Raw genomic sequence first — 72089 nt, 5'->3', positions numbered from 1 at the left:
GTGTTTACGTCTTTGTGCAGAATCGGTGTACCTGCTCTCATTTACTGTTTTAGCTGTTTGGTGGTGGTTGAAATGTAGTAATATTTATATTAAAAATCGATTCAGGATTTTAATAAATCGATATCACGTTATCCAAGCTAGAATCGATTTTAATCGATTATCAAAACCCGCTAGTACCTGTGTAATCATGCTTATGTACATCTGGATAATGACACAAACTAGTATTTGGCGCTTCACATTTTAATAAACTAAAAGACAGAAATCAGATTATAGGATCTGTAGTGTTGTTTATTTATATTATGGTGCTTATCATTTGTGATATTTATTACTGTGTGGATACTTTATTAGGAGAGATAAAATAAAATAAAAAAATCTCTTCCTTCCTGGTATGTAACCTATGTAACACGTACGTAATCCAATTCCACAACACAGTGTGATGGGAAATCAGCTGTGTTTTTCTGCCCATTTTATTTCGAATCTGGCGCAAACCGGTGAACCAGTCCCTGAATCAGTCACGTGGTACGGACTGCCCGCGAGGCCTCGAACGTCACTGCATACGTAATCAAAGCAGAAACACCCCCGAGATTACCCGACACACGATTCGACGCTTCGACACACAGGACACATCACTAATTTGCACCACTTTTATCCCTAGACTACACGCGCGCACACACACACACACACACCCACCCCCTTTCCTTACTGGTAAACCTTAATCACAATCTCAATCACCATTCTTTTCTCCTGACAGACAACCACCACATTCCTTGACGAGAAGCAGCTGTGCAGGATCTGAAATAAGGCTACCAACTGATTTTAAAATTCCCAATAAATAGTCAATAAATATTTAAACTTCTTGTGTGCAAATCCATGCTTAAAGTGCAATGCTAAATAAAGTGCTTGATAAGGTGCTTTTAATAAAGTGAAAGGTGTGCTCTAAAGTGCTATACAGATAATATAATATAAATAAATATAGTAGGGGAGTCCTCTTCCTTACAGTAACTATAAATTTAATTTACTGTCTTACTGTAAATTGTAATTACAGTAAAGTCACTGTAAATTTAATTTAAATACTTTACAGTAACTTCAACTATAGCAGTTTTACTAAAAAGGCACGTAACTCGAGAGATGAACCAGTTTTGTCTCTGCACAGAACATACAGCAAAGAATCTACTTTTAAATTGCATCTTTAGGCACTTTATTACAAGTATCCTGTTCCAAAAACCCATGATTTGTTCCCATTTTTTGTTGTTGTTGAATCTACGAAAAAAGACAACAATTTGACGAGCACAGAATAGTATTTTTGCACCAACAAGGTGATTCCTGAAGAGCTATTAGCTGAAAACTTGGCATATGTCAGCATGGTGTGCAGTATGTCCTTGACAACTGTGGAAACTGGACAGGAGGAGGGAAAAAAGAGGAAGTGGTAGGCCTCACTATTTCTTTGTGCTTAAGAAATAGGAATAAATCCAGCAAAGACCTGAGACGGGACAGTCTGTTCTTGACCATCTGTTGGTCCATCTACTGGTCACTGAAGCTTCATCAGAAAAGGGCGAGAGAAGGCTAAGGTATGCAAACTTACAAAAGAGTTGGGCTGCAACATGTCTTCATAGTGATTTCGTATTTGGATTTCGGCCAAATACTACTGGAGATCTTGAAAAAATGAATATAACGTTATTATAAAATTCTGAACAGAGACAAGTACCATCAGATTTTGATCCACCATCCGGTGTCATCTGGGGCATTAGTCCAACATCCAACAAAGAGCTTTGAAAGTCCTTCAAGAAAACAGAAGCTTGTCTACAAGAGATGGGATATTGTTGATATATTGTTCTTAGAATTGTACAAACTCTGGTTTTGCCTTGTATGTCTATGTGTGGTTGGATATGTTTTGTAAGACATTGCTGCACCTGTTTCCCATTTTCCTACCAAAATATATACAAATGAGGGGTGGCTAAAGGCTTTCACACAGTATTGTAATCTGGGAAGCTTATACTCAAATGACATTTCTAAACAACCAAATAGTTAGTAGTTCAGTCTTGAAAAACAACAGGAGGCAACTTACCATGTCTATCCTGCTTTGAATGTATTACATATCACCACATTAAGTCCAGTGGAGTTGGTCTCTGTTTGGTGATTTTACAGAGGACTATGTACGCCTCCGATCAATGCAGGCAATATATTTTTTTATTGTTTTGTTTTGCTTTCCTTTTAGCCAGAGAGCATTGCTGCAGCTTCCATGAGTTTGGGCAGAGACAGACTAGATGCAGATATCACAGGCTGATTTTTTTTCCACGTCATAAGTGTTCAGGGCTTTCTCTAAATTGGACATTTTTTAAGCTAATCTCAAACAGGCACTCCATTCAGTTAATCCAAAAATACCTCCATGTTTTTTTTAACCTTTTATAAAGTTGCCAATTTTTCTTCTTTTCAAAAGGAAAAAATAAGGAACTATTTATTAGACTTTTTTTATTAGACTTTCCATGAAGCATCATGTAACTTTGTTAAGAAAGAAAATCTGGCAGAACGTCAATAAAACAATAAACAACAGTTTTGTTTTGTTTTTTTTAATTGAAAAAAAAAAAAAAAACACCAAAAGGTAAAAAGCAAAGAGTTGAAAAATGTATAGTTTGTCACATATTATTTTTAACAATCAACTTCAGTCTTCTATCTGGCAAGATTGTTTTTGTGTTTCTGCATCCTGAACTGCACAACTCTCAAATCAAACCTATGACCAGATTAGCGAACGCCTAACATTAAAGCACCATTTAATTTCTTTGTAATTTACTTCAGATTACTGTTAATATGAAATTATGAGCAACTCTGATTAGTTAACGATATCAGAAGAGGAAGCTTAAAATGAGCTTGTGTTTATTTAGCTCATCTTACTTTTGGCTGATGAAAAACTTACCAGCTGAAGTGTCCAGGCTACAGCCTAACAGACACAACACGTTACCCCATTGTTACAAATGACAAAAGTGAAAGTACTGAAAGAAAGATGCATTTTAAACTATGAAAGGGCTGTGAAACTTGGGGTTCTTCTGTCTCACAAAGTTAAGTCACTGACTTACAAATTAGCCAACATGAGCTTGGTTGGTTGCGGTCAATAGACTTTAGTTTATGTTAACTAACTAACAAAAACAACTAATAACAACAAGTACCTCAGGGGAAATAAGGAGAAAAAGTAAAACTGGCTGTAACAATGGGTTTTAATGAGTCAGTCAATGCAGACCTCCAATTGAGGGATAGCCTCTTCCCATTCTAACATGACTGCGCACCAGTGCACAAAGCAAGGTAATTAAAGGCATAGATAAGCGAGCTTGGTGTGGAACTTGCCAGGCTTCCTCATCTAGCATCAACATCTCATCTCACAAATGTACTTCTAGAAGAATGGTCAAATAAACACATGAACACTCCTAAACCTGGGGGAAAGCTGCAAAGGGAGGGCCAACATCATATTAAACCCAAGGGATTAAGAATGGGACGTTGCTTGAGTTCCTACGCGTGTGAAGGAAGACGAGCGAATACTTTTGGCAATATAGCGTACCAGAGCAGCTGCTTCGTACAAATCAGATTTGGGCCTTCTGTGAAGATTTGTGTTAATTCCTAAACTGTGAACTGTCCCACAGTACCTTAACACTGCTGCAGTTTTGAATGTTGGCAGTAGATGTTAACAGTAAAGACAATAAAACCTGTTACTACTGTGCACATTTCCCATTTTTCAGCCTGTGCTGTATAAGACTTGTTGTGATCCCAAATCACCAACGCTCAAATGAAAGTTTAGGGTAAATCATTTTCAGTTAATATGAAATGCTCTTGGCTAGTGATTGATTGCTCAATCCAGACAAAAAACAATATCAAAAAAGAAAGGAATTACCTCCATTCTTCTCCTGCAGACGACAGTTATTGTTGATGGCCTTATAATGCATTAGTCACCAGATTAGATGGTGCTACTATCATCCAACTTTGTCTGCTCTCGGGGGCTTGATCTCTAAGACATTACATCCAACATACAAGGTTAGTTTCCAGCTCAATAACTACACGAACAACTCTCTCTGTCCCTGCACAGAGCCTCGGTTTGTTTTTATTTGCCTTCAGCCATTGACTGCCTTTACTCCTGCTGCCGTCTGGGGCTGACAGATATGATGTCTGTTTGTCCAAAGCTATTATCTGCTGCTTCTATTATTTTGATTTTAATTAGTTGTAGTTTTCTTCCATTAAGAAAAAAAAAATACAAACAATCCAAAACTAAATTAAGGGCAATCTGCTGTTATGCTCAATGAAGACTGTTTGGACTGAAACGTATTGTAACTCCTGTTCTCATCATGTGTTCTTGCAATCTGCATTTAGTCCTAGTAGAGGAGCTTTAGGTTGAATTTCTTCGATTATTAAGAGTCTCATGGATTATCTTTAGTTTCCAGCTTGAGGGTGGGTGGGGAGGTTTGATGGAGAGGGGGAGGAGCTGTAATAGAGAAAGTCCTTTCAAGCAGCATACTGAAATACTCAAATTCAATACATGCCTTTCCTATGCTACTGTCCCAACACGGTTAACTGCGTAAGGTTAAAAACATTTTATCTGATGGTTACCTTTCATATCACACAGGTGAAAGCATATCCAGGGTATCTTGCCGGCAAGAAAAAACAAAAACAAGGCAACATATCTATTGTATTACCCCCACCCAACTCAGGAGTTTCACACACATGAGACCAGAGTTAGAAAGGAGGCAGAAGAGGAACTTGTTTCGTGTCCAACTGAGGCAGAAAGAAAAAGGACCACAATTCCTGAGAATAAATTGATCTTCACCTTATTATCTTGAAAGTTCAATTGAAATAATGTCTTTATAAGAGATCAGTATCCCATTTCTAATAATTTGTTTAATTATACATAATATTTAAAATTTTGCCGTGACAGTAAATAGACAGTGTGCATAAGGTGTTAGCACCTCAGTTCTTCACTACATCTGTGAGAAAGAGACTGATGAGATTAAACCCCTTTCTTCTAGTACAGGGTATCAGTCACACAGCGTATCGGAGTAAAACCAGGAAAAATGAGTGGTTGGTAAGTCAATGCACCGAATTGGTCTGGGACCAGTTCCAAGTAATTGAGGCAACCAACTGGTGGCCGAAAAGGCTGAATGTGCAGCACCCTCCACTTCTGAGCTACTGCTTTCCATCGCAAGCTTGATAAAGATTAGTAAATAATTGCCATGCAATGCACAAACACAAATAGAGGAACTGGAGTTACTGGACATGATTAGAACTCTTATTAACCAGGGTATAAAGAGCTTCACAGAAAGACATTTTAAAAATATTATTAATCGAAAGTACAGTTGCACATTAAAAATAGCAGAAAGAGAGCCCAGCTCCCTGTAAAGGGCAAGAGCTACTCCAAACATTGACATTTTATGCTGATGTCAGTATTGTCAATATGGAAATCTACTGAAGTATATTCATCTTTTTGTGTAATTGTGAAGTCATATACTGTTGTAGAGCTCAAATAAAGAAAGTGCTGTCTCAAAAAAAAAGTCATGTTGTACGCTAGAAACTATTTTTCACATTTTCCCTCTCATGCCAGAAGCAGTTCCAGGAGATGACTTTCTCTCCTTTAGTGTTGTTCTACTGGAAGTCTCTTCCTGTTACTGCTACAGTCACACCAGGGAAAACTATGCATGGAGAGTGCAGCACAAACAAAGTTATTGCATCTGCGTGCAATGAACTTGCAATCTTGTTGACTGTTTTTGTTGGGGACCGGGCCTGCAACCACTTGCAACTTCAAAGTCACTTTGAAGTTGCTGTCTTCAAAGTGACTTTGGTGGATAAAGATGGTGATAAAATGGCAAAACAGAGTCAGTCAATAATGTTTACATTACATCTGTTTGTGATACTACATAGATTAATTGGGATAAAATGACAAAAACTATTGCCATCTGTTGTAAATCTGTTCCCATCTATTTAAAACAGAAATTTTCATTCAGTACTTATATGCAAAGTTCAGCTAAACAGAAATTGATCCACAAATGGTGACAAAGAACAAAGAACAGTCATAAACAGATTACAACCAGTTGGCAACCAGTGAAGTTGAGTCCACTGTTGCATCACAGATGACTTCACTAAGTGGTGCACTTTGATTTAGAGAAATTAGCTCATACTGACAATCTGCCTGCATGTATTGCCCAGTGTGTACGAGCGATTGCAGTCAGTCCAAATCAGATGTGTTTCAAGACAGGTTGCCTTCCACCAGGTGTCCCGTGCAACACATGGGCAACACAGGCCTCCAGGCAAAGGTGCTGCCCAGAGGCCTCAACCAATGTAGTTACAGTTGGTTGCAATAACTAAAAAATAAAACACAATCACTGGGCAACCACCATCTTTTCCTAGTCTCGAGGAAATCGCCCCCGTTTTTTTTACTCTAGTGTGACTAAACCATAAAAGTACCTTCGTCATCCTCACAGTCAACAACTGCTTCTCACAGGGGAATGTTGAGGCTTTCTCTCTGCCTTGAGATGATTCTTGATATGCACTAGGGCTGTATGAAATTAAAAATCACTGAAAACCATAGAAAACTAACCCCAGTCTTTATTTGAACTGAGTCTTTTCTAGTATAGAATGTTATAAATGTATATTCCTAAACCTCTCTTAATAAAGAGAACGAAAGAAAACAAGGCTTTTAAGATTCCATCTATTTTCTTCCACTTATCCAATTCAGGGTCCCAGGAGCCTGTCTCAGGTGTCGCGGGGTACACCCTGGACAGGGCACAAGCTATTGCAGGGCCAACACAAAGAAACAAAAACCATTCACACCAGCAGCCAAATTAGAATCTCCAGTTAACATAATTACCATGCAGAGATGGGGAGACCACGTAAATCACACAGAGAGACTCTGGATTCGAACCCCGTGCCTTCTTGCCGTGAGGCGACAGCGCTAACCCCACCATCCAGATCTCAGAAAATAAATCACGAGTGCAGTTTAAAAGAAAAAAGCCTAAACATTTAAAATCCATAAAAGTCGTTCAGCTCTGTGATCATATATAACATTTTCATTGCTCAGAACCCATCCTAGTAAAAGTCACTGTCAGACTAAACACATCCTTAAGATTAAAGAGACAGTGCTCTTCTAGTTTAAATAATACTTATATGCTAGATTGTAATTTAGTTTTGAGTACCGTGGTGTTATCACACCCCAAAGCTTAGAGGGAAAGAACATTTGAATGCATCTTAGTTACTTCAAATAACTGTAAAGCTGTGATTAATGTCAGGCAGCTAAAACACAAAGTCATTACACTGTTAAACACAAATTCTGGTCTTTCCCATTAGTCCTGCACACCCTTACTCACTTAGTCTACCAAGCGATATAAATGGCACACTAGATTCGTGACATTAAACTCTGGATGTAAATCATAAGGTGTGGCTTACACTAATGTAATCATCAATTTCAGAGGTATGGGGCTTGAGGGAAACTACTCCATATTCTCTTTTGTACTATAAGATAAATAAAGCACTTAAGGCTGCTCGGGCTGACTACTTTCAAGGGTTTTGTGATGCTAGAAGTTGGGCTTCAATGCTGAAGTTCCATCACTCTCCCGCAGCATGACTCCTCATCTCTGGGCATTGGCTTAAAAAATAGCTGAGATCGCCTGTCAAGTTCATTATACTTGAAATCTCCTGTCAGCTTCTTTTTCAGTCTTCTCTCTTTCTCTGCCTCTATTTTCTCTTTCTCTTTTCTCAGCTCTTGTTCATCAACATTAGCACTAGGCAACTCTGGGAAATGTTCTGTCTCTCCTTTCACTATTTTTTCCCTCTATCCTTCTTCCTGCTGTTTCTCCTCCTTTTCCTCGTGGCCCTGGCATCAATAATTCACAGTCCCCTGTGGAGGCAACCGCACGGTGGACTGATTAAACATGAGAGAGAGAGAGAGACTGTAGAGGTGTGAGGTAGGTGTAGTGGAGCAGGGAGGTGATGGCAAAGATGAATCAATCTGTGAAATGCACTAAATACAGATTTGAGATTTGCAGTATGACCAGAAAATAGTTCATTATTGACTTCAGATATATTTGTGTGTATTTGGATGTAGGCTGTATTTGTTGGTGAAAACAAATTTTAAATGTTCTAATTGAGTCTAACCAGTCTTGATCTCCTAGGGCAGTGTTTACCAACCTTTTGGAGCCACGGCACATATGTCACATTAGAAAAATCACACCAAACACCACCAAACAAACAAAAATATCACAAAAAGCATATTGATAAATTTTCCCCGCACACCAGGTATTGGCTTGGTTTGTCTCTTTTGCTTTCTTCTGACCACTTCTCATGCTAGGGCCTTCATCTGGGTCGGAATTTTCTCCAGGACCAGGTCAGACTGACTACCTTTTTCTTTTCAAATATGTATCTATAGCTATTATGCACTGCATCATCTCACAGCATAACTATAATGCAATTGCTTCTTCATCTTCTTCTGTTTTACTGGCAGTTGGCAACCCATTTAATTAGAGCAGGTAGTTGTACTGCCCTCTAGTGGAAGAGAATGTAATTGTTCTGTCCATTACTCACACTGGTCACACTGGAGTACTAATCAGGTGGAACCAGATAATCTTCCACAGCACACCTGATCATTTCTCACAGCACAGTGGTTGGGAAATACTGTCTTAGGGAACTAGTGTTAAGAAAGAGTGTTTAGGAAAAGGCAGACTAACAGCTGTAGACAGGCAGCTATAGCCCGAGGGACTGTTAAGGGTATACCCTTCATATTACCACTGGGACCACTTTTGACCGTCCACATCTTCAGCCCCTGATACTTCTGTTTTCTCATGTTCTTGATGTTGCTGTCCCACCCTGGGACAGGCTCCATGCTCCTGTAATGTTGCATTGGATAAGCAGTTAAGTAGATGAATGGATGGGTGGATGGATAATGTAATAGTTCAATTGAATTTTTCAACATAATTTTGCTATATCACAACAACAGTCACCTCAGCTCAATTTAAATTGTAAGGTAAAGAACTGGCAACAATACAGCATTTGAAGGAAAAACTCCCTTTTAGCAGAAAAAACAGGCTCATGAAGGAGCAGCCATTTGTGTCGAATGGTGGGGGGGGGGGGGGGGGGGGGGGGCAGTGTATACACTGTGTATAATGTAAATGAGTGCATCTTACAGGCCAGTGTCACAGCTGTTTGTGGAACAGTCGTGAAAAATGATTAGTGATTAAACCACTCTCATGTAGAGGTCAAGCAGAAGTCTTGACTTTGAGTCATACACATCACATTTTTTTGATGTGTATGACTCAAGTTTTTATAATGAAAGCAATAATGAGGTCACTATAATATCCAGTGAAGTCACTGATATTGTGTGTGTGTGTGTGTGTGTGTGTGTGTGTGTGTGTGTGTGTGTGTGTCTCAGCATGTGCTTTTAAACCATCATCCCAATATTATCCCTGTTACCGAGTGAGCAGGCATTATAACTCAGCCAGCTTTGATTTACACTGCCTAGCTAATGCACTGCCGACAGGTAAAGGAAGCACATTAATATTGTCTCCTCTCTTTAAATCTGTCATATCCTCTTCTACCCATTTTCTAAGCAGTCACCCATGAAGGAGTTTGGAGTTTGGACTTTAGGGTGTTGTTCTTTTGTTCTACTTTTATTCTCTCCTGGCTTTGTGACTACCTTTTTTGGGGAAAAAGTTGGGACATGTTATTCAGTGTTATTCAATAACGCATGAACAGAAAAAGTCTACTTTAATTCAACAGTTAGCATTTTGCAAAAAGAAAAAAAATCCTCTCCTAAATGAGAGAGTATGAACAGTGAGGAGACTTACTTACTTTCCCCATTCAGGATAAAACATGTTCAGCAGTGTAGTGTCAAAGAATGCCTGTCACTTTGCAGCTTTCTTTTTGATATTATTCAATATTCACAGAACCGTTGTTCTGTCAGTAGCATAACAGGTACAAATATCAGTTACAGTAGCATAATTATGTAGAGTGTGTACTCAAAAACTTTTGAGTTTTTGAGTTTTCTGTTTTCTACAGAACACTTGTGATGCAGGTTTATACAAGCGGCTATTAGATTTCTATAGAAATACCTTTGCTGCTATTTGAACTTTGTGTGAACTGTCACTGCCATCATCACCAGGTCTTCATTATGTCATTCTTTCATAGAGCTTCAACTAAATTCCAAAAACGTTCCATGCAGACATTAAAGGGTGCATTAAGGTGCATTAAGAAAAAAGGTGCATTAAGAAAATGGGGCAGGATGGTGTGAACTACTAATGCATTTTACATAAAAATTTTATTTGCACCACATTTTGGCTGTGAGAAAGAACAGATGTTAATCCAAAAATTTGATTCTTTTATGAAGAATGACACATCCTGTTTCTACAAGTATAAGTAACACAACATGATCTTATTAAACAGATATAGATAGGCTACTACTGCCTAATTAAAACCAAAATACTAAAAATTTACACCCAAAAAAACGAATTACAAACATCTCGGACCCATACCATCACCTGTACCATATAGCAGTCTGTGTTATTTGACTGATAATGTATAAAGACAGCTGACAGGTGCAGAGGGCTGACTTTGAGGGGGTAAAGCTTATTTGTAGTGACCCTACAAACACGAACCTCAACCCTTAAAATAACATGCTGGCTAATACTGGGCACTTTTGTTGGCTTCATTTTTCAGGCGCGCAGGTTGTGTTGTAGTCACACTGTTAGTTTACTTAGATTATTACTTGTGGGGTAATTAAAAAACAGGACATATATGAAATATGCACACTGGGAAACGACATACTGCTTTTTGTGGAAGAAGAATCTGACAGTGTCCATTAAATGTTGGTTGCTAGAAGTCTGCAACATTTAATGAGTTTTAAAGCACACCACCTGCTTGGGAGGCATGGAGGCGAAGCCGGGAGATTAGTGTTTATCAATGGCACCTCGAAAGCTGTGGCAGATGATTGAAAGTTATGTTTTCATAAAGTCTTCCCCTTCACTTCCCAATAAGTTACAGTGACTGTTCATAATTCTGCTTTGGCAGTGATGCACATGACCACACAGCTACACCAAAATACTTATTAGATGCAGCTCGCATGAATCTAAAGTTACACACACATGCAAAAGTGTATTGGGGAGTGCATTTTTACTAGACTGAAGTATAATTTTCCCTTAACGTTTCCTGCCAGTACCTCAGGCTGCTGATATATTAGTGTCATATTAGGAAGAAATGTAAAGAATGTATCCAAAAGGTGTTGGGTATTTCCATTTATTTATGGGCCTGGAAGAAGGTAAAACACTATGTTTGACAAACAGGGAATTTAGTGATACTGAACAGATGACAGCGACAGTTGTGTGTATGTTGTCTTGCATGCACTTAATTCATTAGGTCTGTTTTGATTGAAAGCTGCTAAGAAATGCGACTGTGTGAAAGTTTACTTTCAAAATTGAAACCATAGTTGGATTCATTAAACAGCCAGGGCATCAGAAACTGTCATTTCACCACCATTTGCAGGTTAAAATTATACATGAGGTGTGAACTGAACATGTGGGCATATTGCGGCACTTCAGAGTTTCATACTCTGTAATCTCCTGTTTGGGAGAAAAACAGCTCGGTTTGATTAGGAGAAAAAGATTGCAATATCCGGTCTTTAAGTCGTACGGTGTACATTTTAGGACCCAAACTCTGGTTTGCTGCAGGTCCCAAAGTCAAACGATCATTATGGCATCACTGACAGTTAAACACTGTCTAAATTCTTTCATCTGTAATAAAATGATCAGCTTTGCTGCTCTAACAGGTGTAACAATTAAGTTTGACATCCAAGCATCCATGAAAACCAAATTTATGAAATTTAACGGAGATATAAGTTAGCAGGGAGCTAGCAAGCTAGTGTTCATCTAAATATACTATAGCATGTTCTGACTGAGAGATTTCTGAAGCAAACTAAGACATACAGCTCTGCTATCACTTCAGACATAAATGAAGACATGAAAGTAAACAGCAGTGACGTTTGTAGGGTTACTTTAGTTTGGCTAGCTGGTATATAATGATGTGCTATGCGATCGCTAGCGACATAGCTATGTTAGCATAATATAAACAGTGAAGCTGGAGGATGAATGCTAACTTTTTTCCACTCGATAAAAGTTAACGTAAGGGTTCCCGATGGTTAAGGGACAAATGCAATCGCATGGCAGGATGCTGTAAACGGACCAAACTTCAGTCAGCAGAACAACAATACGAGGTTAGTCATTAATATACTGCTGCATTGCCTGGGATGTAGTTACATCGTAAGGTTTTAAAAACTGAGCTTTAAAATGAATAGCGGTAATAAAAACCGAGAGAGAAATTGCCCATAGGTGTGAATGTGGGAGTGAATGTGAGTGCGAATGGTTGTCTGTCTCTGTGTGTTAGCCCTCCGACAGGCTGGCGGCCTGTCCAGGGTGTACCCCGCCTCTCGCCCTGTGACAGCTGGGATAGGCTCCAGCGCCCCCCGCGACCCTGGAAAGGATACCCAGAAGCAAATGGATGGATGGATAGAAGATGCAAAAGCATTAAAACATGTTAAAAACACAACAGCCTTATTAAACACAGAATAGTTTGGGACCGGAAGCAGGATTCATCCCGTCATCACTTAAAGACCGGATAGGATTAAATATGTAAATTCTGACATTAACCCTACAGATCAAAATTAATGCTCTACAGCAGTCATACAGAGTGCTTGTCACCTCATCACTGCCTTCCTTGTGTATCACTAATGCTGTATCTCCCTGTCATTTATCAAATAAATTTCCATGAGTTACATTCTGAACAAATTTATTTCACGTCACTGTAGGCGCTGGAAGAGGCTGTCAGAAAACTCCTTGATGAATGATGTAAGTGAAAATAAGACAAGGTTTTCTTCACAGAACGTTGAGAGAATTCATTAAAAAAATAATTCACTAATTATTTTAAACCAAATAAATAAATTTGTAATGGTTGTCAAGTAGAGGTGTCCTGTCTGAAGCCAGATAATGGTATGACAGCGGTCCCCGTGGTAATAGGAGCATTGGGAGCTCTAACCTTGAAACCGGAAGAGTGTCTCCAGCAGATTCCAAGCACTACATCATAGGTCTCTGCTCAGTAGTTCTCAAGGCTATCTGGAGGTCTTTCAGTGTTTTTCTTTTGATATTGGCTCACTTTATTTTCAGAGCTTTCCATTTACCTTTCAATATTTTTTGAAAACACCACTAAACTATAAATCATTCAAGCGTAGAAACTGCATCTAACTGAAGGGATGAACCAGTTTTCTATCCACACATAACAGATGAAGAAACCGTTTTAAATGATATCTTTGGGCACTTTGTTACTTGCAGCCTGTCACACAAACACAATTTGTTCCCAGCCACTCTTCCGCTGGGAATGCTGGCTGTCAAGATGCCATTCTTAAGGAAGAGAAACAAGAAAAAACGTAGAGGTATGCGAAATTACAAAAGAACTGAACAAAAATTCAGTGGCAGTAGGTCTTATGGAGGCATGACTCCCAATGTTTTGGTTTAAATTCTTGTTAATAAGTTCACAGCTTTTGCAGTTTTAAAAGGTTTATTAACAAAAATGCTCTGAAAGCAACAAAAGGAGCTTGTGGCCAGTGAAGCATTGGAGCTCAGGTTTGCATCGCGGGAATATCGGTCTGCCAGAGAGGAAAGGTAGACAGAGGAATTTCGGAAAGGGAGGACTTAGACGTGAGGTGGATTTAACAGTTGCCCAAATGAACTTGAGCAAGATACTAACCCCTCACCCCTAACATTCAATGGAGGTGAATGTTAGATGGAAAGCACTTAGCATAGAAGAAAGTGCTTGTGTGAATGGGTGGATAAATACAGCACAATGAGTGCTCAGGCAGAGTAGAAAATCACTATACAAGAACCAGTCATTTTACCATTTACTTGAGAGATTCAGGATAATGTCAGTGGGGGCAGTGACGGGTTGAGGTGGACAACAACGGTGCAGGGTGGATAGGCAGGTGACTTTTCCGGGTGACTATTGAGCAACTTCCTCCAGAGAATGGAAGAGGAGTTCTCCACTGGACATGAACACACCTGAACAGAACAGAGACAGAAATCTTCTGGAACATCTGGGAGCCTAATTATTGCATTTGTTGATGACTCACAAACAAAACACGTAAACTGTATTTAGGATTCTCTGATATCTGCGGATCAGATGCTGAAAAAAATCTGATATTAAGACTAAAAAGCTGACATATTTTTGATAAGTACTGGCTTTAAGGGGCTCCTTGTTATTTGGTATGACGTTTGTTTGGACAATAAAGTCATGAGAATAAAGGTTAAAGCATGTGTCACATGCCAGAAGTCTGAGAGTTGGCAGCTCTGGGATGGACAAGCTCCTCTCACTCCACCATCCTCATATACTGATGTATGTGTGTATGTTAGAATGAAGTAGGTGATCCTGCAGTATCATTTGTCAGTATGCCAGGTAGCCTAGAGCAGTGCCCTGTCATCAATGTGACAGGAACACTGTGAAAAGGTGTACTTTAACCCAAACCATGATTGACATGATTATTTTTCCTCAGTTGTGTTTCTGTGGTTTTGCAGTTGGGTTGATCCTTGTTATTCGTGTGAGCCTACCTCTAAAGGTGGACTTTCATCTTATCTTTCTTCTGTCAGCCAAAATGATATCAGGGAAAGCAAGGCAAGCAGTGCATGCATTCCACTGAAAAAAATAGACCCTCATTAAAACCAAACTGACAGCATTTTGAGAAGTGTAGTCGGATGATCGCTGAAATTGAGAAATCCTACCAAAGCTGGACTGAAAGATAGCAAAGAGGCACTAATCATGGTAGCACAGGAACAAGCTCAATAGACCCTGGGGTCTACCACACCAGGCAAGACCCCAGGTGCAGGCTGTGTAAAGATGCCCCTGAAACAATCCAGCAAATAAGAGCAGGGTGCAGGATGCTATTAGGCAGGGCATGCATCGAATGCTATAACCAAGAGGTCGGCACAGTATACCTATCTGTGCTGAGTATAGGATGGAGGTGAAAATGAGTATGCCCCTAGGGTGGATGAGAATGATGTAAGACTTCAGATACAGACAGACAAACTGGTGACGGCTAACCAACTGGACATAGCAGTAGTGGACAAGCAGAAGAAGACGTAGTGATAATCGAGCTGTACTGAGTGATATCAGCATCAGGAAGAAGGAACACAAGAAGCTTGAAAAATACCAAGGGGTGAAAAAGGAGCTCGAGAAGATGTGCAGGGTGAAGTGACCCCCAATTCCTCACTCGCTCCTGCAGGTAGAACAGCAGTATTTGGTATATAATGTGAGATTCTTGAATGAGTAAGGAATCAGGCTCAAAACAATATTCTGGGCCAGGGAAAGTGTTGATATCATGGTTTGATATTCATACAGCGCTGTTCCCAGAGTAATTACATTGTTATACTCTGAAGATGACTGAACATATATCATTTCTGGTTTTAAAGTTCAAGTCAATTTAAGTCCATACATAGGCCCCGAGGAGCTACTCCCAACAAGTATTTTGCTGACACTAAGAATTATATCAGTACCCATATTAGTCTTCTGTTACTGCAGGCAGCCACACAAAAAGGCTCTCATCTCACTTAATGTGGTGCACAGCTGAGTAGAGATTCAGTCTTTTTGCCATGGTTTATCTCTGATGTTGGAAACCTTGTGCACTGACAGTGATAAATTAAAATCCAAATAGCAAATATAAACAGAAACGATATTCTTTGTCTCACTTCCATTTTAGTTGATGTAAAGTTTAAGTTCTCTCACATAATATATAATGACAACGGTCCTTTATCTGCCACTTCTGCTTCCATAATTCCACATTTACTAAAGCTTTAAGAGCAGAGAAGATAAACCCTCCTGACAACCCAGCTCCATTATTCTTCTCCTCATTATCAGTTTCAGGTTCACTCAGGATACTGTTGTGATGCAAAGGCAACTAATGTGAGACGAGTCTTCATTTCAAAATTTCTGCTTTTTTAGGGCACAGAAAACACCCATAACTGTGCAAAAACTGGTCACAAATATATATTTTTAATTTAATTTGGTTTTCACAGCACTTTTTGAGTTCGAAAGCCTACAGAGAATCATGGTTTATATATATTTTTTTATTTAGAAAAAAATAATTTGTATGGATTTTAACCTCCCAACTACAGCATATCCCTGCAGGCATAGAATTTAATCCAGCCAGAACAACATGTGTCTGCCAACACATTGTTTCGCCTCACTGTCTAACAGCCTCATCAAAGAATCCATTTTTTACACCACAGGCCATTTTGCAGTGTATGAAATACATTCATATTTCAAATCTGCATTCCTGAATAATGTAGGCATACATAGACTGAAAATGGTGTCAGCACTAGAACATTTCTCTTTTGTGCCTAAGTTGCATGAATAGAATAGATGTATATGGAAAATTAGATATGCCATCTCATTAAGACAGGTTGTAGGTCATCTATTTCAGTTATCTGACCTAATAACTAGTTTTTAATCTCTGTGGCACCAAATTTACATGTACAAAGGTTTGCACATAACCTGTGCAAAGTGTGACAGCACACAGTTATCAGGGTTATTAGTAGAGTAGAATGTGTCTTGTAGCTCACACACTAGAGCAAAAATAGTACACCAACCTCCTTGTGGATAGAAAAAACCAACTCAGCATCATGGCAAAGTGTGTAATTGACACACCGATCCACTGTGTCCATTTCACTTTGCCTCTCCAAAGTGTGAAATGGACACAGAAGTTGCAGTACAAGAGGAAGTTGAGACAATATATTTAAAGCCAAGTCACTAAGGAGGAATGAAGTACAGTCCAGGGTCCCTTTATGCCACAAGCAATTAAGCTAGGTGGCTTTTTCTTTTTCTTTTTCTTATTTATTTTTTATATTTTTATTTGTGAACTCTATACACAACTTGGACCACACAGTGTTCTTGTTTTCTTTTATGGGGATCTCACTCTACCGTCACCAGCATCACTGAAAAAGGCATCGCCCATGCCCCTTGAGCCTGCAGCGCAGCCATAGACCACACCTCTGCCACATTAGTGTTTTCAAATATAAATGTAATTCACCTTTTCTTTCTGTCCCCTGTGCTGCTGTAACAAATGAATTTCCTCAGTGTGGGATTAAATAAAGTCTATTTGTTATATGTATTTATATGTTAATGTAAATACCTAATGTCTGTTTAAACACTTTCCCATGATTATTTTCATGTTGGCTTAAAATAAAATATATCTTTCTGCTGTTACAGCAGCTACTGCATGCGTGTTCATTTCACGCTTTGGGGAGATAATGCGTGAAATGGACACAGTGGACCGACGTGTCTGTTACACATTTTGCAGCAATGTTGCGTGCAACTCATATGCAATGTGTCTGTTTACATCAACTCCACTGGTTGCCAGCTAATTGTATTCTGGTTATATTTCTAAATAAAAACCAAGGTTACTAAGTGCATAGGCCATATTGCAGTTAAATCACCATCCTGCAGATCCTGCATTAATATTTGTGGAGATATTTCTGAATTTATTTCAAATTTCTGAATGTAAGGTCTTAATATGAATTTCTGTTTTATGTGAATTTTGTGAATGTATAGTGAAACAGATTTGCTTTTTTGGGCTTATTACAGATAATTGTTGTAGTTTCACAATTAATATGTAAAAATAACATGTAATAACCAACTTGACCACATTCCAATACAAACTGATAGCAAACTCACTCCATCTCATGGCCTTTTTATCATGATCTTAGTTATTGCACAGGTGTCATGTTATTTTACTGTAGAAACTGGATCAACTTAAAGGTCAGAAACACGTTTGTCTTATTTTGTTCCACAGTTAAGTGATAAACCAAGACTAAAGTCAAGCTTTAAAAATACCAGGTTTCACTTAAACCCTTAAGTAATGATTACTAGATCACTAGTACATGCTCATGTTACAGTATTTGGTCTGTTTGTGCAGTTGGCAACAGTGTTGGTCAAGTTACTTAAAAAAAGTAATCAGTAACTAATTACTGATTACTTCCCCAAAGAAGTAATCCAGTTACTTTACTGATTACTTATTTGCCAAAGTAATTAATTACTTAGTTACTTAGTTACTTTTTAAAAACACGATTTACAACCTGAATAGGTGATAAAGCGATCGATCTTTCAGCCCAATTCTACTTTTTCTACATAATCCATCATACAAAATGTAATCAAATGGAAAAGTCTCTTTTTAAAACTTGTTTTATTAGTTTTAATCTTTTAACTTTATGCATCAAGCAAAAATTAAATTATATGCACCATTCTCTGACTGGAAGAAATTTGTTTAACATTTAAACCTATTTTCTGCACATTCCAGCACAAAAAATATATATTTTTTGTGTGTTTACACTCACTCTTTCAAATAGATGCAAGTAAAACACAGCAGAAAATAAATAAAATCAAAGACTAGCGGTCCTTTTGCTCTATTTTCACCTGTAAAGCAGGAGTAGGGTAGGCGGAGGTTTACCCTGGTGCAGGTGTGCCGCAGCGGTCAGTGGAAGAATCCACGAGTTTCTCTGTGAGTTTCCCACTACGTGGTACTGCACTCGGTGCTTGTTTGGAAGTTTAGGGGTTTTTTTCGCTGTAAAAAGAAGTTTTCTTCCCACGCACAACGGACACTAATGTTTTTGTCACTTTTTATGGAATCAAACTCAAAATAAGGTCAGTACTTCCACGCTTTAAATGCTGCACGCTCACATTCTCTCCCGCACTCGATATATTGTCCGTTGTTGATCTGCACACAGCTGTCGTCAGGAACGTCGCACTTGCTTACGTCACTGTCATGAGACATTCTTGCAAAAAAATCACGGTTTTAGTAACGCAGTAACACAGCGTTCCTACGGGAAAGTAACAGTAATCTAATTACCGTTTTTGCAATAGTAATCTCTTACTTTACTCGTTACTTGAAAAAAGTAATCGGATTACAGGTCTGCCCATCTCTGGTTGGCAAACTGATTGTTGGGGCAAAGTAATATTCTTTGTCATTAATTTGTCTGATTATTGTTTTTTCTCTCTATTATTGTAGTGTCTTTACCATATATAAAACACCTTGAGGCAGCTATTGTTGTGATTTGATGCTATATAAATACAACTGAATTAAACTGCGAGCAGGGCAGCATGACAGTTAGCACTGTTGCTCCACTTTAAGAAGGTCCTGAGTTTAATTCCACCACAGTCTTTCTGTGTGGAGTTTCCATGTTCTCCCCGTGTTTGCGTGGGTTCTCTCCGGGGACTCCGGCTTCCTCCCACAGTCCAAAGACATGCAGTTAGTGGGGATTGGTTAATTGGAAATGCTAAATTGTCCATAGGTGTGAATGTGAGTGTGAATAGTTGTCTGTGTCTATGTGTTAGCCCTGCGACGGACAGACAACCTGTCCAGGGTGTAGCCTGCCTCTCACTGCTGGGATAGGCTCCAGCCCCCCTGCTACCATGAAAAAGGATAAGCAGAAGCGAATGGATGGATAATCTGCAAGTAAAATATAGTGGTGATAATTAATGCTTAAATGCTAAATATGGCATGCCATCATCTCATCCACGGTTCAGCTTTTGTGGATATATTTGTGGATTGTTACTGTTGTAAAATTAAAATGATAGGATGCTTTTACAAAGTGTTACAAGTAAATGGATCATTTTAACCTGTTGTAAGGTGGTTGCCAGGCTAAATGGTGACATGATATTTGATATAACTACAAATCTTCAGGTGTCTTGGATTTACCTGTGTGCCAAGTTCAGTTCCTCAACTTCTGATTTTACACTCGCAAAGACAGAGAGTTTGTTTGTACTGGTAAGATGATGCCGCTAATTTAAAAGTCAAAGGACTTCAAAAATATTGAGTATATCTGATGTGGGAAACATTCATTTCACAGCAATCCAACCAATGACTGTTGGGGGACTAGAATTAAATCTGGAGATCATGAAAATTTTCTGGAATTTATCTCCTGGGGACTCTAAATATCTGCACCAAACGCCATCCATTTATGACACACTGTCCCCACAGTCACGTATTATTGTAGAGTCTTTACTTTATAATATAAACTGCTTTGGGGCTATATAGATCCAATTAAAATGAACTGCATGCCTGTCAGCCTGATGTCCCTATACTGTAATACTGTAAATATGAATACAAACACACCAAAACTTGACAATTCCTTTGTAAGTATCTGAGAATATTCTTTCATTATTTCAAGCAATTCAGTCAGTTAAATACTTTGATGCCCACAGTCTGTAGAAATAAAAGTAATAACAGGGAGAAATGTTATTGATGGTCCAAATTTTCTTTTCTTGGTTTAGGAATTGAATCAAACAGAGACAAAAAAGAAAAGAAAAAAGAACCTCTGTAGAGAGCACTAGGAAGCAGGGGATAAAAGGCTGTTCTTCAATTAAATATAATGTGCTGTGTGGCTCTTTTGATGCATCCAGTCAATATGAAAGCACAGAAACGTTGTCAAAATGCAAAGAAAAGGTAACATTTACGCATGATTTCTGTTAATCTTGAGGCATATATTTTCCTGTCAGATATTGAGAATGCTTTCAAAACATAAATGCAAGCGCAGAAAGATTAAACTGAGGGAAGGGTAGATGGACATAAAGGGACAGACTATAATGATTAGGTCAACGCTTTGATCCTTTAAAAGACATAATGGATTTAAAAACAGCTACAAAGTCTGCTGCTAAAGTGTCCTTGAGAAGAAAAAAAACAGACACACACTAGAGAGTTTTTGAAAATGGGAGAAGCAGATGAAACATTGCTGTGCATCTTTTTACTGTAAGACAGTGAAATGTGCTGCTAGACCTGATCTAATCTGAGCCCTTTCACTCCAGTAAAGTTATTGAAGGACAGATTTGAAAACTAATTCTCAACATTTATGCAGACGCTGTCAGATCAATACATTTACTCTTCAGTATTGGTCAGGCTCCAGAAAGCATGGCCTTTTTCATTTTACATAATGCAGGTTGTTAGCATTTTTCATCATTTTGTCATGGTGTTTGGTCATGGACGCACAGCTTCAAAGTAGAAAGCCTCAGATCAAAACACATGGTGTCTTTAAACTGGGCTGCAGCCATGTGACCAGCTCTGTGATAACGGTGCTATATTTCATCAGAGGTGATAAGTTACAAAGCACAAATACTTTGTTACTGTTTTTGCTTTTTACACTTTTAAAACAGGCTTTCAGTTTAAAACATTTGAGCATTTAAATATTAAACTGAGATGAGCCAGAATGGAGAGAACAATAACAGAAAAGACCTTTTTGTGTACACAAAAAGAAATAAAAGAGTCAAACTATTCGCACACAGTTTGTAGAGCTGTGCTGAGGGGTTAAAGTGGATCCAAATGATCCACAATTTTCCATGCATTATTAGTGTTGATGTCCTTATGTTGTAGTCGGTGTACTTTGGCATCTAGCCTAGTGCTGCAGAAGAGGAGCGAGCATAAAGGGATTAACAGGGTTTTGTAAGCAGCAGGTCATTTCAACATTGCCACATTTCTAGCCTGCAAATATCAGCAAGCTCGTAAATTGTTTCAGCAGAGTGTGTCACAAAATGTGTCTCCCAGCTAAAGGTCCCGCTGCTGTAAGCTCCAGGTTAGAGAAAGGGATGTGAGATAACTTCAGTCAGAGATGGAGAAAGACGTAGGAAAGACAGGACGGGGGGAAAGAGATGTTTTTGGAAGTAAAGAGCGGCTCAGTGACGTTCGATAGTGTGGCAATTTAAAGCTTACATTTAATGTCCTCATTCATTTTAGACATTTTTGAGCAGATGCTAGATCTATAGATGGTTTTTTTAGATGCTACAGCATTGTGGGGATGTGTACTATGACCATAAGGTTAGCCCTGATGTAACCTCATGGTCCGTGTGAGGTTAATGACCAAACCCAGTTGAGGAATACAGTTTTTTCCTAGCCAGTGGTTGCTCACTGGTATCTAGGCCTGTGAAGCTGAGGCCTAAATGGTGAACCAAACAGCCTTTGTTTAAACATTTAAATTGAGGTGCATTCATTGTAAAATAATAAACCTATATCCAGTAACTAAAAATGGACTTTTTAGTTACTGGATTTAGTTGGCCTGTAAATGGTAAATGGCCTGTATTTATATAGCGCTTTACTAGTCCCTAAGGACCCCAAAGCGCTTTACATATCCAGTCATCCACCCATTCACACACTGGTGATGGTAAGTTACAATGTAGCCACAGCCACCCTGGGGCGCACTGACAGAGGCAAGGCTGCTGGACACTGGCACCACCGGGCCCTCTGACCACCACCAGTAGGCAACAGGTGAAGTGTCTTGCCCAAGGACACAACAACCAAGACTGTCCAAGCCGGGGCTCGAACCGGCAACCTTCCGATTACAAGGCGAACTCCCAACTCTCGAGCCACGACAGTTGTGCGGAGAATTTGAATTTGGAGACATTTTCAGTAGATGTCTGGGCTCTTGTTTGTTTTGTACCCGGCCTTACATGACAGTAAGAGAATAAATATGGTTTACACAACACTTTTTTTTAAAAGGAAAGAAAAAAAAAACAGACTTGTTGCAATAAGAGGCCATCTACAGACTGACTGTTCTGTTCTGAATCACAGTTGAAAGATTATGGGGTTTAAAAAAAAAAGGTAAAAAAGAAAAGGGACAAGATGAGAAATATTTTATAAACTACAGATGATTCAGATGCTTGAACTACAGTATGCCATCAGGGCCCCAGAGGCAGTATTGAAGCACACCTGGCAACATGCTTTGCCTAAGCCGGTCTTGGCGGAGAGAGATACGATCTGGGCAGCTACCACTCATCTCTCACAAGTGCCCACAGGGCAAGAGAGGTTCACCAGGCCTCCAGGCAGCACTTGCACTCCCAGTTGGAGGTGGTATCCCGATGCTTCTTCTCTATCCTTAGACAAGTATTATTGACTTGTAAACACAGAGCTACATAGAAACGTGATGGGGGAAAACATTCACTGGGCTTTTGGACGTCTCACTAGGTTGCTCAACAACCTTCAGAGACGGGGATGCAACAGTCACCCGATTTCATCACATCATTGTCACCTCTTGTTTGTGTATAGACTCTGGTTATTTTCTGAAAAAAGCAATTTTCATAAATGGGGATTTTAGAAAATATCAACTCTAAAAGGCACGTCGTTATAATTATGATCACAATTGAGTGTTCATAGTGTTCTTAACAGATCTGTCTAAAAACAACCTTTCACACTGATATTTGCCAATGGGAGCTAGTCCTTGTCTTTCCTAATGTTTTTTAATAACAAGGAGCTGTGCAAGCTATCTGGCCCGAAGGTCAAACAACATGAAAATGCTGACTTTCAGTAATAAATGTACTTTAAATTGAAAGATTGAGTCATGTGATACGTTCAGCATGTGTATTCAGGTTTTTGCAGTTATACCATGTAGCTGGATGTGAAACCTCTACCCAACATTCACACAGAACTCTGTGGTCAGTCCAACTTTATCAATCCCACAGAGAAACAACAATAATTTCACTCCAATAACATTTTCTTTATTAATTGTCCTGATTCTTGATTTGAGGTATGAGACAGACGACTGAAGGTCCATTGTGCATCAAAACAATGATTTTATTTAAGCACATATATGTGGGAAGCCGAGCACGATCACTCAAACAGCATTGATCTTCCTCGAACAATAAATGAGCAGTCATATACTGTATATAACATCAGGGTATCAGGAAATATAACGCCCCTTGTGCGTCTGAGCAGATAGATAAACTGCATCAGTTCCAGTAATTCTACCTTGGACATATTCTAAAAACGAACATTTCCTTCCTCTGTTCCTCCACCACCGCCAGATGCTTCCTGTTATTTCACTTCACTTATCTGTGGAAATTAAACTGTCACGTATGCAGGTAAAACAACTTGCGGTTTCGAGCAAAACAAGTCTAAATACTATGTGTGTGTGAACAGGCAGCCTGTGTGTGTGTCTTGACCTCAGTGCACGACCTTACTTGACAAACAAAGACATTTCAGAAGCATACTTCCTGACTCCGTTTGAGTCATGTGTTACCAGGCAGACTCCAATGCAACATGAGGGCACACGGGCCTTTATTCTATTTCTATATAATATGTGGTGAATTGTAAGCATGTATGCAATCCTTCGGTAGCTGTGGGTCACTTTACGTAATAGATCGGTCGAACATCGCGTCAGCCGAAGCTTCAGACCATTAATTAACTTGACCGAGCTTCAACTCTTTAATTAGCACAAAAATGCAATATGTGTATAACATGATTACAGTTGCACCTGCAATGAAAGATTATTATGTGATTATGCTCACACCTGAAATACAGACTTTAATGTAACATCAACAACTTCAATAAATGCTCTAATGAAATGATACTGATAAATCATAAGTGATGCAACAATAATAATAATGGTTATGAATAGTAACAGTAAAATAATATTCTCATCCCGACATAATCTACAATCAAGCAGAGAAACTGTTTTTGCCGCTGTCAGCAAAGATGACTGTATGTATCAGTGTGATTGTTAATGACTCCTGAAGAGCTCGTCCCAGTCAGCATTTCTGACACATTTGTGTGTGTAATTCACTCCGAGCTTTTATCCACCCGTTTATATTTACACCAACACAATGCCCGTGTAATGACTCTTGTGCTAATGATACATTGCTGTGAAGTCAGTCACAGGGGATGGATGAGGTGATTGGTCTGTTGATTGATTAAACATCAAATATCTACAAATATGAGAAGCACACTAATATTTTTATTTGACCATCTATTACTGCTACATCATTAAGCATTCATTTACAGTTCTTATTCTAACATCCATCAGGGATACAGTACATCAGTGTATTATGATGAAGGCTCCCTTTCACTGTATTTAATCCAGAAAACACTTGTTGGTGATTTGTTTTGATGACTATCAGGAAGACTAAATGTCATTTAAGTACTTCACCTTTCCAGAGTATTGCAGGAAGTGGTGTGAACTGCATGTCTTGGCTAATCTGCAGGAAACTGCAGTCAGCAACTGTTGTCCTTTGAATGACACTGAATATATCTACAGGCTGCCCCCACACCCACACACACAGACAGCTGTAATGAGGTTTCACCCTACATTGCAGAGGTCTAACCTTCGCTCCTGGACTGGAGCAGGAGAATGTTTAGTTCGAGTTCGAGATCAAAACAGATAAGTGATGACTATTTTCTATCAGTCCTGCTTTTATAGTCATAAAATGCCAGGAAAAAAACTCAACCACTTCTTTTTAGTGCCTTCAAAAGCACCAGCAGCCAGAGAGTTTAAGCATTTTTAAAGTAAAAACAGACCGAGGAAGAAACTATAGGGAACACCAACACACACATTGTACAATGACAGCATGTACCCATCACATGCAGCTTTTCCTGTTTCATTAACTTCAAGGGTGTACTTTCTGTATGCTTGTTTGCAGATTTGTCCTTAACCAGCATCACGGTGTATGAGAGCATGGCAGTAACTCCTGCAAGCAAGAGATTGCTCCTGCTGCTGCAGAGAAGATAGAGCTTTTATTTTATAAGCTGACTTTTCAGCATCAACCCACAACACTCAAAGCTTTCAAATAACATTATACAGAGTCTAATCATTCCCATTATCCCAACAGGACAAATAGTAACTAAAGATTTAAAGGAACAAATAAAATACATATGTATATACACATGTAAATATAATATACTAATACCATCCTTACATTTTCTTAAATGTCCATGTCAGGGTTGGCATAACCATCAAATAGTCTTTACATAAGGACGTCTTTTCAATCACAATCCCACTTTTGTGTGTGTTTGCTTACCTTTTGGCTACGCATGGAGAAGAATTATGCAAATTATTCAACCAACTGAGAGGCTACAGAGACGCAACAGCGTGAAAAGTAGTCTCGCAGTAATGCTTTTGCGATTGCGCATGCAGAATGCTGAGTGGCGGAAAAATTGCTTGAACAGGGAATAACAGTGGAGCTCCTCATAAAGAAGAAGTTGGGAAAAGTCATACACAGCTACAGCATGTACACATGGGTCTACAGAGCTTTGTAGCATGTGCCGACTACCAAAGCTGCACTATGCTGGGACTTTGAGTCAGTGTGGTTTGGCTGATATTTTTGACAGTCTGGATTTTACATGTTTTTAGCAGCTGGAATCTGCTGTAAGATCATTAAATAATAATGCAGGAGATACGTCCTATTATTATTACTCACAATGCAAGCTTTGAAGATATAACTTCACCGTCCAGATCCTAATTAAACTAACAAGACTTTGTGCAGAGTTCTGCTGTTAGCCCTGACTGGAAACATCCGGTTCTGAAGATAAATTTCAAAGAAAAAAAAACGAGCGAGGGAACTTAGAGCAGCATTGTTAGGAGTTCTGTAGGCTGAGGACACGCAGCAGGGGCTCAGGATGGCATCCTGCTGATTTTCCATCCACATTTTTATCAAAGAGAAATTCACTAAATTATTGACTGAGCCATGCTACTGTTAGATTACTTTAATATGTTTGAATCAACTAATTGCATCGAGGCAGACTGTTGTGCACCATCCCTGTGAAACTGAACAAACCGAACTGTGAAATGAAATAGGATATGCAGGAACAATCGCATTTGCTTAAAAATGCAAATATCACCACACTTTTAAAAGTTTTCTTTGCTCTGAGTGCGTGTGTGCGACAGAAAGAGAAAAGAAAAGAAATAATGCTGGAGTGAAAAAGAAAAGAGAGAAAGTTGTAAAGGACTAACATGGGGAGGATTAAGGCTGGTGGCATAAAACAGATTAAGACTGATGACAGGGAGGAGACTGTAATAATTATGATAAGAATAATTAAAGTAGCGGGTAACAGTAATTTTTACTGCTTGTTCTCTATGGAATAGAGATATTTTTTATAATTTTTTGTATACGGACGGACAAACTGGGTTTTAGCCAGAAGGCTTGTTGTCAGGTCCAATTCCCAAAAGATCAGAAGAGGGAATAGAGATTTAAACTTTTAAGCTTTTTTTAAAAGTTGGTTATTGCTGCATTATCCTGTCACTATAAAGCACACTGTGTGGCACAGACTGAGTAGTGTACCGACCAGGTTATATGGTAGGCAGAGATCAGAGAGGAGAGTTCGTTTGTCAAATAAATCATGACACTGTCATTTAGAGTAAAGTATGTGATACTGCATATACTAGTACGAGCGTATCAAATTCATGGTTAAGCTACACGTACATGGACGATTAAGCCTGTCTTATTTAATGAACATAAATTGACACATAATACGTAAAACATCATTTCATCAGGGACTGATAAAGTATTCTGATTCTGATAGTCTCTGATCATCATATTCTCACAAAGGAATGTAAAATACGCTAAAACATTCATTCTACTTTAGTGTCCCACCTCGGGTCTGCCTAATTCGAGAGACTGTCATCAGAGCCGCAGCCTGGCAGTGGGGGAAATGTTCTGAAACAGGTGAGCTGATTCATGGCTCATTTATCTGTCTGTTTGGAGGCTCTGATTGGTGTGTGCGAACGATTCTGACTGCTTATATTTCCATCTGGGAAATTGATTGTTAACTGGGCTCCAGCTGTGATGACGTGAGCTGATGATCTTGAATTCCAGTGCTTGCTAAATAAGCCCACGGTGCAGTCAGTGACGCATGAAGGGATTTGTGTGTTCCTGAACTTGAAAAAAGAATTCACATCACATGAGAAAACAGAGGAATAGTGTTTATAGTTCTGAGGAATGGGTGCGTCTTTCCTCTGAGCATGTGAGCTGTGGAGAAAAGCTGCAGTAAGATCATTATTCACATGCTTGCGACCTGCTGTATTTGTAAATCAACATTTTTCTCATTACTTTTGTAGAAAAAGCAACGGGGTCCTAATTTCTACTTTTTCTATAAAGAATAGTTTACTTTAAAGTTTATTTGTTTTTGCTGTTGTTCTGCTGTGAGCCTATAATTATGCACAGCAGTGCCTTGAGCTCAATGCTAATGTCAGCATGCTACTATGCACACAGTGGAAACATACTGATGTTCAGATAAATTAAAAATCTGAACATATGTACAGTAATTACAATTTTTCTGAACGTCTGTGCCAGAATTTACAGTAATCCATCCAAAAATTGGTTGAGAACATTTCATGTAGTGATGTGCTTCTCTCCTTTAGTTCAATTTGATCCAATTCAATTTCATTCATACAGCGCCGAATCACAACAACAGTCACCTCTAGGGATGGGTATTGTTTAGGTTTTATCCGATACCGGTGCCAAACCGGTACTTTTGAAATGGTGCCGGTGCTTAAACGGTGCTCAAACCGGTGCTTAAAGAATGGAGAACACAAAATTGGTCCAAAAAACTCTCATGTTCAGCTGTTTTTTTGTAAAAAGATAACAATGTTAGCCTTTTCTGCAGCTATGGGGCATATATGGCATCACTCTTGGCTGGAAGCAGTGCTTAAACAATGGAAAAAACACAAACTTTGTCCAAAAACCTCTCATGTTTAGCTGTTTTCCACTTTTTCTTTGGTCATTTTAGCCTTTTTGGCCAGGGTGAAGGGAGTATCTGCCATCAAACAATAAGGCAGCCGCATGTAACTACGACGGTGTTTGCTAGTTCACCTTACATGCATTAATGTAATAACGTGGTTAGCCTACTCAACGTAAATTATACACAAACAAGATTAAGCTACTCACGCAGAGAAGAACGGCTGCTGCTGCCATCATCATCCGTCATCATTTCTGCTATACTGGCAGGGCTAGGGGCCAGGACTCTACTCTTCTGGTTTTTGGGGGATGTTGCTAACTCCAGGTCCGATAACAGGCACCACACCCGCAGTAGATGTGCACGGTGTGAGGTCTCGCAGCAAGCTATCAAATACGGCGCATTTTTCGGCTTTAAAAAAAACGCTATGCGTCGCCAGATGTTTCATCGGATCTGAGGTGTTACTTTGACAGTATCACAGTATCACCTTAAAGCACTTGTTGCAGGCTGCTGAGTTTGCATCTTTTGCTGTGAAGTACAGCCAGACTTTTGACCGCTTAGCCTTGGGCATTTTTAATCTGTAGCTCTGCTCTAAAAGAACGTACGTACCTGGACCCGCCTACTATCCTCGGAAACGGAGAATGATTGGCAAGAATTCAAAGTGTATGACATCTCAGGAAAAAAACGCACCGAAATGTGCACTGCTTTTTGGTCTGGTTACTACCGTTTATGTCAGAACCCTCCCTAGTCACCTCAACATGATTTATATTGTAAGGTAGACCCTACAATAATAGATACAGAGAAAAACCCAACAATCATATAACCCCCCTATGAGCAAGCACTTTGGCAACAGTGGGAAGGAAAAACTTCCTTTTAACAGGAAGAAAGCTCCGGCAGAACCAGGCTCAGGGAGGGGCGGCCATCTGCTGCGACCGGTTGGGGAGAGAGGCAGGATAAAGACATGCTGTGGATGAGAGACAGAGATTAATTATAACAAATAATTAAACAGAGGTGTATAAACACATAGTGAGCAAAAACGGTGACTGAAGAAGTAACACTCAGTACATCATGGGAATCCCCAGCAGCCTACACCTATTGGAGCATAACTAAGACTAAGGATTCAGGGTCACCTGGTCCAGCCCTAACTATATGCTTTAGCAAAAAGGAAAGTTTTAAGCCTAATCTTAAAAGTAGAGATAGTGTCTGTCTCCCGAATCCAAACTGGAAGCTGGTTCCACAGAAGAGGGGCCTGAAAACTGAAGGCTCTCCCTCCCATTCTACTTTTAAATACTCTAGGAACAACAAGTAGGCCTGCAGAGCGAGAGCGAAGTGCTCTAATAGGGTGATATGGTACTACAAGGTCATTAAGATAAGATGGCGCCTGATTATTTAAGACCTTGTATGTGAGGAGCAGGATTTTGAATTCTGGATTTAACAGGAAGCCAATGAAGGGAAACCAATACAGGAGAAATATGCTCTCTCTTTCTAGTCCCTGTCAGGACTCTTGCTGCAGCATTTTGGATTAACTGAAGGCTTTTCAGGGAGTTTATAGGACATCCTGATAATAATCAATTCTTTCCTGGCGACAAACAATGCATGGATGTTGACCTTCAGTTGGACACTACTATTCAGGAGGTGAGTGTGACACTTTGAGTGACTATAGCTTACAGTAATACTCAGTATACATTTAGAAATCCCTTCAAAATAGCAAACCTTCTATTGTGAACTAGTATTGTGTAAAAATCTTAAACGAACATGTCTGTAATTTCTGTGGCCTTGACCAATAGTTCTCGAGTCTTTTCTGAAGATCTGAAGAGTTTCTTTGAACGCTGGCTGCCATCCAGTCCTTGTATCTGATTATTTTCAGGTGAATGCTTATTTGTTTCTTTGTTAAACCACTTAACACTGACCTATGAGTCATTCCAACATACAAAAGGCATCTAACTCAACCAGCAAGAACCCATTTTAAATTGCACTGGACTAGAGATGCAGTTTAAAATTGTGTTACAAACACCAATAGCTGTTCCAATGTCTTTAGTTCAATCTATGAAAAAAGGCATGTCAAACATAACGCAGTTTGACAGAAATAAAATATTTCATTTCCCAAAGAGCTGTTAGTCGTGACATATCTCAGCATGTGTGCAGTGTGTCCTTGCCATGGCTTGAGACTGCATTTTACTTCATCTTGTCAGAATGGATGTAATTAGGAGCACAGGAAGCACTGTAGAGTTTGATCCACCATTCATTACCACCTGGAAAACATCTGATTTTCCCCTTTTTTGCATCTGATTAGCATTCATTTTTCAGCATGAAAGTGAAAACACATTGCTAATACCCCAAAAGCATACCTGGACAGAAGAACATACAGTGGAACACTATCAGTCACGGTTTGGCCTCCCCACAAACTCTGCTCTCTGTTTTTGCAATACATCCAGTGTTTCCATTGGGGTTTGGACATATTTCAATAAATCACTGCACCCATTCACCATTTTCCAAGCAAAACATAAAGTTAAGAGTGGTGATCAAGACTTTGCTCAGTACTGTATTTACAGGATACCAGGCGAGTGATTTTGGATATAGCTATTGTGTAAAAGTAATTAATTTTGTCAGTAGTGGTGTCAGTATTCTGCACACATGGCACAACAGCTACATTTCATGGAAGATCCAGTGCTTTCAAGCATCCACAAAAGACCAGTGGATCACAGCAGTCAGCAGCATTCACCCTCTGGGGACCAAGAACCTCTGAAGAAATGATCATGGCAGTAAATAATATAGGTGAGATATTTCAGTTTTAGACAAGATATGTTACCAACAATATCACAGAGTAATAACAATTATTAAAGGTTCTCCTGTAACATACGAATTTGTAAACTGATTCCCATCCCAGGGCATCACATACCACTCCTTTGAAACTGCTGCAGTAATATTTGATGCAGAGTCCTCTTTTGATGAGCCACACATTTAGAAGTTAGAGGTTGGAAGGATAATTGTGCAGTAAATCAGTTTTCAAGCTGTTCTTTTCGTATTAAGGCACTAGAACTATGATTGCTGGATACAAGGGAAACTTCAGTTTTGCTTATTGCAAGGGAAATATTTTGAAGTGCAGCAATCCTGGAGGAGAGCTGAAGATGGAATCTTTGAAAAACAAAAATGAGCACTTGACATGTTAGAAAGAGACGAGACAAACAAGCTGACAGATGCAGGAAAAAGAAAAGACTGAAAGTGAAATATTTAGACTTTAGTTCGGACAGAGACAGTACTGGATGCAGAGTTGCATCTTGGCCGGAGCGTCTGGGTCCTCTTGGCCCTCCCTTTTCCCTGTGTTTGGATGCACCCATGCAGCTGGAGGAGGAGAGGGAGACAGCAGGCAGCTCTGCGTGTGTGTTTAAAAGAAAGAGCGAAAGGAAAGCGAGCCGGGAGAGGAGATAACAGCTGAATCAGGGAGAAACTGAGCCAAAGTCGGGGCCCAGCTCACCTAATGAAACTCCATAAATACAACAGACAACATTCATTACCCCTTTTCCTTTATTCTTTATGTAAGTGCATTCTTCTTTGAGAAAGCGCACACATACACAAACACACACTAAACAGTTATCTATATGCAAAAGAATCTTTACTGGTATTCCATGGAAACATGCCATGTTGCTTTACAGCCACACACAAATACCCTGTGACTGATTACGTTCGCTTGCGGCTGCATTTGAGTGAACCCCAACGCAACAATGACACCTGCTGGCCAGCCAAGACCTCATTCAACAATCTGGTCTGGATGAAATTAGAGATACGCTTTACCTTTTCTGACTCAAGTCAATGTTATGTTCCCATCATTTCATCCAAACCAGCAGCTATTGAAACTCCTCACTAATTAAGTTTGAATGTTTTCATCTATTTTAAGATGTTGCACTTGTCAAAGAAAATTTCTTCTGCATGGCACGTAATCCACCAGATAATAGGAGGAAATTAAATATGCACACCTGTGATAAGTGCTAATGTGAGGTGTATTAATATTGATTTAAAACTAACAAACAGTAGAATAAAAAAACAAAGGCAGCTTCATCACTTTGGTAGTGAGTGCATTAGTATTTCCATTTGGATGCACTGCCTTAATCTCTTACACAAATTGACCATTTAAGAACCATTTGGATTGAACTTTCTTGAACTTCTATGGTGAGATTCATTTGGAAAATGTTGATATTTCATTAAAGCTGGTCAAACAGGATTTCAGCAAATACGGGCCTCAAAGGAAGACCCAAACTTAATGAAATTCATCTCAGGTTAACGGCTCTGTAAGCCTGGATGATTTGATTTTGCAATAAATCTGCTTAAAGTTTACAGAGCTTAAGTGAATAAATGGTTGTTAAATCCTTCTCTGTTAAAGAACCAGCTCTCTGTCCTTGACTGTGCGAATGTGACTCCTGCTGGCTTTTGTGCTGAGTGGCTAATTTCCCCAGTCTTTATCCCCTTTCATCGGCAGTTCCTCTCAAATCAGCAGATTAGATTCATTGACTGACACAGCAAACCAGCATTAACATTAACATTAAAGGAAATATTCCTCACAGACTGAAAAAGATATTATATGACACACAAGACATTTGGGGGAAAAAAGTTTGCCGTTCTTGGAAAATAATTATTGGATGAACTTTATTTGATTTGCTTGATTTTAAAGCATAAACTTATTTTATATGTAAATACTACTGCTACTACTACCAATAAAAGTAATAATGTTGTTGCCATTGTCATTGTCAGCTTATCTATTAAATAAATGTAATGAACACTGGTTGGAGGACCCTATCAGACTCTACACTCTACACCACTGAAGACATCTTTTTCCACCAACACATGTACATCTTGGGCCCCTGAAGGTTCTTAACTACATCAGATATTAATATGAGATGATGTTGCCTGGCAACCACTTAGTAAATTAGCCTGTAGTTTGTTTGGGTTTTTTTTTACCTTTATGTACGTACAACATCTTGTGAAAGCATCCTGCCATTTAAACATCAAGAACATCTCATTAATAGCCACAAAATCTGATATATTATAAAGCTATCATGTTGCCTAGCAACCACTTAGCAATTGAAATGAGCGATTTCTTGCATTTATGCACCTTCAACGCCTTATAAAAGCTTTGTATCAACATCCAACATCCAACATCTAACATCACAAATAGGCTAAACTGTACTGTAACATGTGCATGTACTATACTGAATCTAATATAATGTAGCATGATGTTTTCCCTCCAAAATCTTACATTCCTTTTAAAGTTTCTTCTCATTGTACTCATTTTGCCTTCGATTTCATATCTGATGTCTGCAACTGATTTTTATAAAGCACGTTCTGTTATATTTTTTTTACAGTCAAGTGCTCTCCGTTGTTTTCTTTTTTCCTGACTCATTCACTTTCTCATTGTCTCCCTCTGGCCGCCCACCCATGTTTTCACTCAATACACTACTCCTTTTGCCTGTTATTCTGCCAGCCTATTCCTCTCCATCTGTCTATCAGTCTGTTTGTTCTTCCTGTCTGTACAACATATACCAGAGTTGGCTCACTCACCTTCCATCTATGTTGCTCATCTCTGGCAGATTGTCGTGTTTGTCATACAAACATTCACGAAGAGCAGTTTTCAAAGGAGCCAGAAATCGTGTAATTGCCTGAATTAAACCTTGATGGAGTCAAATGACTGTAAATATCAATGGACTAAAATAACAATGGCTAACATGGGAGCTGACTTACTGTCTTTGTACTTTTTTTTACCCAAGTTTAGAAGTAGTATATCGCCATGCTTTCTTCGGTTGCATCATTTCCATTACATTCCCTTTAACGATCAGGGTCAGTTTCACTGCTTCTAAGGATCATTTGATGTAAATATTCATTGAGACAGGATGTTCTACTCCTGCCTTCTTAATTTACTGTTCAGAAGTACCCTTCACAAGGAAAGCAAAAACTTCCATGTGCAAGAATTGAACTCCTTCATCAGAATGAAGCATGGTAGGCCCACTAACAGCGTTAAGTGTCAGTTCCCTGGAGCTAGAGCCCAAGTCCTGAGGCTCTGTGCTAAAGCTATCCACAAATAACTTACATTATGATGGCCCAGAGCACACAATGCCGATCAATACTGAGCTGAGTGACTGTCAGCGTGAGCGATTGTTTGCGCCTCTGGATCTCCACAGGGAACAGAAAACAAATGCTCTCTCTAAAATATAGACAAAAGAGTAGCAAAATTTAATGAAAAAGGCTAATCTTGAGTTGTGGATAACTTTTAAACAGAGGAAAGAGGTTGCTGGGAAACAAAAAACAATACAACAAGGGATGTGTAAAGGAGCAAGGATGGGAATAAAGGAAAAAAAGCACGCTGATGTATGCAGAGTGCTGCAGTCTGCTTGGAATAACCTGGGAAGCACGACGGAAGAGGAATATTAGACGGACAAAGATGCTCTGGAATGAAATAGCCCTGTCAAATAACGGAGGGACAAGGATGCTGCCAAACACAGTGACAGTGACATCATCTCGGACCGAGAGAAGGGCATGTAGCTACCTTGAGACTCAGGGTTTGTTTCCAGGTGTTGCCTTTGCTTTGTCTCCTTTCTACAGTAATATTTGCAGTGGTTTGGTTCTAGGATGAACTAAAACCAGACCAGTCAACCGGCTTTTAGAGGGACATTTGGTATAAGTAAACCACCTCCTAGAATTCCAACAAATCTTTTAGAAAGGGGATCCAAGACAGGGGCTAACAGCAGGGTGACCAACCGTCCTCTTTTTTACACTTGTTGACTTGTAAAAGCCTGTATGACATTTTTTATTTCACCATTCATTAACTGCACAGCAAACAGTATTGTTAAAGTTCTTCATGACTGGGACAAGTGTCCTCTTTTTTGGAAATCAAAATATGGTCACCCTAGCTAACAGGGCAGATGAATGAGGCTCTATAGGCAACACTAACAACTAAGTCTGACATACCACAATTAATCAATCAATCAATTTCTACCAAAGAGCCTATTCTCCCTTTAGCAGAAGAAAACTGCTGCAGGAGACGTGATTAGTTAACGAGGCAGTTTTAGGAACCAATTTTCCTGCATCCACAAAGAATTTTGGGTTTCCGAAGCCATTACTCATTTAAGCCTCTGCGTTCTGACGGGATTTCAGATGAGCTTCATTTAGCGGCAGATATACTAAGTGGGGCAAATTAGTTTGGGAATGGGTTTACTGAGTGGAAAATTTTGTGCGTGATCTACAAACAGTGTGTGCATTTATAAATTCATTTTAATAGTGACCACCGCAAATGCTGCAGAAATTACAGAATGCAATAAGCAAAACTGAAGTTTGGTGCGACAAACATAACACAGTCTAATCATAGATTTTTACTCATGTTTCTCTGAGAAAACAGCATGACACAGTGCAGGCCAAAATGAGGCAACCGGACACTTTTGATTCAAGTACAGTGTTTAGCATAAATTTAAGCCTGGCTAAAAATTGTTGGACATGTAAAAGGATGAAAAAGAGTACAGTCTATCCACAATCTAATGTAACCCACAAAGCTGAAATCACATCTGCATGCTCGTAAGATCCTTTTTGATTTGTTTAATTCATTTTTTTTTACAAAATGAGCACTTTAGGGAAAGCACGATGACAAGAGGAACATCGTTTCTTTTTTGTTTTTGTTAGTAGGACATGACATGAAGTCCCATGGCAATTTATGGAAGTCCTGCTTCACTTGTTGAAAACAACCAGATGCCAAAAAATGAAGGTTTGCACAAAGTTTTGTTTGAGTGGGTCCCACATGACTTTTTCTCGTTGGGGGGTTCAAATCATCTCTGATTTTCTTCCAGCAAATTAAGGCTGCCATGGCAATTGATATTTTGCTCTGACATCCACAATAAATTAACGTATGTGGAGAAAATCCTCTCCAGTCACGCAGTTTTATTAGTGTCGTCTCTGTACTGCTCCGCCACAAGATTTTGGTTAATTGACTGGTTTCATGCATAAATGCTTTGTGTCTAGTATTTTGCCCAAGGATATGTGGCATGCAGACAGGAGCAGCCAGGGATCGAACCACCACCTGATTAGTAGATGACCTGCTCTACCTCCTGAGCTGCGACCATCCCCTGTTAATTTAAATCAAACAATCAAAATGTGATTGAAGTGCAGACTTTCAGCTTTAAGTAAAACAGTTTTAACTAAAGTATTAACTCTTTAGGAGCTACAGCCCTTACACACAGTTCTCCATTCTGAGAGGCTCAAAGGTAACTGCACAACATAACATTATTTTAAATATAATAATTGTTTTTAATAGATGAAAATAACAGCCCAGACCCATGGACATCACCAAATGCTGTGTTTCCCTATACACACTGCATTGCCTGTGCATTTAATGCAACACTTATGTTAAACTCCTTGAATTAGGGATCTAACTGCGGTGCTGTTGTGTGTGTCATTGTATTTATGGACGCAGCTGTATAAGGAGGCATTCACAAAATCATCAGGTGAAATCTATGGAAGGATTCTGCAAGAGCAAAGATGGTGTTAGAAGTACAGAGTGTTTCAGAAATAATCGTCTGATTTCACAGGTTTAATCATATTCATTCTTATTCTTGTTATACATTATATATTTATTATTATGTATTATTATTATTACTGAATATAATTATTGTGGGATCTTTACCATACAATATAAAGTGCATTGAGTTAGCTGTTGTTGGAATTTTGGGCTATATAAATAAAGCTGAATTGAATTAATTCTGCAGCTGTTCACCAGTAGTTCACTGTTAGAACAGATTCGTGAATTTCACGTGGTTGCTGTCGTCCATTTCTTTAAAAAAATATAGCGTTTTTTTTATTCACCTGGTATACCTACTGTGGGGAAACAGCTTTGAAAACCTTAATTTAGAGCAAAGTCACCAAATGTTTTTAGTGGATTTCATCAGACTCTGTGCATGATGTATTAATGCAATATGATGTGAACTACTGCTGCTAACCTTAAATCACATTCTGTTCACTTCATTTTTATGTTTATGGCACCGTTCCACGACGACAGCCACGCACATTATATGACTCATTTAAACACCTTACTTAAATTTTGTGGTCTCAAAGGAAACTCATAGAAAAATATGAGATAAGGCAAAAATAACTGTGCAAGAAAAGTGCAAATCTGTCCCTTGTGGCAGGAATATTCAGGCAACCACATCATCTTTAATCTAAATTAAAAGTGTATGCCATTCAGCAATAATGTGATGGAGGCATTAAACTACGCCATGCAGTCTCTGTACGTTTCCCTGTAAATGTGAACAGTAAATACTGGCTGAAAATCATTTTATAAAACTTTTTTTTTTCAAATGCAAACTATTGCTATTGGTGAGGAATGTGGACGCTTCTAGTTATATACTCAAAAGCCTCATTCAAAAGGATGAGTGCTCGGGCTGGCTCTGAGCAGTGCCAGTTGGTTCATAACTGATTGGATCCCATTCTTGAAGAGAATTTAGCACTTGAGCACAAACGCACACTCCCTGGACTAATTAAAGGAAGTGGGCCTCTCTTTTCCAGAACGTGCTCTTGTCAAAACAAATATGAAAAGCTCCTTTAGTCGTGTGCTCAGACAAATTTAATGGGCTTTATATTTCATTAACTTGCCACAATTACATTTAATGGTGAGTAAATTAGACACAAAGTGTCACTTGTGCTTTCTGTCCTTACTCAGCGGTGTAGTATGATGGAGCTGTTGTTATTAACTCTGGAATCTTTAGTATGGATCTTTCACTTACACTTTGCTATCCTTCAGTCTCTTGGTTAGTCTGTGTACAAGCTGTCACTGCAGAGTCTTTATGTGGAAAAAGCTTTGTTTAAATATGTGACTGGGTTGATTTAACCTTTAAGAAAGTGTGATTTGTATTTTATGAGACTAGTAGTTACTGCTCCCCCAACACATAACTAACTACATATGATTGTGTGTTAAATATTCTAATCATGTCATTACAGTATATTTGTTTTTGTTTTTTTAAAACTTACCTCATATACCTTTTACACAACGCTCCCAAAACACTGAACTCAAGCAAACCTTCCTCTGCAGTAACACTGGCATCGTGGCATTTGAACACCTTTCAAACATTCATCCACTCTCCCAACTCCAGGTAGAATCAACAGGAACCTGAGTCTGTTCATGTTAATATTGATGAGTTTTTGTCAATGATCTTTTCACCCCAGCTCGAAGTTTCTGCTGCAGAGAGTAGGAGAACGTGTCTTGTGCAGTTTAAGGAGGAAGACAATGTCATTATCGAGTACTGTCATGTACTGTTTCATGCACACAGAGATACACTGATCATCTGCGTTATGACTACTGCAGGTGAAGTGAATAACACTGATTATCCCTTCATCACACCACCTGTTAGTGGGTGGGATATATTAGCATGCAAGTAAAGATTTTGTCATCCAAGTTGATGTTTGAAGCAGGAAAAATGGGCAAGCGTAAGGATTGCTAGATGACTGTTTCAGAGCATCCCCAGAACTGCAGCTTGCATTCTGTCGAGATGTGGACTGAAGAAAGGACCAAAGAAAAAAAAGACTTTAATGGATGACCAAGAAACATGAAAACCAAAAAATCTAGAATAGTAGCATCAACGGCATAATTTACACATTGACACAAACACACACACATTCCCACATAGTGGGATAGCAACATATTTACCACTGTGTAGCATCCCTTTTTCTTTAAAGAACAGTGTGTAAATGTCCAAGAAACTGAGGAGAGCAGTTGGCGGTCTTTTGAGAGAGGAAAGTTGTCCCATCCTGATGTTGTCCCATCCTGATGTTGTCCCATCCTAATACTAGATTCCAGCTGCTGAACCATCCTGGATCTGCTTGTCTTATTTTTCATTTCATGATGCTCCAGTGTTTTCAGATGGTGGAAGGTCTGGACCTTTAAAGAGATGTCTTGAAAGAAGCATATGTTGCTCTTAAAACCTGTTTATTACATTCAGTATTAATGGTGCCCTTCCAGATGTGCAGGCCACCATTTCCACAGGGAGCCTTTAGCCTGAATTTGTGGATGACAGCAAACTGTGTTCACAGACAGTGATTTCTGGATGTGTTCCCAAGCCCATGACAGCAGAATCATGCCTGTTTTGAACGCAGTGCCAGTTCAGGACCCAACGATCCATCCAACACTGGTTTTCAGCCTTGTCCCTTTCACACAGTTTGAATCTCTTTGATGATGTAGCGGTCCCCAACCTTTTTTGTGCCACGGACTGGTTTATGTCCGACAATATATTCACGGACCGGCCTTTAAGGTGTCGCGGATAAATACAACAAAATAAAATAAAAATAAAATAAAATACTAGAAGATTTATTCATAATGCATGAGAAAAGACTCGGGGAAAGCAAGTTAACGATAAAAACAATTTAAAAAATAACCATAAAAACCCTGAAAACCATAAATTTCACACCCGGCCCTCATCTCTCGTGGCCCGGTACCAAACGACTCGCGGACCGCTACCGGTCCATGGCCCGGGGGTTCGGGACCACTGATCTAGATGATGAGATATGCAAGGATTTCCCAATTTTACACTGAGGAACAATAATTCTGAAATTTCATTCTGTGCACATTCAGCTTTTTTCAGCTATATCCAATTAGCTGGATTGTTATACCTAATTTTTAATACCCGATTTTATACCCATTTTTCATGAAAGCGTAAACTGTCTTATAGTTTAAACATAATATGGTTTCTTTGTTCTATTGTGAGTAAAACATGGGCGTATAGTACTTGCAAATCATTGCATTCTTGACATTTCATGTATAAAAAGACATTTCAATTCAATTTTATTTATATAGCGCCAAATCACAACAAATGTCGCCTCAAGGCGCTTCATAGATACAGAGAAAAGCCCAACAATCATATGACCCCCTATGAGCAAGCACTTTGGCAACAGTGGGAAGGAAAAAACTCCCTTTTAACAGGAAGAAACCTCCGGCAGAACCAGGCTCAGGGAGGGGCGGCCATCTGCTGCAACCGGTTGGGGTGAGAGAAGGAAGACAGGATAAAGACATGCTGTGGAAGAGAGACAGAGATTATTAACAGATACGATTCAATACAGAGAGGTCTGTTAACACATAGTGAGTGAGAAAGGTGACTGGAAAGGAAAAACTCAATGCATCATGGGAATCCCCCGGCAGCCTACATCTATTGCAGCATAACTAAGGGAGGATTCAGGGTCACCTGGTCCAGCCCTAACTATATGTTTTAGCAAAAAGGAAAGTTTTAAGCCTAATCTTAAAAGTAGAGATAGTGTCTGTCTCCCGAATCCAAACTGGAAGCTGGTTCCACAGAAGAGGGGCCTGAAAACTGAAGGCTCTCCCTCCCATTCTACTTTTAAATACTCTAGGAACAACAAGTAGGCCTGCAGAGCGGGAGCGAAGTGCTCTAATAGGGTGATATGGTACCACAAGGTCATTAAGATAAGATGGCGCCTGATTATTTAAGACCTTGTATGTGAGGAGCAGGATTTTGAATTCAATTCTGGATTTAACAGGAAGCCAATGAAGGGAAGCCAAAACAGGAGAAATATGCTCTCTCTTTCTAGTCCCTGTCAGTACTCTTGCTGCAGCATTTTGGATTAACTGAAGGCTTTTCAGTGAGTTTTTTGGACATCCTGATAATAATGAATTGCAGTAGTCCAGCCTGGAAGTAATAAATGCATGAACTAGTTTTTCAGCGTCACTCTGAGACAGGATATTTCTAATTTTAGAGATGTTGCGTAAATGGAAGAAAGCAGTCTTACATATTTGTTTAATATGTGCGTTGAAGGACATATCCTGGTCAAAAATGACTCCAGGGTTCCTCACAGTGTTACTGGAGGCCAAGGTAATGCCATCCAGAGTAAGAATCTGGTTAGATATGCTAGATTCCACAGCATGTCTTTATCCTGTCTTCCTTCTCTCACCCCAACCGGTCGCAGCAGATGGCCGCCCCTCCCTGAGCCTGGTTCTGCCGGAGGTTTCTTCCTGTTAAAAGGGAGTTTTTCCTTCCCACTGTCGCCAAAGTGCTTGCTCATAGGGGGTCATATGATTGTTGGGCTTTTCTCTGTATCTATGAAGCGCCTTGAGGCGACATTTGTTGTGATTTGGCGCTATATAAATAAAATTGAATTGAATTGAATTGAATAGATACCATATTTCTAAGCTTTTCAGCGCCGAGTACAATGACCTCAGTTTTATCTGAGTTAAGAAGCAGAAAGTTAGTGGCCATCCAAGTCTTTATGTCTTTAAGACATTCCTGCAGTTTAACTAATTGGTGTGTGTTATCTGGCTTCATGGACAGATAGAGCTGGGTGTCATCTGCATAGCAGTGAAAATGTATGCTATGTCTTCTAATGATGCTGCCTAGGGGAAGCATGTATAATGTAAACAGAATTGGTCCTAGCACTGAACCCTGTGGAACTCCATAATTAACCTCAGTGTGTGAAGAGGACTCTCCATTTACATGCACAAATTGGAGTCTATTAGATAGATATGATACAAACCACTGCAGTGCAATACCTGTAATACCTACAGCATGTTCTAATCGCTCTAATAGGATATTATGGTCAACAGTATCGAATGCTGCACTAAGGTCAAGAAGGACAAGCACAGAGATGAGTCCACTGTCAGAGGCCATAAGAAGATCATTTGTAACCTTCACTAAAGCTGTTTCTGTGCTGTGATAAACTGACTGAAACTCTTCAAATAAACCATTCCTCTGCAGATGATCTGTTAGCTGTTTGACAACTACTCTTTCAAGGATTTTTGATATGAAAGGAAGGTTGGAGATTGGCCTATAATTAGCTAAGACTGCTGGGTCTAGAGATGGCTTTTTGAGTAAAGGTTTAACTGCAGCCACCTTGAAGGCCTGTGGTACATAGCCGATTATTAGAGATAGGTTGATCATATATAAGATCGAAGAATTAATCAATGGCAGGACTTCTTTGAGCAGTTTTGTAGGAATGGGGTCTAAAAGATACGTTGATGGTTTGGAGGAAGTAATTATTGAAGTAAACTCAGAAAGATCAATTGGAAAAAAAGAGTCTAACTTAACATCAATGGAACTAAGAGTAGCTGTAGATAATATTACATCTGTGGGATGATTATTGGTAATTTTTTCTCTAATGATAAAAATTTTATTTGTGAAGAAGTTCATGAAGTCATTACTAGTTAACGTTAAAGGGATTGTTGGCTCAAAAGAGCTCTGACTTTTTGTCAGCCTGGCTACAGTGCTGAAGAGAAACCTGGGGTTGTTCTTATTTTCTTCAATCAGTGATGAGTAGTAAGCTGTTCTGGCTTTGCGGAGGGCTTTCTTATAAAGCAACAAACTATTTCTCCAGGCTAAATGATGATCCTCTAAATTTGTGACACGCCATTTCCTCTCCAGATTACGAGTCATCTGCTTTAGGGTACGTGTTTGAGAATTATACCACGGGGTCAGGTACTTCTGATTAGAGACCTTAGTTTTCACTGGAGCTACAGTATCCAGAGTCGTACGTAGTGAGGAGGTGAAATTATTAACAAGATAATCAACCTCTGTTGGGGTAGCGTTCAGATAGCTGCTCTGCTCTGTGTTGGTACAGGGCATTGACGATGATAACAGTGGCTGGATTATATTCTTAAACTTAGTTACAGCGCTTTCAGAAAGACATCTACTTTGATAAAGCCAATCTCCACTGCTGCGTAATCAATTATTGTAAATGTAAATGTTATCAAGAAATGATCAGACAGGAGAGGGTTTTCAGGAAACGCTGTTAAATGTTCAGTTTCTATGCCATATGTTAAAACAAGATCTAGAGTGTGATTAAAGTGGTGGGTGGGTTCTTTTACATTTTGAGAGAAACCAATTGAGTCTAACAACAGATTAAATGCCATGTTGAGGCTGTCATTTTTAGCATCAACATGGATGTTAAAATCACCCACAATAATTATTTTATCTGAGCTCAGAACTAAATTAGATATAAAGTCTGAGAAATCAGACAGAAACTCTGTGTAAGGCCCAGGTGGACGATAGATGATAACAAGTAAGACTGGTTTCTGAGTTTCACAGCTGGGGTGGACAATGCTAAGCATCAGGCTTTCAAATGAATTAAAAGTCTGTCTTGGTCTTTCATTAATTACTTAAATTAATTACTTACTAATTAAAAGACTGGTGTGAAAAATTGCTGCCACACCGCCCCCTCGACCTGTGCTTCGAGACTTCTGGTAGTTAGAATGACTCGGGGGTGTTGATTCATTTAAACTAACATAATCATCCTGCTGCAACCAGGTTTCTGTAAGGCAGAGTAAATCAATTTGTTGATCAATTATTAAGTCATGTACTAACAGAGACTTGGAGGAGAGAGACCTAATATTTAATAATCCACATTTCACTGTTTTACTCTTTGGTTCAGATGTGGATACTGTATTGTTCTTTCTTTGTAAATGTTTAAGTTGTTTGTTGCTGGTTTTTAGTTTGTTTTTTGTCTTTTTGGAAGCAGACACAGTCTCTATGGAGATGGGTTTTTGGGGGGGGTAGCAGGAGGAGAGAAGCTGCAGAGAGGCGTGTAAGACTGCAACTCTGCTTCCTGGTCCCAACTCTGGATAGTCATGTTTTGAGGGGTTTAATAAATTTGTCGATATTTCTAGAAATGAGAGCTGCTCCATCCAAAGTGGGATGGATGCCATCTCTCCTAACAAGACCAGGTTTCCTCCAGAAGGTTTGCCAATTATCTATGTATCTTTATCTACATTTAAAGATATCGTTTATTAACAAGTATAAATATAAAGTTGCTCAGGTCTCAGTCTGAGCTTGGCAAAACCTTTTTGTGTGAGGTTCGCTTCATTGTCCTGAATCTGTCTTTGCCTTTTAAAACGCTTCAGTAAAGAAATAATTAAGTCTGTTTATATCGTGCTTGAGATGACACTAATGGTCCTGTGGATGGTGATGAGGCCCTCACACTGCACGGTGCGAAAACCAATAAGATCAGAAGGAGACAGAGTGAAAAACTGTTATTGGCGCTTTAATTCTATGCATGGAGATGGATGGATACACAAAGGAGGAGTGGGAATAAACAGAGAGACACGGTGCGAGGAGTTACTTTAATTCTTTCATAAACTGTGAGTGTTCAACACTGACATGCCCCCACCCGCATTCATCAAGTTATTCAGTGACCCCGGGCTCTGCATCAAAAGCCTGTTTGTATTTCCATTTTTATACCATCTGAGAGAACACCACCTGTGAAAATGAGCTGACAGGTTCAGAGAGCCAGACTTTGATTGGATTGGAACAAAAACAATCAGTTGTTTCTGAATGCAATATTAAACCCTGGGGTGTTTGAAAATAATTATGTTTGGGAGGCTGACTCTTTATGAACTATTGAGCAAAATTGATTGAAAGCCCTTTGCATCGAGAGCAGGTGAACAGTGTGCAAGGAGTCCAAAAGCCATGAAAACAAAGTTTTGGTGAAAGGGAATTTCAAACATGACTCCATAACTTCCTCAGTGTGATTATTAAAGAACATTAGTAACTGATACAAAGTGGAAAAACGCAAAGGTTTTTATTGGAATACCAAAGATAGGCAGCCCGGAGGCGCAGTGGTTAGCGTTGCTGCCACAATGGAAGAATGCTCAGGGTTTGAATCCAACATCTGGTCCATTACTTTCTGTGTGTGTCTTCTTCCCATGGGAGCGTGGGTTCTCTGGCTTCCACCCAAAGGCATATAGTTAATAGGGTTAGATTAACTGACGACTCTAAATTGCCCACAAGAGTGAATCGTTGTCGGTGTTAGCCCTGTGACACCCTGCCTCTCACCCTACGGGAGCTGGGATAGGCTCCAGCCCCCCTGTGAATTGGATAAGTGGATGTGGATTTAGAACTACCTTGTTCTAAATACTAACAAGACCGAGACCATGATCATAGCTCCTCCTGAGCTACATTCTAAAATCAGTCAGGTTCTTGCCTCTTTCTGTCCATCTGTCAAGTCAAATATTCGAAATCTCGGTGTAATATTTGACTCTTCTCTGGGCCTTGACTCTCATGTAAAATCTTTGTCTCGTTCCTGTTTCTATCATTTAAGAAACATATCTAAACTACGACATATGGTTTCCTCAGCTGAATTGGAAAAACTCATTCATGCTTTTGTGTCATCACGCTTAGACTACTGTAATTCCCTGTTTACTAGCTTGGATAAATCATCTCTTTCTCGCCTCCAAGCTATACAAAACGCAGCAGCCAGACTACTAACTCGCTCTACCAAGCGTGTTCACATTACTCCCATCTTATATTCTTTACATTGGCTCCCAATAGAGTTTAGAATTCACTTTAAAATTCTTGTTTTAACATACAGAGCACTAAATGGCCAGGCTCCAGATTACTTATCCAAGCTTCTTATAAAATACACTGCTGCTCGTCATCTCCGCTCACAGACTCAGAGTCTCTTAGTTGTTCCCCGTACACGACTGAAGACAAAAGGGGACAGAGCCTTTCAGTCTGTTGCACCAAGGCTGTGGAACAGTTTACCACTACAATTACGTTTGCTTGACTCTGTGGATTCTTTTAAAAAACAGTTAAAAACTCTTCTGTTCAAACAAGCCTTTTGTTGATCTACATATTTTATATTTTTACATTATTTACATTTGATCTTTTACATTGTATATAATGTTTATTGATTTTACTGTTTATTTTAATATTTGTGTACAGCGCTTTGTGATTGTCTGTCTGTGAAAAGCGCTTAATAAATAAAGTTTACTTACTTTTACTTACTTATGTAATCCCAAGTTTATTTAGCACTGGTGTGAATTGAAAATAAAAAATAAAAAATTTAAAAACCTGCAAAATTGTCAACTTTCTCATCACATTAGAGAAATCAAACAGTTCATCTTTTTTAGATCAGAAAAAAAGGACAGCTATGAAGAAAGTAAGCATGCACCTACACGTATCACATCTTCAAAAGCATCAGCTGCAGGGATGTTAGGTCCACATGATAAGACCGTGCTTAGGCAGTGACAGATGGTGCCTGTCTTATTTAGACCCCTGACATCTAAGTATGAGTATGGTACTCGTTCTGCCACTCAAGTTCATGGTGTCATCATACCAAGATCTAAAGAGTTCTTCAAGGCCTTCAGAAAAAAAGAGGGGCTGTAGATGCCTATGAGCCTGACAAGGGATTTAAAAAGATCAAAAGAAGGAATGGAGGGTTATGAAATTGGCCAAGAAAGAGAGAGAAAAAAACACATATCTGAATTCCTTTGAAATGTGGTCGGGGGATTTGAAATGGCCAGCATATACATGAAAAGTGAAGAAAAGTCTGCGTGGAGGACCACCTTTATCTGTAGGCACTGTTCAGAGGGGCGAACATCTTTGCACATCAAAATAATGTCAAAAAATAAAAAAAAACAGTGTTTCTGTGACACGTTGTGACTTTCTCATGGCTTTCCTTTTTTCTTTTAGGAATTTGACTATATGAAGGGGGTTTGGAGTGGCTATAACAAGTAAGTCAAGGATGCTAAAGCAATGCTGGAGAGTCTATGCGTATAACAATACTTCAGAGAAAGTGTCAGCAGGGAAAAAGTGGAACCTGAGGCAGAGGGCTTTACAGGCTTAGACAGCACAGAGACAGATGGGTAATGTAAGCCAGGTTCTGAATGGGTGTGGGTGGTTTTTGGACTATGCTCAGTCCACATGAAGCAAACAAAAAAAAAGTAGAAGCTGGAAGGAGTAAACCGCCTGAAAGAGCGATTCAGAAGAGGCTCCTAGATGTGCAAAATGAGTCTCTCGGGCACAGCAGGGAACGTGACTGAAACAGGAAAGTGTTGACAAGCAAAAAATTAAGCTCGAGGCAAGCGTGAAGGCACAGAAGAAGGCAGCATTATTTAATGATATGAGCAGTTTACTTTTTGTTTATCTGCCTGTTCAGTAAATGAACGGGAACGGGTTCACCTTCACATTCAGGTGTAAGGTGCACTTCAGCATGATGAGGAGATGCAGTCTGTTTGCATTACTAGTTGAACCTTAACAGTAACCAGCACTAACACACATTTGCACCAAAATTGAAATAATATGTTCTAAAAAAAAAACCCAACAAAAAACAAAAACAAATTTAAAAAAGTTAAGAGCTAAAGGCGTGGACTGAATGGCAAATTAGATTTAAGAAAACAGGTCATATCCCAACATGAGTTTCTGTCAGGAGCTTCGAGACCACATCTTGAGGTTAATTTGTGAAGCTCACAGCATCACGGGGGGTACACAGTAGGAATAGCCTACAGGGAAAAGGCTGACATGTGCAAAGCTAGTACAAAACGCAAAGGGGGATGTGGAAGCCTTCAAGAAGGCTGGCTTTAGTTGATAATTAACAAATCACTTATGTCCCAGTAAAGCGAGCCTAAAGCAGACGGTAAAAGCATGACAGACAGTTTAAGGAGGCTGTCGGTGTATTACGGTATTACTTACCAAGTTCTAATTTCAATTCACATTTAAAAAATGCCCAAGTGCATATTCACTGGGTATTGTATGGAAAGAGGAAGATAACAGGGCTTTACGGTGGGGCAATGCTGGCTGTAGGTTCTACAGTATATGTTAATAGAGACAAGAAAAGGCCTTCATGAGAGCCGGTGAGGCCACTCAAAAAAAGCACCCTAATGAGAAATGCTAAAGTAAATTGATGTTGAATGTAAACGATTTTCTCCCTCAATACATGAATAGAGACCAGAATAATCTGTGCAGTGGATTTTCACATTAGTCAATTTACACAACAGAATGTGAGATAATATCATGAATGATGAATGATGAATGCATGTATGTGACTTGCAGTGTAAATTGCTATAAACAGTAGAATTGGGCCTTCACCAACATAACCTGGACTTGAAGATGGAATGCTTCAGTTTTGGTTTATCTATGGTGACAAACTGAAGGTGATCGAAACGCCAACTTTTGTTTTTCTAAATTTCAGTTCAATTTTATTTATACAGCATCAAATCACAACAACACTCCAGGCACTTTACTGTAAGGTAAAGACAGTAATACAGACAAATCAGAGAAAAGCCCAACAATCAGTGCATTGGCAACCATGGGAAGGAAAAACTCCCTTCTAACAGGAAGACATCTCCAGCAGAACCAGACTTAGCTGAAAGAGCTGAAAAAGAATTAATCAATTTCCAAAGAAACTGATTCACTGTTCAGCCATTTTTCATGTTGTGTTTGTTGGCTCAGGTGCAGGGGAGGGGTGGAGAAGCAGGTTAAGGGTGTGTTGTCAGGGGAGGCTGAAAACACTAATCGTGCAGCCGCTGGGGACAGAGAGGAGAGACAGCAGGAGCAGTGAGAGGAAGGCGCTGCCACGCAATGAGGAGCCGAAAAGCTGCTGACGGTAACACAACAGCACTGAAAGGCACACTGTAAATAAACCTTTGCAGTCACATTGCTGAGTGTGGGTCATTCCTGCTACAAATGTGTATAAGCATTAAGCATAATCCACAAATGAAAATACAAATGTCCTAAATTCAGACTGCCGTAACACACTAAAATATTCTAAAACTGTAAACAGAAGAACAATACACCCACCACCAGTGTGTGTTTCCTATTTCAGTTTATTTTATATTCTTCCACTGAATGTTTGACCCCAAAAGCAGGTATATTTTCACTTGTATACTGCATTTTTTTAATTATTTTCTTGCTGACATAAACACAAACATTGCTGAAAACAAACTTGAATGGATATTTGAAATTCTTCTTCATGGCATTACAGTGATGTAGTCCGAAGGAGGCCACACCGACATGGCGAGATGTGCCAGATTTTCAGCTAACGGCTGTTTGGGGATCACCTTGTTGATGCAAAACAACATGTGCTGTATTTGGCAATTTCTGTCAATTCGACTAAAGAAATGAGATAAATTATGTTTTTGTGACAGGCTGTTGGTAAAAGTGTCCAAAAGATAAGACACAGTGTGTAGATACAGCACTGGTTCATGGGAAAATGTTTTTTGATCCTTTTTTGTCAGCAGAGTAATATTTGTAACCAAATTCATCACAAAACTTTACGGTTGTGTAATACAAGCCAAAAATCCATTATGCTGTGTAGACGCTGTCCAACCTTTCACCCTGAGAGATTTCTCCCATCCATCCACGGCCGCTTCTCCAGCTCAGGGTCACGGTGGGGCTGGAGCCTGTCAGGTAAAGGTAACAGGCAAGGTACATTCTGGACGGAGCGCCTCTGAGCATACAAAGTATAAAATATCATTCTGAATTTCACCAAAGAGTCCTCCTAAACTCGTTCTTGAAGACATTATTTTAAATTATTTATTATTAAAACACATTTTTTTAAATAACATCTTTATTTAAAAGGATTTAGAACACAAACTGGCACCACTTAATTTAAACGGCATGTACAACTTGCGTCTCACATACAGATTTTTGGACAGTGACACCTCTCCCACCGTTCGGCCTCCACGCGCCACCGCAACAGTTAAGATGGAAACAACACGAAGGCTCTCACCATGTGACTGAACAATTCACTCATGGGCTATCGTTTTCATAAATGAAGCCTGTCGAAGATCTGGAGATGATTTTAGTATGGCGTTTGATGTAGATGGCACAACATGTGGTCGAAAAGAGTGAATCTATTGTAGGAACATCTGCCTGGATGATCGCAGACCTTTACAACCTTTTTCAGTTTGGTGGTCCAGTTTTAAATGTTACTAAGGTCATTCTCTTTTTTACAAAGATAACTTCGACTGAACGCATAAAGGTGAAAAGGTACAATATTGTGGAGTGTCTAAGTCAATCACCTGAATCAGCTATGAAGGCAGAAAGACCTATGAAGACAGCTGCAGTCATGTGTTGAAACAAAGCGTAACCACAACGGTTTGCTCTACTATTGCAGCTGGTTTTCAAATCTACTGCAGATGTAAAAGTGTGAGAAAAAATGTGTCACTGTCCAAAAATGGAACAAACTGTACACACAAACAGTCTCTTCAGATAAACATCCATGCACTGTTGGTAAAATCTAAAGGGGGAGAAAGGTAGTAATGCTCTTAGTTCATTGTGCTCATGAGACGTATAAAGCTGGTAGCTCAAGGACTGTCGGACCAGACGGATCAACATTGAGTTAATACTAATGTGAGGGGAGATCTATGCCCCCCAAAGAAGAAACAGAGGGCTGCAAAACTGTGACAACTGCCAACACGGTCACCTTCCCAATATAAAGACAACTCGAGAAACCACTTTCATAAAAACCAGTGGAAAACATCTGTGGCAAAAAAAAGGGTGTAGTCTACTGTTGCTTACTTTAGCTTGATGTCATTAGGGGCATACGTCAGGTTAAGGCAGGATGCAACATGACTTGCACACGTGTACCATAATCAATGGTGATTGTCCACGTTTGTTTGTGAAGCTTTGCACCTGATTTGGACTTTACATGAAAATTCTCAATTATATGAAGAACAAACACAAAATGTGCAGCAAAAGTTACTGAACCATGTTCTGTGTTGGCTTTGACATCATTAGAGTTTGTTTTTTTTAATTAAATTAGTAAAATACCTGATGGATGTTTTTGTGCACAAGACTTTATCAGCTTTTGGATTTTTCATTTAATATACTGGATCAAAGTGGAACTGTGCAAAGGTCCTCTGCCTGCTTTGCTTGTTCAAAACGCACTTGTAGTACATTACACCATGACAAACGCCACTTTGCCACTCAACACTCCAACGTTAAAAAAGGATGATTCGGAAATTTTCTCTTTTGGCTTCATGGAAAACTAGAAAAACTGAAACACGGACTCTTAGAAAAAGTCAATGAAGATTTCCTTGTATAACATGTTTAAACATCGGCTACATGAGCACTTTGTGTACAAGCCGATGTTTCATTATAAGTGATGCATTCATAACTAGTCTCAGGGTAACACATCCACAGAGTTTACATCATCAGTAGGTTTCCAGAGAACAGTTTGTAGCCAAACCCCAAAACCAGTGGTCAGCTTAAACTAACACAGCAGCAGCTTCAGCCGACCGCTTACTATCAAATCCCTTTCAGCTCAGTGGATCCCAAATACACATTAATACTGCTGGCTTCAGTAAGCAGGAGATTAAAAAACAATTTTCAACTATTGAACACAATCCTCCTTCACTGACCAATGTTAGCAGACTCCAAGTCTGGTGCCTTCAGAAAGTCCCATTAATGACAGATCACAAGGAAATGTCCGAGGGGGGGAACAAAAAACATTAGAGGCAGGAGAGAGAGCAGAGAGAGTGACTGATCCATCTTGTGGAAGCTGGGAAAAAACAAATGAGATAAACACCTCCTGGAAAAACAAATTTAAAAAAGAACTATCACCTTCATCAGCCAACAAGAAAAATATATATCATTTTTAATAAATATGTCACTCTCTTGATTCAGACTGTTCACTAATTATTTATTTGTTTATGAAGAAACATGGCCAGTCTTTGCACACCTGCAAGAGGCCCACACAGTCACTCTCCCTCCTCTTTGTGAAGAGATGATGATGATTATGATGATGATGATGACGACGATGACGGGCTGTGAAGAAACCCATGTTTGTGCTTTTAGGCTGTGCCCGCTGCTCCTGTGGGCACTGCTGTATTCGTGGCATTCACACCTTTCCCTCGATGTCTCTGACCACCTCTCCTGCGTCCCCCGCCTCCTGACTTGAGCTGTGGACGGACAGACAGCACTGTGAGCCAGCTGTTAGGTGAAATCAGGTTTGAAATAAAGCACAGGCGGCAGGTAAAGCTTGTTGATCCAAAACAGTTAGGATGCACTTAAGAGCAACAGGAACTCCTTTAAAAAGGTTAAGAGGGTAAAAACGAGTTTAGAGGTTCTCTGAGGGGAACAAACAAAAAGGAAAGTGAACAGTTCAGACTTTAGCCCGGGATATTTTAGTGGATGGGGTAAACACCTTACAAACACAGGCCCTTTTCCCCTTTTTTGTATAATTTAACACAAGTGCAATTACTTCGTTTTAAACGGGGTCACAGGAAACCCTGTAAGTGCACAAATGCTCTGTCTGACAAAATAAAATTTTAGTAACATTTTAGTAACAAGTAACATTTAAAAAGCTGACAGAGACAAGTCGTGTTTTTCTAATTGGTACGTTCACCAGGGAGAATATAGAATGAGTGTAGTTAAAAATAGAAGAACAATTAGGGAAAAAGCTCATTTTTCTTCCTCTAGCACCTCCACAGCTTTTAATCCCACTTGGGTCCAGTTCAGTAAGTAAACACTTGTACTTGCAGTACAGCAGCTTCCTGGTGTGACTGAGTAAATTTTGTGAATATAAAGCAGAACGGCACTAAAGCAGAGTATGCATGCAAAAAAAAAAACCATCTGCTTAAAACCTGGGAGGGGGTTAGGGAACAGAACAACCACACTTAAGGAGACGCCATCATCACTCCCACAGTCTGCAGGAACTTTACCTTGTTTTCTTTGTTGCCATCATGACACAGAGCCTCCTCCTCTGCCACTGTCTGACGCAGCATGCCAAGACAGGGAGGGAGGAGAGAGAGAGATAACAGCGAGAGAGTAAAGTGTTAAAACTGAAGGATCGGGAATGCAGAGTGAAAACAGCAGTGAGGACGGGCGAGGATCAGAGGGCAGAGGAGGGGGTGAGTGGAGGTACATGTGACGATGAAGGCAGGATGATGGACAGGGTAGGAGAGCAAGTTGGCAATAAAATGACTGAAAGTCAAAGTACAATAATGGAACAATAATGTGAAAGTTGTAGACATTAAGTAGCAGATTTAAGCACTGTGAAGAGCAGAGAGAAGATGTCTTTCAACACGAGGTTGACTGTAATAGAAAATTTAATGTCTGTGGTGACATTACCACACTAATGCACTAGTAGTGATAACTTTTGTGTCACAGAGAAGGAGTCAGTGACAGTCACTGTGACCAACAGGAAGCCTGTGGATAAAAAAAATCAAGCAAGCACCCAAAAGAGAATTTCTGCAACTCCAGATAAAACAAAACCTCAGTGTTCAGAAGGTGAATTACAGGATCGACCACAAGGACAAATGTCATAAGTGCATACAGACAGTATTAGTGCCCGGAAGGGAAAACAAAAGTTCAGCACTGAAAAATTAACTGTTGGACACATAAAACAACCCGCTGAAATTTGTCACTTCTTATGTTTTCTGTAAAACACACACTCATAAGGATTCCCCGAGCACTGTTTCACTCACCGGTAGCTGCGCTGTGGTAGGACTGGGTGGCCGTGCTGCTGATCCACTGTCCTCATTAGCGGTTGTGCCCTCTTTAGAACTCTTTTTGCTGGCTTGAGATTTGGACTGCTGGGCCTTAGCTGCCTGGGTGTTCACTGAGTGGAGAAGCTGGAATTGCAAACACAACCTTGTGTTTGTTACACCAGTGTTCACATAACATTAATTATAGGATAATTAAAGAGTTTACACTGAACCAGAAAGGTAAGCACAAGCCCCGGTACCTTTGTAATGGTGCCTACAGCTTTGGTACGTCCTTCCCTGAACACCAGCTTCTGGTCACAGTGCAGGTATTCGGGGGTCTTGATGAAGCGAAAATGGACCGTGGCTTTGTCCCCAGTCCTCAGACAGTCTTTGTTCATTGACAGGATTGTGGCTGTCTGCCTAATGCTGCCACAGTGGACTAATGATACAGAGGGAGAGTGGCACAGTTACCGATTGGCCAGACAGTATTTTTCTTTTAGAAAAGGGAGTCAAAGACACACAGATGCCCATCGGTACTATTTAAACTTGTGAGTGTCTGTATTTACTAACCCATGGCCTGGTATCTCGGGGATATCGTGGTCGGATGGTGAAGCACCAAAATCTCGGCTTCAAATTCCCAGGTGGCCTGTGGCATCAGCTTGGGAGAAACCATCACCATTCCTTTCCTTATGGATGATCGTTTGATCTGAGAAGACAGGAGGGGAAAAAGCAGCAGGAACAAAGGAAAAAGAAATGAAGCTGGGGGATTGGTTAAGACAAAACTGAATTAGAGCCAGAACACTACCTGCTTTCACTCTTTGGGATTTGCATGTATTACAAAATTGATTCCAAAGTTAGGAAACTAATTCATATGCATATAACGTCTCAAAGTTTCTGAATAATTATCCTCTTCAGAAGTTTTCAAAACTTCTTGCCAAGTCATCTTTGAGCTATTTTTATGCTGTCTTTTGGACTGATATGTAAAAATAATTCAAATATGTCATGATGGCTGTGGTTCAACTAAATTATTTCCACACAGACCTTTTTGAGGGCGAAGGATGCAGTCTGTCCACCGCGAACCTCTCTGACAGGCATCCTCTTGCGGTGGATGGATTTAACTGCGATGGGGATGAAAGTGCCGAGAGGGTCTGGACCTAAGAGGAGCGTGTCATTGAGTCGTATCAATCCACGTAACGTAGTGCCTGAAACTACTGTGCCCACACCCTGTGAAAGAGAAATGATACTTTTAGACTCTTCTGTTAGATAGTAGGACTGTGTGAAGTCTTGGAGGTTGGGGCTGCTAATGTGGAGTGCAGTATACTCAAGAGACGTGCTGCTTTATTACAAACATGTCTGTCATATGAATCTGAAATCTATGTATTGCAAATGTTCTCTAGAAAGCACAGAAGAACAGAGAACATTATTTACTATCAAACCTTCACCTTTCTGTGTATTTATCAAATTGACTGCTACTGTGCCTCACTGAAAACTGAAAAAGGAGATGACCACAAGTAATTAACAACATTCACCGCAGAAGTCTAAATTATGTATTAATGGGGAAAAAACTCAATCTAATTACTTCCTATGAGCAAACGCTTGGCAACAGTGGGAAGGAAGAACTCCATTTTAACAGAAGTGACCTTTGGCAGTAAAAGCTTGATCAGAAAGAAACTAAACAGGGCGATGCAGGGCGTGGCTCTTAACACTGGGGCTGAGGACTCATACAAACATGCAGGAACTACAGGAAGAAACCAAACTCCTTTTGCTCTCAGCTTTGGCCCTTCTACACGCCTCAACAATACACTCATTCTGATAAGATCTCCCACTGGCACTCAGACTCCTAGAAGCAAACTCTCACAGCCACATCATGTTCAAAATAAGACCACCATTAAATCACCATTAACAACAACTTTGTCCACACCTTTCAGTTTTAAATTTGTTATTGCAAATTTGAGTTTTTAACCCTAAAAAAAAGGCACTATACTGACATAGATCATTAATAAATCTACTTCTGTCTACAGTGTCTTTGATCTAGTTGCCATTGCTAACATACTTTTTCATGCACTGAAACACTAATTGTAAAGAAATGAACATCCATGGCTATATAACGGAGTGTGTGCTCTATTTCTTACAGGTACGGAGTATGTGTCATCTATCTGGAACTCTGCAGGCTCATCGTTGCTAAAGGTGGTCCGAGAGGAAAGGAGGTTCAAGAACATCTTCAGCAAGTCCATGTTCTCCCCCGTCACATTTGAGATCTGGAATATTGGACACATCCTGGAGAGAAGGAGAGAGAAAGAAAGAGAGATGATGAAAAAAAAATCCTCTATTCTCTTTAACCGACTGGGCTGGATGGCAGATTCCTTAAAGGGACTGATAAACCAGCACATGAATATTTACACAAAGAGACACAAGACCTCACATTAAATTAAATTAAAGAGGCAAAGGAAAGCTGTTTAACAGCATACTCACTTGACTTATAAACCTAAAATAAAAATGCACCACCCAGGCGTGGCTATAAATACACACAAACACCAGAGGCCAGAAACAGAAACCAGTGTGCTGATTGGTTCGATTTGAAAACAGAATCAAGATGACCCATGTGAACAAAGCTATGTGTTAAAACACTGAGGCTACGTCCACACGTACCCGGGTATTTTTGAAAACGCAGATTTTTCTATGCGTTTGCACCTTTCGTCCACACGTAAACGGCGTTTTTGGCCACTGAAAACGGAGATTTCTAAAAACGCCTGCCAGGGTGGATATTTTCAAAAACTCCGTTTTTGCATTTATGTGTGGACGAGAAAAACTGAGAAAACGCAGCGTCAAAGGTGTGCGCCTTTTTTGACGTCACACTGTGCGCCACGTTGTTGTTTCGGTGAAATGAATTTCTACAATACTGTTACTGTTAATTGTTCTCTCTGCAGTGTTTAAATGCTTACATATACACACACAGTTACTGTCCCAGTAACTGTTTTTTCACAGTTACTGTCCACACATACGACTCGGTTCTGCTTCTATGCCCCAGCTTTGTTTACTTTTTCCCACCGAGGCTTCTAGACTTCTGATTGGCCAACATTTCTACACGGTTAGGAATATATCGCCACCTGTTGCTTTGGCATGTTCCTAGCAGCGTTTTCCTTCATTTCTGTGTTTTACGTGTGGACGGGATTATTTTTTAAAACGAAAACGGAAAATCTCCGTTTTCAAAACTACCCGTGTACGTAGCCTGAGATCATATGAGCATTACATGCTGAAGAGGACTCATCCAGCAATGCCCCCACAGACAAAATGCATACGCTTTTATTTTTGGCAGGAAACCGTATGATTAAGTAAAATTAAGGGTCAAGCTGATATAGTCGGTTTTATTTGGCATACTGGAGAGTGCGCATATGATATCCTGTTCTCCGTAAGTGTTTTTTTACTTACTTTCATTAAACGTGTTTGGCATTTTATTCAAAAATCCTAATTCTGCAGGAACAATTTAAAGATCAAACATTATTTCTAACTGTGTGAGTATGCTGTCAATCAACTGTCATCCATTCTGTTATTATTTCTCAGCAGAGTCACGCCCATCGTCCCACCTGCTCTCTGGTCTTACCTCTCAGAGCTGAAGTTAGAGGCTGTGACAATGACATCATCCTTGTTCTGCACCAACACTGGGATTTTCCTGCAGCCTGGTGACTTTAATAACCTCTGTAATAATTTTAGTGTCTCTGCAGACAAACACAAGCAAACTTGAGTTTCTTAAACCCAAAAACAACACTCATGACAAAATCTGAACAAAACAACTTGAGAGTGAAAATAAATGACATATTTAAAGAAATGGAAACTGAAAGTAGTAAGCTTTAAGTGGAAAAAAAGACTGCTTTTAATTTACTTTTGCTTTAAAAGCATATTTATTCATGTTTTATTATTTCTTAATTACTATCACTTCCTTTATGTGCTCTTCCAGTAGTTTATTGTTTTTGTAAACTTCTCTCTCAGTTTGCTTCACTTTAAAAGCCTTCTAGCGATTTACTTTATATTATTCATTTTCTCCCCAAAGAGGCTTTTTTTGAGTTAGAGCCCAGTTTCCTACCTTAACATAATTAAATCAGAGCCATGAAGCGTGAAACTATTTACTGCCTTTAACAACACAATGGTGGTCTTTGGTATGGCTGTGTTGCTGTAAACATTGCTGTGGGAATGGAGATTATGCTGAATTTGCAAAACCTCTCACACTGAGCATGAAGTTAAGAAACTGGGACCTAAAGATGTAGAACAGAGCAGTTATACAGCTGTGCTGGAGATAGTGGATTTACCTTGCAAGATGTTAGCTGGGCACATGTCTATCTTGGTAACCACAACAAACACAGGTACGTTTAGGGCCAGCGCTAGACCCAGGTGCTCTTTGGTCATGCCAACAATGCCAGCATTGCTGCCAACCTACATGGAGAGACAAGAAACAGAGAGATGAGTGGTTAAATATGTGAGGGCAGAAACAGGAACAAAAAAGTAACAAAGGATTTGCCAGGAAATAGTTAAATATAAACTTTGAATCTCTCTCACCATGAGCATGCAGAAATCAGGCAGGTGTCCCGTCATGCCAAAGACTGTGGTCTTCAGGTACTTCTCGTGCCCAGCTAAGTCAATAAAGGTGATGACTTTGGAGGATTTCTCACAGATCTTGGTCCAGTCTAAACCCCCGCCATGGCTGTCTGGCTTGTTTACCACCTAAAGAAGCGAGCAGACAGAAAAGAAAAACTACTTATAATGGACGTGAGAAAAAACGGTAGGATGAAACTTTGAAAGAAAGCTTTGAAAGAAAGCTTAAAAATGTTCCTGCAAGAAAAATACATGCTGTTAATTAAATGTGATCAAACCTTTTGCAATTATAATTTCACATAAATCCATAAAGCTAACAAGAAAAATTACCATCTGAATAGTCTTTCATTGAGCACTGTTTTTTTGACATTTGGTACTCAAAAACTTTTAAATAAATGCAAAAAATAAGGAAAAATCACTACAGAAATGCATTTCTCCAGTGATTTTGCCCATTCACAACTGACAGCAGCTCACCTGTCCTTCCTGATCAAAGCCCAGGATATCATTGCCCACACTGCTGGTCCTCCCACTCTCCATTTCATGTTTGTGCCGGAAGAGCTTCTGACGAGCGAAACCTCTGCCATTATCCAGCTCACCATGAGTTAACACTCCCAGCAGGGTGCTCTTTCCAGCGTCTACATTTCCAACAACAGCCACTCTAGAGAAAAGATAACAGAAAAGAAAAAAAAGAGTGAATAACACAAGTTTCAGTACAGGGGAGTGTATGCAGAGCTGTTATGTCAGGCAGGACCCTTTACAGTGTTGGAGGCTAAAGGAGCTTAAAACAGTGAGCCCTATATGAGAGAGCCAGTCAGCTGAGCCTTCCACTGGCACTGAGATCAGCTGATCTGCCTGGCGTGCGGCTGACTTTGTGGACTCCCTCACCAACACTTTGGACAATTTTACAGCAAAGTCATTACAAATCTTTCTACCACCTCTAAACCCTCCCATTGAGGATATGAAGGTTCTCAATCTTCATTTCTAAAAATAAAACTGATGGAGACTGCCGGGTATTTTATTGAAACTAAAAAGAAATCCAGCTCAAGACCTACAGCTATATTTTATTTCTTTTTCACTAATGGTGTTGTCCATTTCTGTTCTTGTGCGTTTGATTATAACAAGTTGGAAGTAAACAAGTATCCTCGGCTCAACATACAAAATAAATAAAGGGAAAATTATGTCAAATGCAGGACGAGATCATTTTCAACCTTCTAAATTCAATCGAACATAAATGAAACCCAAATGACGCACAATAAGAAAAGACATGCCAAAAGTAAATAAACACTCCCAGCAGCAACATCAGGTACAAAAAGGGCCTGTGCTATAATAAATCATCACCTGTCACAAACAGGCCAACGTATTTGTTTTCTGGTTTATTGCTGCTGTATAAACAGGGACAAATGGGACCAAGCTACACAATATTGATACAGACATCAACAATACGAAGTACAGCATAAAACAGGTGCAGTGTGCAATTCATTTTCAAATTGGGTTAACTTGCATGAGCAAGGCTATAAAAGACCATCACAGCATTCTCACAGCTGGGCCTTTGGTTCTTGGCTTTGTCTAATGCAACAGTACACAACTTTTCTATGAAGGTTCAGAAAGAAAGTGACTGCCATCAAAAAATGACTCCTCTTTCCTGCCTTGCTCTGAGACACAGACAAGTACGTGATTCTGACACAAGGGTTATCAGTGCTAAGGCAGTGTGAAAGATAATGCACAAAGTAAACCTCTGTGGACGCTGCAAAAGGAAAAACTCTGCTCACACAACTGCAAGATCACACATGGGAGCAGGTGGTTCGGCCAATATGACTAAGATTACTAGTGTGGATGAGATAGAGCCCAGCATGTCTGATGTGAAGCTGATCAGGTCTTCTGCAGTGACTGTCCAGTGCTGACTGTGAAATACCAGGCTGGTGGTGAGCTGATAATGGAGCTGGAGACTGCAGAAGGTTTAGAAGATTGCATTTGATGCATGCACCGTTTTGGGTTTACATTTGGTTTCTGCACATTTGCTTCAGCTATTACTCCTGTACTATTATTTTATTTACCAGCCGCTTTGATAACAGACCCATATCATCTATTACTTCTCCAGTGAGCCTCATCCTGTGGATGAACTCTACTTCCTCTGTTTTGAGCTACAGGTTGTGCCAGTTGTTCTTACGTTGCTCTGCCGTCTGTGAGACAACAAGTTTCCACATTCTGAAGGTTCTGGTCACAGAGGAGCTGGAGCAGTCAGACAGGCTTTTTGGGGAAGCAGGTGAATGACAGAGGATCACCACAACAGCAACGTGGCCAGTGACTCAGCCAACGGGACGGAGGTACCAGGAAGATCAACAGCGACTGAACTTTTAAAATAAGAGCAGGGGGACTGTCTGTGTCATGAGTCCATGAGTAAATCAATAACGCATGGTGATTTTTTTTCAGATTCATAAACATAACAATTCTTAATTGACTCACAAAATTACTGGTGAGCCAGCCTAATGAAGTTTACATGTGGCAAAGACTAAATATCTAAATACAGATTGAACTCCCAAGCTTAAAAAGCTTAGCTGGAAAGGATTTTACCAACATGCCCCTTGACCTGAATTCAACAGAGCACCTTAAAATATTTTAATGTGAAATGTAGATCAACAAAAGTCCTCCAGCAAAGAGCAGCTAAAAAAGTAATCACGGAGAATTTCAAAAATTCAGCCCATAAGTGTGAGCCAGACTGTAAGCTTACTTTTCTAAGAGGTTTCTGTAATTACAAAAAAAGAGACAAACATAAAGGTATGTAATAAAAAAAAAAGAATAAAATCTAATTAAGGGTGAATTGAGTTTCGATGCATTTCATTCTTATAAATTTGAGTCTGGTTGCCAGTTTTGTCTTTTACTGCGTCTTATTCTGCTATTGTGAACATCTGGGAGAGAAGCTTTTTGCTGACTTGTCGGAAGCACAAATTCTTATTTGATTTGTTCAAAAAAACTCTTTTAAAAAATGAAGCAATGTTAGACAGGTGCATTAGTTTGATTACATACTTCTTCCTGCTGGAAACAACTATCACAACAACAGGAACCTGTGCTTTAAATCTGCCTATAAACCTCTTCTGCAGTGCTGGCCAAAGAGCCATTTCTGTAGCTTTCTGAACCCAGTGACACATCAAAACTCATTTATGCAACAGAATATGTTTGAGTCATATTGTCATATAACCTGGCATTCAATAATAGCCAAACCCAACAGTCACATTAACAAGTTAACAATGCTCTCAAACAATTCTTTTGCCTACACCCTAGAACCTCCCCTCATATTTTTTACCTGACTTCTAGGAAATCCTGCTCGCCCACGCGTCGACGGATGAGGTAGTCTCGAATCTTTCCTCCAGCGTCTGTCCTTTCTCTCAGCATGATTAAGTCGGCCTCAATCTGTTCACACAGCGACCGCACGGTGGCTACCGACGCCTCCATGTCCTTTTCATCCAGACCATAATCACCTCCATCTAAACGAAGCGTATGAGAAAGGAAGAAGTCACTCTCATGCAGGACAGTGAGGGACCAATTTAATGGATGTTTTTAGAAAAAGCAATTTCAGCAGTAATGTGAAGCCACACCCTTGGAAAATTGACATCTTCACTGCTAACTGGGCAATACAGGACTGTTAGTAACATGTAATAGGAGAGGGTGGTGACTGGGAGGACAAAGACCACACAGAAGAATGAAAGAGGGAAAAACAGGTGGTTTTTAAAAGAAAGATGGGAGTAGGTGTAAAGAGACGAGAACATTTAAATTGCTGAGACCAGAGCAATTTTCAAAATGAACGAATCACCAGCAGTCAGCTTCAGACAATCCACCTTCTTTTAAGAGAAGGTGGATTGTACACTTTATTTTCTAAAGGCTGTATATATGCAGATTACTCTAAACTTTCAAAGAAACCCACAGTATTCATCCACTTAACGGGTAAAGAATTGTATTAATCCATTGGTTGCTGCCAGTTGCTTTACAAGTAGAACTGGCACACATAAATAACAACAAAAAAGCTTCCACTAAATGCATTGTGATTGACTGACAAAAAAAAACACAGCCAGTTAAGGCTGCTCGATTATGGCAAAAATGATAATCACGATTATTTTCACTGAAATTGAGATCTCGATTATTTGACGATATTTATTTAACAATAACAATGTATTGAATAATGACTTTAAAGATTGTCAAAAATAATATAAAATAGTGTGCAAATACTGATGACAGTGCAAATGTTTGCAATATAAAAAATAAATGAAAAATGTAAACATTAATTAGGGCTGATCTCAATTTCAGTGAAAATAATCGTGATAATAATCGTGATAATTTTTGCCATAATCGAGCAGCCCTAACATTAATGTTTAGTGAACTTCAAAATACTGCATAATATTTATGCATACAAATAACCAAACATCAAGGCAAGCTGTGTAGCCACACAATGCACAATTGCATCAAACTGACATTCAGGTATGCCAACTAAAGTTGCTGCTCCTTCACTTTGTGTCACTTTGTGAGCGGTCTTTAGATGATTGAATGAATTTCTAGTGTTTACTAACAAAGTTTACACACTATGTCCACTTGATCCACGTCTGACTCCGCGAATCCATAATGTTTACACACCACTGAAGTCGTTTTACCTCTCTTTTCAACCAACGGCATTCTTTCTTCAGCAGTCATTATCCTCTCCTCTCCAAATAACTTTTGCTTAGCTTTCCGAGCTTCCCTCGGGTCCTATTAATTGTTGTGACGCGTGTTTGAAACGCAGAGAGGTGCGCTCGATTTACCACACAGAACAGCACGAGAGTAAAGCACGAGGGAGGTGCTAATAATCGGCTTGGTCATTTTTAATGATCGTTGAAAGCCCAGATCGTAATTTTGATTAAAATTCGAGCAGCCCTACAGCTAGTCACATTAGAAAGTCTGTTAGTTTTTGTCTGACTCTTCAGACAGCCTTTGGTGCTGATATTCTGTCTGTACCACTGCACTACTGACAGTGCCTGTGCTGACCGAGGATAAAGTGACATGCCCTTATGTGTGCTCTGGGTCAGACAGTTGCTTTAACAGTCAGAAAATAGCACAAAAAGGCCTGCTGCGTGTGTGTGTAGAGCTTTAGAATGAACAGCAAACAAATGGGATTAGCGGTTTGGGAGGCCCAGAAGTGATGACACAGCTACAACACAACAGTGACTGAAAAATACTAATAAAACTACTTTTCCCTAACAATTACTATGGCTATGAAGCAATATGTGTTATACCCCACAGCCACATGTTTGAATTTATGTTTTTGAATAGTTAACATTTTTTTTTAGAAGTCAGGCACTGACATGATATAGCTGTACAATTTTTTCCTTTGCTTTACAGATTTCAGCCTAGTCTAAAAACAATATGCCTGCTAAAAGTCTTTGGTGCCACCTATGGGATATCCTGAACATACACACACCAGATGACTGAAAACACAGCTTTCCTGCCTTAGATAATCTCAGACTTTTAGCCCTAAATAAATATTTCCTCTCATTCAATAACAACATACAGTTTCCAACTGCTAATACATTATTTTAAATTAAAAAAGGACTTATTTAAAAAAAAACACTGCATATTAAGTTTTAATTCTTTATTGCTCAAACACTGTCCTCCTTTTTTCTTTGTCTTTTGTGTGTGTGTGTGTGTGGTTGTGTGTGTGTGTGTGTGTTTTCTTGCCACATTATCCTATTTTAAAATCTATACATTACTGAAGTTCACTGGAAGTTGCTAACTCTTACCTGAGCCCATCCCAACCACATAGATTGTCTCTCCGCAGCCCTCATCTATCCGCTCCCTCAAATGTCTCAGTAATGAATCATATTGTTCCCCTGTTGGACTCACAAGGACCAGCTGAAAGGTAGAGACAGTAAATGAGATAATAGCTGAACATTTGCAAAGGTCAGACAGGGCAAACACCGTTAAACAAGTCTTCTGTGAGTGCACATACAGCAAGTCACTACCGCAACAAGTAGTCAGCATTTTATAAAAACAATTTTACACAATAAAGTTTTGTTGGTGTTTTGTTTTGGTTCAGTCTGACTATTTTGGATGCTCCATTCAACAATACAAAAAGAACTGCAAAGTTTGCATATACAGTAGTTATGTTACATGTTTAGTATGCTGCCAGCTGGATACAGTTAGATATGGTGCAAAATACTGTACGTGTCACTTTCTCTGGGATGCACAGCGAGCATTAAATGCCCTGTGTACAACTTTTAAGCACCTGTAAAGTTATTATGGCATACTACGTGGCACTCATTCACACAGTGACAATATAGAAAACCAATGAACAATCTGCTCAGTCGGAACGTATTAAAACGTAACGACTCAACGCGCAATTAACAATGAGGCCCACCTTGCTACTTAAGTCTAAATGATCCGCGGGCTCTCCATTTGTATCCTCGCCGTCTTCAAAGCCCTCTCCGCCGGACTGATCCTCGGCACACCCCCGGTCCGGTGCAAACATACAAGCAGGCACTATAGACTCTGCTGCTGGCGCTGTACCTGGGTGTAACGCTGGTTCTGTCGCCGTTAACGACGCCATTTCTAGAAAAAGTATGAAAATAGCAAATAAAACAACTAAATTATGTGTCTGGCTTCAATGGCTAACATTTAGCCATTAGCAATGATAGAAAGTTAGGCTGGTTAACAGAGCCAGCTAGTAAATGCTAACCAAACATCGAACATACACCATTTAACACTCTTAACAGGGGGAAACGAGGTTTTAATAAATCGACACAGCTGCGAGGTGACGACTACATGTTCATACTTTTATACGTTTAAACTGTTGATGAAGCTGAATTATATAATACATTCTCTTAAGAAACGAGGGCATACCAGAAGTTGCTAGCTAGCTGATAGGCTAACTTAGTTGTTTACTCTGGTTGGCTTCGTTAGCTTGGCACTGACTGTATGGCACGCCCATCAAAAAATAAACAAAAGGGATTGGCTACACTATAGGTAGCCCCGCCCACTGTTGGCGTACATTAGACATGAACTTGTCGCCTTTAATGACCTACTTTGACATGCATAGCCATCAACACACACGCTCTGACTATAACATAATATGCATAATAAATAAAAAGCGTGTAATTTGTGTGTATTAGGAAAATGTTCTGATTTGTTAAATCAGTTATGCAGTCCTATAAACATGCATGGAAATCGATTATAAAAGGCAAAATATGCAGAGTATGGTCCAGAGTTGATTTCGTGTTGTAATTTCAAATTTGTAGATACAGTTATTTGTTTCATTTTAGTTCGGTTTCTGTTAGTTTCAGTTGTGGTTTTAGTCTTTATTCGTGGCCTGAAGGATGTTTTCAGAAAAGTCATCACCTCTAAAAGCAACAACAAAAACATGAGCACTGAGCAACAGTGGACATCCAAATCATGGAGATTAAAACAGATTTGAAAGTTGGTCATTTGTACAGAAGTACTGCTAAAGATACTCACACATCCGCTATTAACACAGACTCTCCCCAGTGTCTGTGTCTGATGAGCTCAAGCAGGTACTGAGAGTCTGGTGTGGGGACGTTCAATGAGTCCACATAATCTTGTATCAACAAGCAGTTCAAAATAGGGTAAAAAAAAAAAAGTATACAGGTGTCAATAAATATACGGATACGTAATAAAGTAGTTAAAGTCATCGTGCATCCTATTCTCTCGTGTTATGCGCTCTAATTATAGTGTCACAGATAAAGAAAGGCTTTTCTTTCTTTCTTTTGAAAACTTACAATTCGTCAGTATCACCGATCTGCTGCAAGCTGACAGAAATATAAAGGGGGCACATGGCGGTAATCGAGGTGGGAAAAGGGGTGGGGGTTGGGTTCGGTGCTCTGGATAACTGTTTTTGTCATGTAATTGGATTGCACTTTGTCTCTACCCTAAGACCTGAACAACTTGGGTGTCCCATCTGAAGGGTAAGCTTCTGCTGATCTAGCTTTTAGGGTCACTGAGGCACGCAAACCCCCTGACCTCATTAAAAACAAAACAACAAGTATTAACAATTGCTAACAATTCTCTTTAGTTGAGCTCTAATCTGAGAGGCTGTTAACTTGGGATTTCTGAGGCCTGTGATTCAGATGATTTTATCCTCAGCAGCAGAGGTGACTCTTGGTCTTCCCTTCCTTGGGCGTCCTCATGTGAGCCGGTTTTGTCGTACCACTTGATGGTTTTTGCGACTGCACATTGAAAGATTTAGCAGTTTTGTGGACTGACTGACCTTCAGTTCTTACAATAATGATGGACTGTTGTTTCTCTTTACTTAGCTGATCGGTTCTTTCCATAATATAAATTCTAACAGTTGTCACATAGGACTGTCAGCTGGGTACCAACCTGACTGCTGCACAACACAACTGATGGTCCCAACCTCATTAAGAAGGCAAGAAATTGCACAAGAATGGCACACCTGTGATGTGAAAACCACTTCAGGTGACGACATCATGAAGCTCAGTGAGAGAACACCAAGGGTTTGCAGTAGAGATGGCACAATACCACTTTTTAATGTCCGATACCAATATCATAAATTTGGATATCTGCCAATACCAATATGAATCTGATATAGTGTATTTTGTAATCAATAAAACTGTTTTTTATAAATATCTTGCAGCATTTTGTATAAGGTCATACTCAAGTTTTAAAAAACAAGAGACTGAAGCTATTCTGTTATTGTCAGGGTCCTGGGTCCCCTGACCCAGCATGTTTAGTTCTTTGTGCTTTTTGTATTATTGTACTTGTGTGAGTTATTCTATGGTTTCTAGTTTCGATCCCTTGCCCTTCATGTTTCTCTGTGTACCCTCTGTTCTGTGTAAGTCTGTGTCTGCATGTTTGAGTTTACTTCTGTGTCTTTCGGTTCTTAGAGTCCTCTACCTTGTGGTTTGTCTCTGTTTCTTAGTTGCTGTCTCCACCGTGTCAAGTTCGCGTCTCTATGTCGTACTTCCTGTTTTACTTTGAAGGTCCGTGTCTTATGTGAATGCGTCCTGCTTTCCTTGTCTCGTCAGTCCTGATTTCTCCCAGCTGTGGCCTCCTTCTGTGTCTCATTCCCATCGTTACTTCCCAGTGTATTTAAACCCTGTGTTTCTCTGATGCGGTGTCCCAATTCAGGGTCTGCACGCTTGAAGTACGCATTTTAAGTGCGATTACGTCACCGCCACGCGACAACGGCTGTCCCAGTTCGAAGTGTACTTCAAATGCATACTCCAAATTAGTGATGTGCGATACCACTGATTTCCTTTCCGATCCGATACCAAGTAATATTCAGGGTGATATCGACGATACTGATCCGATACTGATACTTTGTACAAAAACTTATTTTATTTATTGTATCTCAAATTATAGCGTCATAATGATTACAGGACATCAGATTACTTGTTCTTATCACTTAATAATGCAGAGTTCATCATACAGAAATAAAAAACTGAAGTTGTTTTTTGAACTATTTGAACACGTTGCCTGCCTGCAGCACTAAAGGACTCGGTGAGAGACGTCTGTCTCGCCCTAGCAGCACCTGTCCTTCTCTTCCTCTTCAGTTCACCTCAACACACGCGCCTCATATTCTGTGATATGATTTACTCTGAGGTGTTTGACAAGGTTAGTGATGTTGCCACAACCATACATGCCAACCCTCCCGATTTTTCCGGGACAATCCCGGAGCAATCATTCTCCCGAATTTCCACCTGGACCACAAAATTGAAAAACCATATCGCAGAATTCATAGCGCAGCCCAGCCAGTTCGCTACTCGGGTTAAACATGATATATAAGTCACTTTGATAACTTAGAAATGTTATTGTTTGGCTTTTTCAGTGTTTTATTTGTTCGTGAGTAAATCGGTTTGGCTGAGATTAAATTTATTAGATTAGATTAAATTAAATTTAACTTTAAATTACTAACTAATGAATAACTTAAATTTAAATTTAACCATATCCCTCGGGAGGGTTCCTCCGGGGTTTTCACACAGCTGAATAAACATCAAACAGAAAACTAATTAAAGAAAGTATGAGACGGTCGAGAGTTTACGCCAGCGCCCAGTTATATTTTAGATAGCAAGGAGCAGACGGCAGTTTCACTCCACCGAGGGAGCTAGTGACGTACTACCCGGCTTTCTTTAGACCACGAAGGCCGGGTCCTCAGGTGGAAGCAGCCTCTGAATTTGGACAGCCCCGCTGTTTCCGGGCCGGCCAATAATAACGGTGACATTTAACGTATTTTATCCGATAAATAAACACTGTAAAATGTATTTATCACCCCCCAACAGCCCTTTTGAATGTCTCCCTAATTCTGAGTTCTCAAGGTTGGGAAAGTATGGCCACAACACCTCACTCTTGGAGCACTTTTTTGCCACATGTATCGCAAACCATGGGCCTTTCTCAATATGCGTACTTGTGCGTACTTGCGTTCTCGTGTACTCGTGATACGTCATCAGTCGGAGACCAAGTACTGTTCCAATTCGAAGTACGCATCAAGCCGAGAACGCGAAAAAGTCCCGGATGTGTTCTCGCTCCGCCCGTTTTATCGAGCATGCATCGGTGGTGACTTGTGTGGACTTGGTACAGCTAAATATCCCAGAATGCATTTCGTCCAAAACTCAAACGCGGCAATGGCGGACGAGCGGGTCTAAAAACTTTTAAATATTACTCTTTCTGGGTCACAAAATAAACTTTTAAGTTCTTTTCAAGCGAGAATGTAGCTGTGTAAACTTCGAATATCTGCTCAGTTTATCAAGATATCATATATTTCCAAACGAGGTCCGACGTTTTCGGAGACGTCTGTGACCCGCCAGCTCCATAGCAGACAGCGAGGTCGAGGATTATTACAGCCGGCGAGAACAGCCGACTCCCGGCAGATCGTTTTCAACCCCCCCGCGGTCTTTTCGCTACTCAGGTTAAACAAACCCCAAACCCCAGTAGTTGTCTATTGTATTGAGTGTCCACTAAAATAAAAATAAAAGCGTTCTAACATCTCACCTGCTTGTTTTTATTAAGGTATGTACACATATGTACATGTACACTATTTTTATTAATAGAGATTTCACTACTGAAGTTAAACATGATATATAAGTCACTTAGATCACTTCTAAATGTTAATGTTTGGCTTATTTTGGCTTTTTATTAGTTCCTGAGTAAACCGGTTTGGCTGTGATTAAAGTTAAGCTTCATAACATATTACTCACAGTTAAATTAAGGACGGCAGTAAAAACTCCGGACCTGTGACATCATCAAGTACGCTGGTGTTCCAATTGTACAAATCGCGAGTCCGTGCTCGCGTTCTCGGCGAGTCCGTACTCCCGTGCGTTCTCGGCGAGTACGTACCCGCCGAGAACGCGAGTACGTACTCGCGTACTTGAGAATTGAGAAAGGGCCCATGTCTCAGCTGTTTGCGGAGGTAAAATACGTCCGCACAATTACGCTCAGCCATTGTTGTGAGTGCGCGCGGCAAGGGGCTGCGAGACGTTTACACAGCCGTATTTCGCACATGACTATGAAACGCGGAAGAGGAAGTAGTTCCTTTGAATGTAGACAATCCGAATGTTATAGTTTCTTTCCACTGTGTTCCTGTTAATGATAAACTACAAATTAACCCTAAATTACTAAAATATCGATATTTTAATGTGAGAATCGATTCTAGAACATAAATGACTGGTATCGGAGGAATCGATATTTCAAGATCGATCCGCACATCACTACTCCAAATGCACTGTCGATTTCCCCAAATTGACTATGTGCACGTTAGCATATGCTACTTCCGGTGCGGAAACTCCTGTGGGGAGCTTTGTTTCCGGTGTCCTATTCACGCCCTGTTTACGGTCCAAAACAAGTTAAGCAAATGAATGAATCAAGCGGCGATTTACATTTCTATACATGTCTTGGGCATTTACCCAATATATCTGTAAATGATGTTCATCGACTTGTCAATATTTTTACCCGCGCCTCAGGGCAAAAGAGAAAAGTGATTCAAATGTTATATTTCTCAGCTGTCCCTCATTTATCGCGGGTGTTATGTTCTAAAAATAACCAGCGATAGGTGAAATCAAGTAGCCAATTTTATTTTTTGACAGTGCAAAACGTTTCGTGGACATCGTGGACATACAGTACTGCACTTCAGAGTTACACTGCTAGCCATCGATGCAGCGATTCTGTACTGTACAGGAGAGACGTCACGGAGGAGATCGTCTGCAGCGATCAGGACGCAGGACACAATGTGATGTAAAAAAATAAGCATGCAAACTTGCACTAAAAAAGCTGCGAAACAGCGAGGTGAAAGGTGAACCGCGTTATAGCGAGGGACCGCTGTAATTTTGAAGGTAAGTCACAACATACCCTTGTAAATACTAATGTATAGAAACCCTTACCAGCAATCATTCATTTTTTGTGTGGCTTTTTTTTCACGGTTTGTTAACATGCTGTGTAGGTGTGTACTTGACTAGCTGATATCGACATAACGGGAAACATCTGGTTTGACTGATCTGAATCCAAGATGGCTGCTAGGGTGCAGACACACAGCTTGGCAGGTCCTGTGCATTTGCCAAAAAACCCACCTAAAAACCCCTGGATCTTGACATCAACTTGTCTTTTTGTTTTTATACATTTTTATCTTCTGTGGAGTTTGACATGTCCAAGAAAACTGGATAATTATACCACTTTCCCAGCCAAATGGAGTCAACATCTTTTGTTCACAAAATTCTTGGATTTTGGTCATGCTAGACCACCCCCAGGTAAACATGAACAATCAAATATACCACAACTGTCGCTGGAGATTCTGAAACTTGTTCTGATGCTACTTTTGGCTGGTGATATAGAACTAAATCCTGGACCTAATTCAAACATCAGTGATTTGGACTGGCTACAACTAATTAGCCTAGTTAGCCTAGGTCTGCCTGGGCCTCCATCTCAGCTGGCTGGGCCTCCATCTCAGCTGCCAGGGCCTCCATTTCAGTTGCCTGGGCCTCCATTTCAGTTGCCTGGGCCTCCACCTCAGCTGCCTAGGTTTCAATCTTGGCTGCCTGGGCCTCCACCTCAGCTTCCTGGGCCTCCACCTCAGCTGCCTGGGCCTACATTTCAGCTAGCTGGGCTTTCACCTCAGCTGCTCGGGCCTCCACCTCAGCTGCCTGGGCTTTCACCTCAGCTGCTCGGGCCTCCACCTCAGCTGCTCGGGCCTCCACCTCAGCTGCCTGGGTCTCCACCTCAGCTGCCTGGGCCTCCACCTCAGCTGCCTGGGCCTCCACCTCAGCTGCCTGGGCTTCTACCTCACCTTCCTTGGCCTCCACCTCAGCTGCCTGGGCCTACACCTCAGCTGCCTGGGCCTCCACCTCAGCTGCTCGGGCCTCCACCTCAGCTGCCTGGGCTTCCACCTCGGCTGCCTGGGCCTCCACCTCAGCTGCCTGGGTCTCCACCTCAGCTGACTGGGTTTCAATCTTGGCTGCCTGAGCCTACATCTCAGCTGCTCGGACCTCCATCTCAGCTGCTCGGACCTCCACCTCGGCTGTCTGGGCCTCCACCTCGGCTGCCTTGGCCCCCAACGCGGCTGCCTGGGCCCCCATCTCGGCTGCCTGGGCCCCCACCTGCTCTACCCAAATTACAGTCTCCGGTAAAGGGTTTCTCATCATTAAATGCTCATAGCATTGTCAACAAAAGGACAAGAAATCCTGCTATTAAAATTTACAGAGGAACAAAGATCTGCAAGACATTTAATCAGGCTAAAGTAATCTGGGACACTAAAAATAAACCAAAGGGGCTTCTATGTGGACACATTAACATTCGCAGTATGTTACCAAATCATGAGCAACTGGAACATATTCTAAGCAATTCCAATATTTCTATTTTGGGTATCTCTGAATCTTGGCT

General features: G+C 40.0%; 1 protein-coding gene across 7 annotated transcripts; it reads right to left on the bottom strand.

The window, feature by feature from the left end:
* Positions 1–50496: 50496 nt before the first annotated feature.
* On the bottom strand, positions 50497–65218 carry gtpbp1l (GTP binding protein 1, like). 7 transcript variants are annotated; one of them, XM_085162118.1, is made up of 15 exons: positions 65091–65218; positions 64609–64799; positions 63992–64103; positions 61531–61711; positions 58704–58887; positions 58194–58358; positions 57947–58070; positions 57244–57358; positions 55775–55919; positions 54684–54866; positions 54213–54348; positions 53903–54081; positions 53643–53789; positions 52878–52928; positions 50497–52115 (listed from the first exon to the last, which is right to left on the bottom strand). In XM_085162118.1, exons 2-15 carry the CDS (start codon positions 64795–64797, stop codon positions 52008–52010), a joined length of 2019 nt encoding a protein of 672 aa, XP_085018244.1. In that variant the 5' UTR covers positions 64798–64799; positions 65091–65218; the 3' UTR covers positions 50497–52007. The 7 variants fall into 7 exon arrangements, with proteins under 7 accessions (XP_085018244.1, XP_085018245.1, XP_085018246.1 ...); XM_085162119.1 differs by having other exon boundaries at positions 64943–65139; XM_085162120.1 differs by having other exon boundaries at positions 53643–53765; positions 64609–65140.
* Positions 65219–72089: the final 6871 nt, after the last annotated feature.

The sequence above is a fragment of the Neolamprologus multifasciatus genome, chromosome 6, assembly GCF_963576455.1.
Source record: "Neolamprologus multifasciatus chromosome 6, fNeoMul1.2, whole genome shotgun sequence".
NCBI lineage: Eukaryota > Metazoa > Chordata > Actinopteri > Cichliformes > Cichlidae > Neolamprologus > Neolamprologus multifasciatus.
Note: the sequence above shows the minus strand (reverse complement) of the source record. Positions and strands in the feature narration are given on the sequence as shown.

Excerpts from the sequence above, each read along its gene's own strand:
- gtpbp1l (XM_085162118.1), bottom strand. The coding sequence starts at position 64,797 with ATGGCGTCGTTAACGGCGACAGAACCAGCGTTACACCCAGGTACAGCG. Across the intron at positions 58,359-58,703 it reads GCTTTGATCAGGAAGGACAG|GTGGTAAACAAGCCAGACAG; the intron begins GTGAGCTGCTGT and ends TCGCTTCTTTAG. Across the intron at positions 53,790-53,902 it reads CTGTAGGCACCATTACAAAG|CTTCTCCACTCAGTGAACAC; the intron begins GTACCGGGGCTT and ends TTGCAATTCCAG.